This window comes from Ursus arctos, unplaced genomic scaffold (genome assembly GCF_023065955.2).
Source record: "Ursus arctos isolate Adak ecotype North America unplaced genomic scaffold, UrsArc2.0 scaffold_9, whole genome shotgun sequence".
In the NCBI taxonomy this organism is placed as follows: Eukaryota; Metazoa; Chordata; class Mammalia; order Carnivora; family Ursidae; genus Ursus; species Ursus arctos.
In genome coordinates, this window is record NW_026623111.1 from 36,450,132 (window position 1) to 36,522,220 (window position 72,089).

The window sequence follows — 72,089 nt, forward strand, 5'->3', positions numbered from 1 at the left end:
TATCACTGATATATTGATAGCTGCAATTTCTAGCTGCAAAGCAACGAAGCAACAGTAGGACTATGATAAAATAACATTTTAGTGGATTTAGTTTTTCTAATACTTTCTGAGGCCAGGTGTAATGGGAAATGTCTTTCTGTTTTGTGTAATAACATCTTCTTATTTTAATTTTTACATAGTTATTTGACTAAGAATAACAAAATTTTTGTGCTGGAGAGATATATGTTGTGTATTAAAAAATACTAGTACAATACATCCCCAATGTATTGCCCTTATTTTCAAGGGATTAAACACCTAATGATACTTACTAAATAATGTACAAATATGTTGCTATTTTCTAAAATGGACAAATATTAAATAATATCCTGGAGCTTTTTTTCCTGCATGAAAGAGAAATATCAGGAAATCTCCATAAATAGGAGAAAGCTAACACTTGAAATCATCTGTTATCTCATGAATAAAACTTAATTAAATGTCAGGTTCATTGTATATGATCATTAAAATCTAAGGATAAACTGATTACAGACACTAGTGTATTTCTCAAAGAGCGAAAATATAATATTTGGTGTTTTATCCATTTTATAATACTATGAATTTATTTCTTCTCTTTTTTGCAAATTCAAGAAGAATTTATTTCTAAACATTCAATAGTGATATAATCATTAGCTAATTTTGTAATTATAATGAATTATATTCTTTTTTTATTTTTAATTGAAGTATGGTTAACATACAATGTTATATGAGTTTCAGGAGTATAATGATTCAATGCTTATATATATATCACAAAGTGTTCACCACCATCCGTGTAATTACCACCTTGTACCATACAAAATAATTACAGTGTTATTGACTACATTCCTTATGTTGTACTTTTTATCCCTGTGATTTATTTATTTTATAAGTAGAACTTTGTATCTTTTAATTTCCTTCACTTATTTTGCCCCTCCCTCCACCCCCTTCCCTCTGGCAACTACCAGTTTGTTCTCTGTATTTATGAGTCTGTTTTTGTTTGTTTGATTTGTTTTTGCTTTTTAGATTCCACATATAAGCAAATATTTTTAAAAACCCACAAAAATGCAGTTCTTTACAAGCAACAAAATAAGAAAATTTGAAAATAAAAGAGAATTTTCATCTTAGAACAGTATGGTCAATATCCAAAAGTATTCTATAAGATAGACGAGGGGAGAAACACCAGTATTTGTCTCAGGAAAAAAAATTATAAGTGAAGTACGTTCAAAACCCAAAGAACTGGTATCATCAAGTCTTATTTATTTTTCATTTTGGAATATTGTTTTTAAAAATATGATTTAGTCTTGAAATTATCCAAAACATTTTGGTGTTTCCTTACTGTTTTATAGGGGTTCAGTTTAGAATACTATTATGCAATCTATCCAGTAAATGCTGACAAGAAGCCCAGGTATGCTTTCCAGATTTTTTTCAGCTTCTAACATATGCAAAGACTAGGAAGTTATCAAAGAAAAGAGATGTAGTCTTGCTAAATCTGAGAGTGATTTCAAAATCTGGCCAAATACGATATAACATTAAAATTTAAATATGTTTTTATTTCTTGTTTCCAGACTACAAAAGAATACAGGACAATATTTTTCAAAGTGATATAAAACACGTAATTAGATATACAGTTGGCAACATGGCATTTCTTAGAGTGAAAGTGATTTGAATCTCACTTGACATGATGGGAATGAGAATAACGTATTTATTATTTATCCATTTGTGCATTAGTTGTGCATTCTTTTATGCATGTGCTATTATCTCAGTGCAGAAGAAAAAATAACTGTAAACAATCACTCTGTGTCAGATAGTCACCATGTTCATTGCTGGAGATTGAAAGTTGGGGCGTCTGCCTTTTCAAAAAGCTCAAACACTATTGTTCTATACATCCTTCCTCACAGGTCTATACTTAGAAACCCTCTGAGGCTGTGCTTTTTATTGTCTGACTACTAAAAACAGATGAAAATGCATCTGTTTCAATGAGATTCATATGTACATTGTATAGGTAGTGTGAAAATTCAGAACTAGAGGGGCGCCTGGGTGGCTGGGTCAGGTTAAGTGTCTGCCTTCATCTCAGGTCATGATCCCAGGGTCCTGGGATCAAGCCCTTAGTGGGGCTCCCTGCTCAGCAGGAAGCCTACTCTCCCTCTCCCTCTGCAGCTGCCCTTGCTTGTGCTCTCTCTCTCTCACTCTCTCAAAATGAATAAATAAAATCTTAAAAAAGAAAATGCAGAGCTAGAGTGCTAGAATCACTGCATTTCCATGTTACTAGTTAACCCATCCTCACCATGCTCCATTTGATTAGTTCAGTTTCCATACTAAGTAGGGATGTTGAGTTCCATTAAGAGGAAAGGTTAACCATTCATAAATGTACATACTTTTTCAATACTCATTGACACTGAATTCATGGCATAGAGTGATAATCTGGCTTATTAACTTTTTGTCTTATAGTTTATATTTTATGTTTACTTTTTTATTTCTAAGGAAGAAATTAGATTCCAACTGTCAAAAAATTAAGGTAAATACCTTGTTTCAAAAAATATCTGGTGAACTTTAAGGCAATGTCAATGACACAAAAAGAAAATCACCTTTGGGGTTATTTTCTCTGAGAAATTCCAGCTTTCATCCACAATTTACTTCAAAGAAATGACAGAAGTGATAAGATCTTTGTACAGAAAATGTGTGATAAATTATATATAGTGCTCTAGCCTCAATGGAAATGGGTTGAAAATTCCCAAGGAAATTTCTTCAGAAATGAAAGGGACAGAAAAGCTGGGACATTTTGTATTAACACATATTATGGTCCTCTTACTAGAAACACGGAGGTTTAGACTCACACATGCGTGTGCATACACACACACGCATACACACACCACTTTTATTCACATGTAGTGAACATGGAGTGCTTTACCAATTAGGCTAATTAGGTCCTTTCTTCAGAATCTTACCAGGATGAAAACAAAGAGGCTTTGGGTCCTCTTCCAAGCTTACTGTTATATGTAGAATTCAGTTCCTTGTGGTTGTTGTAGGACTGAAGTCCCTGTTTTCTTGTTGGCTGGTGACCAGACAACTCTTAGCTCCTGGGAGCTATATTAAGTCCTTGTCACATGATCCCTCCTCCATAGGCAGGTTACAGTGTGGTTGTTTTCTTCAAGGTCTGCAGAAAACCGCCTCTGGCTTTGAATCCTTCTGACCTGTTTTAGAGTTCAACTGATTTGGTTAGGTTTACTCAGGATAATCTCCCTTTTACTTAAGTCAAGGAGAAGTGATTTGGACCTTATTTACAGCTGCAAAATCTCACCTACAGCATACACCGACATACTCATGTATCCCATCCCATCCCTCTCATACTCCAAGATCAGAGATTACACAGGGCATGTAATCCCTGGTGACAGGGAAGTCTTAGAGGCCATTTTAATAGCCTGCCTACCACACCAGATATCTGGCTCTAAAGCATATTATCAGACATCAATATTCATGCCCTTCGCAATAACAAATGTTAACAATGTAGTAAAAAGAACAAAATCAAAGTACATTAGTCTCTTCATTTCACCAGTGTTACATCTTGGTTTTTGTTTCATGATCTTTCAGTCTTCTCATCTAAATTAATAATAATTAGTACTGCCTGTGAAGATAAACTAAGTTACAATATATAAAGTGCTTTGTAAGAAATAAAGGAATCATTACTTGTGAGGAATAACAGATAAAGACACACATGCACTGTATATATGTACTTTGTGTGTGTAGTAACATATTCCATATAAATTATATATGGAATAACAAATACATGTGCATATATATGAATTTATGGTTGTGTGTGTTTTGTACATACTACACATTTACTCAGATACATATTACTAGCTATAAAACTATGTAGAGTTTTCATTGATTTGAAGAGTAACCTTTAGAAGTCTATAACATTACCCAAAATGGCTTTAGCTTCATAAGCCCGATTCTCCATTTTTTTGGTTCCCTTGTTTGACGCTTATATCCCATATGAGTCATATAGCCTTGATTACTTCAATTTCGGTATAATGTGTATTGTGTATTAAAGACTTTTTCTCTTCAGGGAATATTTTATTCTACTGTAGAACCCTGCTGTGTGGGAAGGCTTTACTTATCCTGAAATGGAAAATCCTTTCAAGTGTTATCTGGTCCTTGCAATGTAACTCTACTAGGCATTGTTCCAAACTGAAAGTAGGAGTTCCAGGAGTTGTGAGAGCTATTAGGTGGAAAGGTCATTACTCTCACAGAGTATGTAGCTTCAGGGAATGCTATGAGCCTAGAGCCGCAGTGCACATGAGAAAACCATTATGGTGTTTTATAATGTATTAAAAATTTAACTTATAAATCTAAATCCAAATCCATGAATCAATAATGACAAATTATTTGTTATTCATATTACAAATATTTGCTGTAATGTGGTTGAAGAAAACTGTTAACAATTCTGAGTTGGAGAACAAAGACTATATATCAGGGGCTAATATAATTTTTCCCTAGCTGGGACCTTTTGTCCCATAGATTCTTAGTTGGAGAGAAGGCATGGACTATCATGAATTTCATTTGAAAAACAGAATTATTACACATTAGAGGGTACAAGTGAACACTTGCCCTCCAATCGGATGAAAAAACTTGCTTCCGGGACAGGTAGTATTAACTACATGAAATAATTCATCTCTTTGAGAAACAACAGTGAAAATCACAAAGAGGATTTTTTTTTTTAAAGATTTTATTTATTTATTTGACAGAGATAGAGACAGCCAGCGAGAGAGGGAACACAAGCAGGGGGAGTGGGAGAGGAAGAAGCAGGCTCATAGCAGAGGAGCCTGACGTGGGGCTCGATCCCATAACGCCGGGATCACGCCCTGAGCAGAAGGCAGACGCCCAACCGCTGTGCCACCCAGGCGCCCCCACAAAGAGGATTTTGCCACTCACCTCCTATTCAAAAGTTTTTTAATACATGGACCACAGTAGGCCTCTCAATCTGTAGCTTCTGCTCAAATCGACCAACTCATTTATAGTAAAAAAAATTGTGGGTAGGGGATTGTTGTTTTAAAACACAAACATCTAAAATACACAACTACTTCTGTATAATGACAAAATTTATTTTAACATTCTTAAATGTATATAATAACAAACTTTTAAAAATGTTTAAAAATTCATCAAATAGTCATTTCTTCTCTGTTTCTATATTCACACTTCACCTATTAAATTACTTTGCAATTTGTTAGAAAAGTATACAAAAGAATGCTAAAAATGTAAAGGTGATCATTCAAAAAGTAAATCATCAAAACTATGTCATTAATTTTTAGATCCACCATATTTTATGTTTGATTAAGAAAGAAAAATATGCCGTCAATAACAACACACTTAAGTTTTAGAATGTTTATATGTATTGGAAATAGTTAAGAATTACTTAGGTGTACCTACTGTATCAGTCTTTTTGCTGTAATCATCAAAAGAAAAATGTAAGAAACAAATGTTTGTCTTAAAACTGTTTCATACTTAAAGTCCACATCTTTCAGATAACTTTTTAAAATTGGAAGCTTCAACGCCCCCCCCCCTTTTTTTTTCATATAACAGAATAGTCTGTGCCAGCATAAGGATTGGTACTGTAGCGTTTTCTCCAGTATTTCCTTCCGATCTTCTGACAGCCATTCTATAAGTTTTGATGTTGGTACTTTTTTTTGGCATGTGATAAAGAGTCCTTTTTATATATCTCAGTTAAAAAACATGATGCAGCTTAATTTACTTTCAGGTATCTTTCTTTTTGGGTCCCATAAAGCACTTATTGTTACTCAGCAAGAAAATACGGACTCACTTTAATTGCTCCAACAGCAGATATTTGCTTTACTGAAATCAATTTTATTTCCCTTCCCTGTTCCCATATTAATTTCCAAGTAACTTTACATCTCAATAGTCAATCATATTATTTTTGTAGATATTTTGTAGATATTTTGTAGATATTTTTGTAGATATTTTTGTAGATATTTTGTAAATATAAATATGTGGTACCAAAAAATATATGATACCAATGATATATGCTACCTATAATATGAAATTATATGACAAAGGTCATGCATGAAAAGGTAAGGACAGCTCTGCCATGACTTCCATTTGACTGTAATTATAAGATGCCATCAATGAAGATACACATTTCAATTCCAGAAATGTTTAAGTGATATAAATCTTTAAAGTGATGAAATATTTATGTTCTTCAATCAATATAGGAAAAATAAAAATAAGAAAACTATGATTTAACATAATTCAGAAAAAGCAAAACAGAAACAGTAAAATCATAAACAACAGAAAACAGAAACTAAATTCAAAGCTATTAGTCATGTTAATAATTGGGAAATAGGGAAATTCAACTATTAAAAGGAGAGACTTTGAGATCATATTTAAAAAATAAAATAGAACTCAATATGAGCCAAAATGATAGAAGATGAAAAACTAAGAGATAGTGGATAAGATATAGAGAAAGCTGCTATAATAATGCTATACAACTAAAATAGATTTCACGTAGGAAAGTATTTAAAGGTAGAGAACAACATATTATTTTCTTAGGGAGCCAATATTCCATAAGCATTATTAGTCAGAAATACGATAGCAGACCTGGAACACCCAAAAGAACCAACAACCGTACTATTGAAATCAGCAATGATTTCACCAAGATGAACAAGAAGACCAATTATAAGATGGAAATCAAACATCAACATCTTTTCTCTATCCAAGCAATATCCACATGGAAAATAGAAATAGAGAAACTAGAGTCTATTAACCTAGCAGACAAAATAATTAAGTACCTATGAATAAATCTAACTAGAAATATCCCACCAAATGTGTGAAACCTTTATGCAATATCTACAACAAGATGTTGTTGGTAACAAACTACATGGAGGAGATAGTTTTGGTTAACAAAGACCTAACCAATTTGATCTAATGCTGGTGACTTTTATTATGGGATGAAATATTTGGTCAAATTACGGTAATTTTCAGCCTTAAATCCAGGCTATGTGCAGACCAATGCTGTGTAAATAGTGAAAATTATAGAAAAAAAATGGAGTATCTTTGTTATTTCTTGTCACTTCAGCCAAAAAAGGAATGGCTAGTCTGAAAGCAGATCACACACAATATGGCTTTAATAATGAAAAGCACTCTGTCTTTAGCAATCTAAATTGAGTAAGAGTCCTATAATTTTTGATTTGAAGTCTCAAAATCCAATTTATTCTGTAACTCAAGCTGAAGCTAATATTAGAGGATCAGCCTTATCAGGAGTTCAGATAAGACACAAGACTTTGCATTTTTTTTTTGTCAAAGTAAAAGAAATACCTAAAAATCCATTTAAGAATCCAGTGTTTTCTATCTTTTTATGTTAGGTGTTGTGGGCAAATAACTTGTTTTACTTTTGAGATTGCTAAACACTGATTCTGGACCTGAAGTTTGATGAAGCAACTCAATGGTATTCAGGCAAAATCTTTTCATGCAATGGATACATGTGGGAAAAGCATATGTTTGAAGGTTAGGAATACAAAGGGCACATATGGCAGACACGAGGATGGTTGACGCAATCCATCCTGTTCCCAACTTCTTTTCCTCCTTTCAAATCTCAATTATTAAGGATGGGAAACCAAGCATTTGCTCTGTTGCAGTTACGGGTAACCACATATTAGAATTCTTGGTAAGGGACTGTTAGATGAAGTTTGTGGAGGAAAGCATTTGCCTATTTTAGATTAAAATTAATAATAAAATAAAAGGATAACAACAGCAAGAGTAGTTCTTATGCTTTTTCCCAGACATTATCTTTGAACTCCAGTGTAATGTCTGATGCTGTAACAGTCATCTACACAAGTCAATAATCTTGGGGCAAGGTGAATTAAAAAGCTGATAGCTCCAACATTTTAAATCCTCCAGATTCCATGTTATACAAGAAATATTTTTTAAACCAATCTAATTCAATCTTTTTCCTGTGCATTTCCCCCACATCCCCTCCAGGGAATTTCAAGTTGTTTGTCCCTTAATTATTTTCCTCTACCTTCCCTCTAAGCTTTTATACCCAAACCTATCAGAATTCATATTCTAGTTGTTATCAAGTCCCTTACCATTTACATGGTACTGTATACATATGTGTGTATATATATCTAATTTATACATCTACCTCTATATAATCTATTTATATATTAAACTTAGAGAAATGAAATTTACTTACAATGATAACAGAGACTACTCTTCTATTGTCATAAATGGCACCGTTATTTAACCACAATGCCACACACATGAGCTTCATTTGAAACTCTACATTTTAGTCTCTCTACACATCCAACATTAATTTCTATTTTAACTCCAAAATATATCTCATATCCATTCAGTTATCTCTTTCCCCATTGTTCCCACACTCATTAGAATGTCACTTCTCACAATGAATACTTCTACAACTTCCTAACTGGTCTCCTTGCCTTTACCTTTGTCCTCTTCTAATTCATTATCCATCCAGCAGACAGAGTAATCTAATGAAATTCTAGTGCGACTATATCATTCCTCTACATAAAACACTTCAACCACTTTCCATTGCTTTTATAATAACTTTACAATAAGATTTCCAAGACAGAATGACTCATGCTTACTTCTACGGCCTAATTTTTTGCCTCTCCCTAGCTCTCCAGTCAACAGCCATGTTAGTCTTCTTTCAGGTTCCATGTTATCTTTGACTTCTGTGTTTGTCTTAGATTGGGTACTCTGGAAACAGACACTGAGATGGAAAGTTGCATGCCAGTGATTTACTGGGGAGTGTTCTAGGAGGATACACCTGTAAGGAAGTGAGGCCAGCAGAAGTTGGGAGGAGAGAAAAGCTAATGAACAAATGTAATGACAACTGAAGTCTCGGCCAATCATATGGAAAGCTCTGGAACTATGATGTCTCTTTAGATTCCCTCAAACTGTAGCAAGGAGGTTAGTGTTGGTATTGACACATCGACTCATAATGACCAGTTCTTTGGGAGATAGCCTAATCTTAGGCAAGGCAGATTTGTGCAGCAGATGGAAATTTCCTGGGAGGGATCTAGTTTTGAGCCTTCAATGGTAGATAATTTTAGTGGGAGGGGGATAGATGTGTTAACTCTGAAGAAGGTATCAGAGGAGAATGTGACAGTATTTATTTCTATATTTCTGTAGATCCTGTTTCCTTTAATTCAAACACTTCTCTCATCTCTCACAAGTTCGCTATCAGGCTAACCTCTGTTCATCCTCAGGTCTCATATACTATGCCATTTCTCATACTCTGTCTTCACTGACTCCAATTCTTGGTGGGGCTCCCTTTTTCATGCTTCAATAATATAATGTAAAATCTCCCAACCATAGAACTTATTGAACTATGTAATGATTGTCTACTTATTAAAGAGCTCTGTGAAGCAGAAATTGTCTTTCTTACCTTAGTGTTCCTAGAGTTCCAGAGTACCCAATCTAAGACAAACACAGAAGTCAAAGATAACGTGGAACCTGAAAGAAGACTAACATGGCTGTTGACTGGAGAGCTAGGGAGAGGCAAAAATTAGGCCGTAGAAGTAAGCATGAGTCACCCTGTCTTGGAAATCTTATTGTAAAGTTATTATAAAAGCAATGTCTGAATAATGTCTGACAATACTTGGTGCAAAATGAATATTTGTTTGCAGAGTGAATGAATTTCACACTTATTTTCATGTTTTACTGAGTTCTGCATCTTACGGAGAGAGAACCTTCCAAAATCAGGAAAATAAGTGAGAGAGATAAAGAAAGTAGTAAAAATCATAACTGGGTATTCTTTCCAGAGGTTTTCAGTTAATCTCCATTTCTAAATCTTGTTTGTGAAGAAGTTCCAGTTGTTTTGTTTTGTTTTGTTTTTTTCCTTGTACCAGACTCCTTGCCTTCTACTGGCAATATCTTAGACAATGCATATTTTAACAATATGTAGATCATTTTGACTATATTAATTTCATCATGTAATCTATTCAGCTGAGAAGGAAAATTAGTAAAGTTATGAAATCAGTGTTTTGCTTGCTTTTTTTCATGTTTTCATTATGAATATTAGCCATTTACATGTTACTGTTTCCTTAGTTATATAGAGTAATATAAGAAAGTACCTTGGGTGTCTGAGGTCCATGGTGAAATTAAAACATACATTCTTATAAAATCTAAGGCATTCTTATTTATATGTAGAAAATACCATAGATGTTGAAGGCAAGGTTAAAAATAACTTAGATGAAAGCAACATAAGTAGAAATGGTATCTTCTACTTAGCATCATAGTATATGTTCATTTTCTGTGAATTATGACTAGGTACATATGTATGCAAGTATAGCCAAAATGAGAACAAATATTATGAAGTATACATATTAATCTCCTATTAGTTTCCTGAAGGGTTAACACTGTATTTAACTGCCCACTCCTACCAGGATGTCAGAGCACCTAGGCACTTATCAACTATTTGTTGCATTGAATTTTAGGGATTAAAAAAATATCAATTTAAAAGATAATCAGTGATTTCCTGCAAATTACAATTATGTTTAAATAAGTACACAATAATCAAAATTCAAATGTCTTGTATTTCCAGTAATTGTAAACATATTCTTTTAGAGGACCTAATCCAAACAAGCAATTTTTAAACCAATAATAAAATTGCAAACAGTATACTTCCTAATAGATTTCCAAGTATAAACCAAATGCCTGTTCAAGCTCTTTTTAACATAGCCTTTAACATAGCCTCAGAGAGCACCATATACAACTGCAAGCCCACACTTAACTTGTTGATTTGGGACACTTCTAAGAAATATACTCCAGAAAGATGAATGACTATTTTAAATTGTTCTTTGATTCTTTACTTGTAAACATAATTTTCTTGGTTCTCTAGACCCAATTCTAAAGTTGTTCAACAGAGAATCTATCAGAGTGCCTTAGTAATCTAGAATTCAATGCGTATGAACTACCAACATAAAAATGATTTTACTTCTCTTACTTTGCCCTGAGGTAACCTGATTATAAAATTTTCACTTTCCCACTGTTCTTGAATAATAGCATTATTATCCATAAATATCTAGTCTGCTATCCAAAAGGACAGAATATGAGTAATTTGGTAAGTCTATAAGGCATTATATTAATGGGGCATTATTCAAATGCAAATTTAGACATTACAGCATTAGTGAAATATAGAAATATTTCAAGGTTTTGTTAAACATTAAAGATCATATTTTCTAAGCTTATGTTCAGCAAAAATTCATCCCTACTATTGTAGCATTCATTTCATCATTTGGTGTAATTAATATTGAAATTTACTTATGGCTAGTCTAGAAGTTATATATATGATTGTAATTGCCTGTAGCCTACTTAGAAACATATATATGGTCATGCATGGAAAAATCATGTAACTTACAGAAATTCTGTATTAAGACAAAGCCTAATGATAGGAATTAGAATACTAAAAAATCTCTATTTATAACATTTGAGTTAACCACATTTCTTTCTGAATTAGCATTTCCTGACTCACACTACAAAATAATGTTTGAGTTCCTGTCAATTGTCAATGGCAATTAATCACCTCTTTTCTTTTAGATAGCATGAAATATCAAAATAATTACTGAAACAAAGAAATATTATATTCAGAAGATATTTTATGTGGTTTTTAACATTCTAATTCTTGAAAACTTGGACATCCATATGTGATAGATATGCAAACTTGATTAACAAGCCCTTTCAGTTTATGACCACTTAGTATTATAAAGACTACTACTTTGTGAATGGACTCGATTTTAGTGATATTTATGCAGTAAATCTTAATATTGCCATAAATGTCTTCATACCTTTTCAAAGCAAAAGAAAAATTAGGTAGAAAAATATGTCCTGCTAAACTCTTTATGTCTTGGGTGTGTTATCAATCGCTTTTCTTGAAGCTTTCTAAAAGCTAATTTTTTATATGCCTTTGCCCCAGACCATATGTTTAGCATTTAGTCTTATCTCATTCAATTCAAAAAAGCTCTTGGAAGGAAATCTGATTTTTCCGTTCATTCATAGTAAACTAAGATTTAGACGGTATGTTTAATTTTCCAACTTCAAAGGTGCTATAGGTCAGAGCCAAGAGCTGACTCAAAGTACATCCTACTTATAAATCTGTGTCATTCACAACTGTGTTATACTGCTTAAGCTCATTAAATGAACAGTTCAATTCTATTCAATTTAAAGCCATCTAAAACTTTTATGTTTTTACACACACTAAGGTAGAGGTAGAAGTAATAGTGTAATATCTATTGATGTCCCAACAAGTCACATTCAAAATTGAGTCTTATTTTTTTTTCTGCCATTCCTTATGCCAGTTACCTGTGAAACATTAAAAGTTGAATAAATATAAATAATAAACACATCTTTTTGACTAGTGAGAACTGCAGAACTTAAAATAGGAAAAGGAAATAGAGTCTTCTAAAAAACAACCCAGCAATCATATTTTTTTATTATACTGAATGATAATTGCTCTACATTAAATAAGACTGAATTTGTCTTATATTAGATGCATCCCCTGATCTGCAAGTTATTTTTCTTTATGTATCTATTCAGTTCTTCTTTTATGATATTTTTAAAATATAGAATGAGTTAAAAATATGTTCCTTTTTCATATTCAATATTTTCATGAAACAGTTTGTGTATTGACAGTGAAAAAAACTTATTGAGTTATTAGTAATGCTACTGTGAAATTTTTGCAAATTATAAAAATTTTTATAATGACTTATTATGTCTTATGTTAAATACATAAATGTATAATGGATTCTGTCCAGTGGACAGAAATGATTAATTTTTTAGAAAAATATGTAAAGAAAAATCTATGGGGTTATAATTAAATTGAATTATGCATATCAAAATTAAGCCCTGTATTTACACAACAGGTATATATCCTGTAGCCTTCCATGAATTAGGCATATTTGTGGGTGAGTCAAATAATAAATAAAATTTTACATAAATTGTAGTTAAAATGTTGATTCCCTATGTTGATTCCCTATGAAGAAATATAATATCCTATAGAAAGAACAGAGGTAGACTTGGTCAGGGGACATTAGAGAGGTCTCTTTTAGAAAGTGACATTTTAGTTGAATTTTGAATAATGACATGTCTTCCTCAGGGCATAAGAGTGTCAGCACTGGGGAGTGGTATTTACAGTCACCAGATCTATAGAAGGACCTTATTCCCACATGTACTTTAATGGCTCCACATGTACCTTTAATGGCTACCTCAAACTATAAACTTAACATCCTAGTTCCCTTGAGTCAGTACTGTGACCTCAAGACCTAGGTCACCCATTAAACTCACAGAGCAATGTGGATTTGAGAGGATTATGGCATTGGGGGGGCGGGAATGCTGGTTGAAAAAGTCTGATTGGAGTAGATTCAAGAATGACTAGTAAGAGAATTGGAGATAAGGAGTAAAGATTACTTCTATCCTAGAGGTAACAAAACCCTTGAGCACATAAAGGCTTTGTGAGAAAATCATATTTTATTCATGTAGGAATAATCCATGTGCCTATAATTTGTATAAACACATTTCTTTTCTCATTTAATTACATACAATGTTATAGAACACTTAGTATTACTTGTCTGATGGAAAAAGCAATTTAAAACAATAAATATATTTTAAAATATAAACATATAATCATTAACACTTGGCAGTTTAAAAACTTAATGAAAGGTAGGTGTATTTTTTCTTTTTTTAAATGAAAAATAGGAGTTTTAACTGGTGATATCAATATTCACAATTTAATATTTCTATATACCAAATGGCAGAGATTTACTGGGATTAATTAGTATTTGTATTAATTTGAAAATTCAGAAAAAAGACAAATCTGCAAAGGATGTAAACAAACAATTCGTAATGGTATAGAATGACAAAAAAAAGAAAGTTCATCCTACTGAAAAACTAAGTAAGAGTAAATTATAACAACAAAAAAATAACACTTTAGATTATTTATTGGAAAACATAGAAAATTGTATATCCAATATTGACAAAATGCCAAGGATTGGGCATTTGCAGATAACTGCTAGAAGGATACTAATGGATAGTGGTTAGCACTTTGAAAATAAAATCTTACCACTAATCATATTTGAGTGCGCAATTTAAATTTTGGTTTTAAATTCTAAAAACAATCCAATGTGCACACAAAAAACAAAAATCATTTATAACATAATACACTAGCAAACATTTATAACCATTTTAAATTTCTAATGATACAGAAAAAAGATCACAATTCATTCTCAGTTTTGAAAAAATATATTTGTTAAAAAAATGCGTGTAAGACATGAACTAATCATGCCAAGAATAAAGAAAAACAGTTATTTTTGTGGTGGGGTCACAATTGTTTCATTTTTATTTTCTGTTAAATGTTTGGAAAAACATTGAATATTTACCAATAAGTTTTTTTTTTCTTAATATACAAAGTAGGTAGAGAAAAAACCAAGCTCTTCATAGTAAAAAGAAATTTGGCATATGATATAAATCTAAACATTGTTAACAGCTTATATTCCTGAAGAAAAACAAAATATGTATTTCTAAAGCCTGCATTGTTATATTCATTTGCACAGTGTGCTTTTCACAAGTGGTGGAGAAGAAATAACCTATACTCTTCCCAGCCTGTGATACTCTTCCTTAAGCACAGTGATAAAGCCACGGAGCAAGGAGGCAGAACAGTGCTTTGCTTGCAAACCTAGTAGAAGTTTGAAGATTGTATAAGCTTCTACAAGGCACTTAGCCTCATGGGACCTTAACTGTCTGATCAAGAAAAGTGCGTAATCACATTAGCCTCATTGCTGTATTGCATGTAATTCTATGCAAATATTTAAAGCATTATGCAAATATAAAAATCTGTTATCATCTCTGAAAATGTACTGAGCAAGTTATTTGGTATTTTATTGACACAGGCAACTGTATACCATCTCAGTTGTCTTCAAACCCTTCTTGAAGTTGAATCTTTGCTGGTGAGAAGTTTTGTCTTTATTCATTACCTAAACCTACAAACTATGCTATTATTTTTTTTTGTTTCTGTTCAAATAATAACTTGAAATATAGGAAACAGAAAGAAAGGAAGTATTGTAGGCTAAATAAACCCAGACCATGAATGTTACCTTCTACGGCAAAAGGGTCTTTGCTGATGTGATTAAATTAAGGATTTTGATATGGGAAGATTATCCTGGATTATCTGGGTGGGTAGGATGTAATCGTAAGGGTTCTAGTAAGAGGGAGTGAGAAGAGCAGAGAGATGGTAGGAGAAATGGCAATAGAATCAAGTAGTTGGAATAATGCAAGAAGGAGGTTACCAGTCAAAGAACACAGGCAGCTACCCGATGCTAAAACAGCCAAGGAAAGGGATTCTTCCCTAGAGACTACAGAAGGAACCAGCCCTGCCCTCACCTTGACCTCAGCCCAGTGAAACTGTTTTTAAAAACTCTTGTCCTCTAGACCTATACGAGATCATAGATTTGTTCTGTTTTAAGCCACCAAGTTTGTAGTCATTTATTACAGTAGCCATAGGATACTAATACAGGAAAGAAGGGAAGGAGGGACAGATGGAAGAAGGGAGGAAAGAAGAAAGAAAAAAGGAACATTGTCACAGCAGCCTCTAATCTAAGAATTATGTAGACAACCCAGCAAAGAACAATTCCATGAACTTTCTGGCCACAGACCACAGGGGTTACACTGTAAATATCAGCTTACATTTAAAATCATTTTGTGTGCTATTTTAGGTTGTTTATACCTCTATAGGAAAAGAGATGGTCAAGCCCATTTTACGTTTTAAAAAAAAAAGTTCAAGCTCTTGCTTGATGAAGTGGTTTCTATGGAAACAGCCTTCAAAATCTAATATAAGGGAAAAAGAAAATGTTTTCAGAGAGAAAATTAAAATGAATTCCGGTAGACTTTAAAATGGTTTAAAATTCAAATGTCAATTTTAGCACATGGGAAATATTTAAATAAAATTTGTTCCATAGAGATTTTTACTTTATATTTATGGGCCTATAATGAAAAGCATAGTTTGTCACCAAAGCAATGTGTACTGTGTCTGTGGGTTATTTGGCCATGATATATATTTCATCTTTATTAGATTTTACTAGTTTTCATGAATACTAATGCTAGTTTTAGCTATATTATCTCCTTTTCTTTTCTCTCTTTTTCACTATTAGTACTCACTCAAAGTGGGTTTTGATTTTAGCAAATTTGCTATGCAAGTATATAAAAGCTTTATTAGCACAAGGAATTGCATACTAAAAAGCAGAACTCTGTGGCATAAAAACCTCTTCTTTGTGTTATTTTGAAAATATTTGAAGGAATTTTTCTTAGTCTTTCCCTCAAGAAGTCCTCCTACCCCAAAACACTGTCCACTCCCAAGATTTCTGTAATTCTGACGTCATAAGGCAAAGACTATTTTTGCACATATCCTTTTAAAGCAGTACATTTACTGGCATTATTGTGGAACAGGTTGAATGTGGTGTAGCGTGGCAGCAAATGAAAATGGTTCTTAGCTGCTAGGTAAAGATAAAATATCTGCACCCTAGTGCACTGATTCCATAATTGGAATAACTTAATTAAAAGCTTGTTGAGCTCCTTATCTCTGATAACCTATGTAGTAGTATCCAAAATCTTTTCTTTTTTAGAATGGGAAAGAAAACTCTGGTCTAAAATCAGTCTAGAATAATTTTATCTTAATCTTTTTCAGTAATTTATTTCCCTCAGTTGAATCCTTCACACAGGTATTACAAGATTTTACAACTCTGATATATCGAGGGGGTCTTTCGCTTTCTATGCATAGATCATTATCATCATCGCCATAGCTATCTTTTATTCCATTTAATTCTGTGTCAAACATTCTGCCTCAGGATTCTGCATAACTTATAAACAGGTAAGTTCATTTGTTAATTCTTTATTTTACAATTGAAAAAAAATGGAGGTTCAAGGGCATTTATCAGCATGTCCAAGATTATGTGGTTAGTAAGCAAGAGAGAGCCTGTCTGATGAGAGTAAGTTTTCTCCAGCTTCTGAGCCCTGTAGTTTCTATTGGGACCTGGTATGTAGACAGAGGGAAAGGCAGCATGATGCCAGCAGAGAGACCATGGAGAAGGAGAAAGAGCAGCACAAAGGAAGAGAGAGCACTCCAGCACCATTCCCTGAGACAGCTAAAGTGGGGTTTCCAGGGCAGAGGGTTAGCAACAGAGATTTACTATGCAACCAAGTCTATTTCTTTTATTTATTTTGTAAAAGATTTTATTTATTTATTTGTCAGGGGTTTTATTTATCTATTTATCAGCACAAACAGAGGGAGCAGCAGGCAGAGGCAGAAGCAGACTCCCTGCTGAGCAGGGAGCCCAATGCAGGACTCGATCCCAGGACTCTGGAATCATCACTTAAGCCGAAGGCAGATGCTTGACCGACTGAGCCACCCAGGCTTCCCTATTTCTTTTTTTTCTGTTGTTAAACCTACAAGTACCCAAATGCTAGAGTAATAATAAAAAAAAAAAATCCTTATTTAAAGGAATGTTCTAGGGCTCCTTAATATATTCATTAGCACTTCAGAAACAGTGATTTGGGGGAGAAAATCACATAGACTAAGCTTTGTAAAGTGACCCTAGGAGAGATGTGGAAGTGGTCTCTGTTATTTTGTTACTTCATGGTTGTAATAGTAGGTCTGTTGTTTGGGAAATATGATTTAGTTCTTGTTAAGTGGATTATGTATGCACAATGTCACTGACCACACATTTTTAATGAATATTCTAGAAATATTCTACAACTCTTATAGCAATTTTTAAATGCATAATTGACTTGAGCAGCCCATTTAGTTAAGTTTACACTGTAATAATTATCCAAAGATGAAAGCAATAGCATCAACACAAACACACATACACATACACACACACACAAGTGCCTCTCTTACCACAATTACAAAAGCTATGCTAGGAGACTTGTTGATACAACACCAAACAAAATTAAACAATTCCCCAATTTTTCCAACACAAATGTAATGACTGTGATACATACAGGACGTAAAGAGAAAATACCCTGCAAGCATTTTGAGCTATATAAATCATTGCATTGTCTCTAAAATATTGCATTGTAAACAGGACAGAAAAGAATACTTCCTGATTTCCTCTGGTGCCGAGTGTGACAAAGGTCATAAGAAAGGTGTAAATAAAATCTGCAGTGGCCTCAAGAACCAAGCATATAAACCCAAAACTTCAATACAAAGAAGGATTGAATATATCAAAATATACAAACCTTAAATTCAGGTTTCCTGATTTCCAAAACTGTTAATCTTATGATTAGACTCCAGATTTTCCTGAGTTCAGAAAAAAATATATAAGCTTCACTGTAGACTTCCCCACAAACAACCAAAAACCATGACCATTTTTTTTCAAGCCTTCCACCAATGCAGCCCAAACTCCTATTCCCAAAAGGTCTGGGCAATGGCCCTTTTGGAATTGCAGGGGATCCAACATAGCAGGAATCTGTGTGGCCCACTATTTTTTAACCCCACTGTTCATGACCCAGGAACGCTGTGCTACCATTTCAGGTCCCTTGAAAGGAAGGTGCTCTCTTCCCCCTTAAAAGGATTCATTCAGATAACCAGACACTCAAATAAACCTCTAAGCCAGGAGTAAATGAGCTACATCTTAAAGAGCCCAGTTTGTTTCATGACATACATTAGATCTTTTTTGAAATTAAAGGATTAGTCAGCTGTTACCATGTTGCTACTTCTCAAAAATGCTGAAGAAGTAACATTTTAGTGGCTTATAAATACTAATAAAAATGTAGTGTTTCTTACAAACCGTATGTTTTATTTTTTTCTGAATTAAGCCATAATTAGAAAAAACGTTCCTTGTTGTTGACCTAAGGTAGTCTGCTCTCCACATATCTGGACCATCTTTTATTTTAAGAAAACTTGAGCTAGGGAAATAAATGATAAATCATATCATTCGCTTTTATTTTTTTCATAATAGATAATGCTGAGACTGTTCACTATGAAATTCAGTTGATTTTTAAATTATCCTTTTTGTTTTTAAGCATAATTACTACTGCTTTGTTAAAATAATCTTTTAATTACACTTCTAGTAAGTTGGCATTATAAAAATATAGATTGTATATAGTATAATAAGCACATATTAAAAATACTTTATGTTGATTTTCAATAAAGTAGGTAAGCAAAACAAGTCCTTTCCAGCAGAGATGTGTTTCTAAAATACTGCATTTGCACATGCTCAGAATAATTTTGAATTCATTTTGATTAGAGCAAACCACTTATTCTCAAGATGTTGACAGACTTTAAAGATTTCCACTTTAGTGGTTTACTGTGACATCAATGTTACATTACATTTCATGCAAAAATCTGTTTCCTTAGCAACAGAAAGCAAACTGCTCATTTCAAGAAAACCAATAGAATTTTTTGTTGCCTAATGTTGAATACTATAGCTTAATATGGTTAATTATACCAATATAGAATATAGTGGTAAATTAAAAAAGATTTTAAATCCTTCATAAACAGAATGTGACTTGCTATACTATATCAATAAAAATATTCAAAATCTTATTTTAGGGTACAAAATAAAATGTGTTTCCATACATACAGAACATAAAAGAGCAAGCATATTATCACTGACACTAACTTTGCATCCTTGAACAAGAAGGTCATTTTACCATTTTTGGACTATAGTTTTCCCTCTGTAAAATAAATGGCATGGATTAGATGGGATCCAATGTTCTTATAGCTCTAACAGTCTATGGTTTTATGATTTACACCTCTCAAGTTGATTGGTGAAGATTTGACCCGACCTGCTTTCTATAGATAATGTAATATATCCCACTAGCCTGTAAAACAAATATGAACATAATAGTTATGTGCTGCTAAGGTGGAGAGGCAGAGGTAGTACCACTCTGTCTCTATTTAGATATTTTCTAGTGTTTTGCATAATGATCAGGGAATTGGGGGTTAATGAAAGAAGACAATATGAAAAAGTATATATATACTCCATCTCAGAAAATGTTGATGTGCACACACTAAGCCAAGCATCAAATCTGATCAATTTCTGAGTTCCCAGAGAGGATCCCTGGTGTTTGCTACTGTTATGAGCATATGGAAATTCCGGGGAGCTTATAAGAGCTCCCTTCCTCTTGCATTTTACCCTGAAAGAGGTAAAGAGAAATGGGGCCATGTGTCTTTGCATTTCTTATTTTAGTTGTGTTCTTTTGCTTCTTTTAATCTTTGGTTAATCTTTAAACTTTTTTCATATTCCTATAAAAGATCTAACTGGGGCTGCCTTGACTTTGGGAGGGACCCCTCCCTCTTCTGGATAGCAGCCAATCTCTTAGGACTTGGCCTCTTCAGGAGCAATAAACAATCATCCCCACCCCACCCGCATCCAACCCACAAATAAGAGGATGACCAAAGGAAAATTAAGCTGGCACATCATGCAAAACCAGCATCATCGTGTACACTATGTATGCCCTCATCCAAAATTGGTCTAGTAAAACCTAGCTATCAAGGATAGAAGTTGAAAATATCGTTTGGGGAACAAAGCCCATCTGGTAAAAAATAATGTAAGTTTATGCTACTTTTCTATAAGAGTGGGTTCTATCTCAAATGAGCACCAGGAAAGATTCGTAGAGTCATAAGTGATCCTAAGCATCAAATCCAATAATACTTAAGTGGCACATTGCCTCATACTCAATCCATGTTGGCTATTTTTGTTTCGTTATTGTTTTATTAATCATATGAATTTAATGTTAATCATCTTGATTATAAAGCACTAACTTAAGGGGTGCCTGGGTGGCTCAGTCGTTAAGTGTCTGCCTTCGGCTCAGGGCGTGATCCCGGAGTTCTGGGATGGAGCCCCACGTCAGGCTCTTCCGCTGGGAGCCTGCCTCTTCCTCTCCCACTCCCCCTGCTTGTGTCACCTCTCTCACTGGCTGTCTCTCTGTCAAATAAATAAATAAAATCTTTAAAAAAATAAATAAAGCACTAACTTAAACAGGTATGCTTTAACTTTTTGAATTAGCTGACCATGGACTTAAATGGCCTAGAGAATCCTCAGTCTCAAAATATTCCAACACATAGCTACCAGAATGATCGGTATTGTAGTGTTTGATAATGATGTCATTGGTTCTCGGGACATTCATTCATTTACTTCATTTCTGGAGTCTCTTACTGTGTGCAGGGTATCTTTTTTGAACACTATTTGGCAGTACTTATCCCACATTAATGATTTTAAACAAAACAAAACAAGATATTGCTTACCTTATACCACAAACTGTTTACCAGACTGTCAAAGATGATGAAGTTGAATGTCTTGAAACAAGAACACAAAGAAGTTATATGGGAGAAAAATCATCCATACACTACAGCTCTAGGACACAATGACTATAAAGAAAAAGTTATCATCCAGAGAAAATGACATTAAACTAGGCACAGCTACATAGAGATACATTTTTCCTCCACCTCCAAAATGTCTTTCTTTTAGACAAAATAAATCACTTAGTAAGTAGGGAGCATATTTTCAGTGCAGAAAAAAATACCCTCAGGTTTTGCAATCAGGCATTCTCCCATCTAAAATCTCTCAAATGTGACCTTGATGCAGTCATACCCATCAGATGATTCTACGGGCACCCTTTAGAGTAGTATAATGACAACAATAGCAGGATTCAGAGGTCTAGACATGTGGTTAGAAAAGAGAATCAGGAAGTTTTAAGAGCTATAAAATTATTCATAACAGGATTTTTTGTTATTGAGCACTAATAAGATATTACCTGCTTGCAGGTAGTGGTTTAAGCCATATAGTTTCTTGGAAACTCTTCAAGATCCAAAATATGCAAGTTGATGTTGACAGTCATGGTAAAATGTAAAGAAAAATAAGTTCATTGGAAATTACAACATCAAAAAGTAAAACTTCCCAACCTACTAAAAATGTATATGTGAGCCAATATAGGTTAGCCAGGCAAACCACTTGGATTAAATCAAATATGAATGAAAGTAGAAGCATAATATTCTTTGTTTTTTTGTTTGTTTTTTTGTTTTAATTAAGCCAGGTAGAGTTAGAGTTACTGTGAAAGTAAAAAAAAAAAAAATACAAACCTCTATTCTGATTAAATGGAATTTCATAACTGAGGTCACATTCACCTTGAAGTAGCCTAGAACTTGGATTCTGTTGAGTTTTGGTCTGGGGTTAGATACAGTAAGGATGGCTGAAAAGAATTTGCCTAAAATTTGAGCTGGAAGGAATTCCAATATACACGGAAGGTTCAGGGATATTCAATCCAGCAGCCAGAAAAGAAGTAGCAGGGTCTTATTAACATCTCACACTTGCAATTACAAACGGTACATGGCAATCATGCTGCTACATGCAGAAGTTTCCCCATAATCAACCATATTAAACTGCTAAGCCCCCTAAAATCTCATTTGTTTTGAAATCTCCCCCCAAAATGGCCATTTTGGTGGCAATCATAGTGAAAAACCTTTGCCCCTAATAGCTAGGAAATTACCAAGTTTAAATCTCAGAGACAGAGAATCTTTTGTCATCAGTACGTTAAGAAACAAACTTTAGCCAGCAGCAGGAAGTAGGATATACCAACTCCAGAACGACCTACCTTGGGATGAAGCTATCATAGGTGAATATAATGTCAGGGCACTAAGTGAAGCAATAGAGGCGCCAGGTAACACTCTAGACCCAGCATGAAACTGGAAAGCTCACCAAAAACTTTTACATATCTCTGACTCTATAGACTAGAACAAATTCAAAAGAAGTTAGGTGAAATCAGCTTTTGATATGATTCGTGTTCTCAGGACTTCAGACAATGAGTAAAAGGCATCAGAATATATGTGACATGTTTCTATCCAACCACAAGAAAGACAAAAGTGTCAGCTACAAAGGGGTGTAGACAACTAGCATAAGTGCAGAGAAATTGATTTAGTACAGTCTTCTGAGGCTTGGGAGGATCAGTATGGATTTTCAAATGAAGAATAATGTAGTTCTCATTTTTGAAAATAAAACACATTGCCACAAAAAACATATAAACAATTTCCAGGTTTCAAAAAAGTTTGTGTCAATCTGAACCATAAAAATAGATGAAATCCTTTAAAAGTAATGCTATAGAGATTTTAGAGCAGGTCCAGGAGCCAGTGCATACACATACGAGTCTACATTGTATATGTGTGTGTGTGTATATATATATATACATATATATATACAGTCACAATCATTATATATATATTGAATATATATGTGAAAATCACAGACAATAATTATATATATAATTATTGTTTAATAAATTTTATGCAAAAATGGCTTGTCACCATTTCAAAGACATTTAAGAAACTATATGAGTTATGTTATCGTATCTAAATTCAATACGAAGCAGTTGATGGAAGGAGATATAAAGTGATTTGACAAATGACAAATTGCTACAATGTCCTTAGGAAAATCATTCTAGAAAAGCTGGCACTCAATATTAGTCTTAGGTGGTTATCAAATAAAAATGCGGTTGTATATTGCAAAATGAAAAAATGTAGGATATTATTACAATATTACAGATAAACGAAAGGTAAGAAAACAGTAACAGTAATAGCATAGATTTTGAATCTTCTCCAAATAGAATTCACCAATATATAGAAAGAATTGTACATCATGACTGGGTGGTACTTATTCCAAAGATGTAAAGCAGGTTCAATTTTTTTATTGAGGTAATATTGACATATATTAATTTCAGGTATACAATATAATGATTCGATATGGGTATATATTGTGAAATTATCACCAAAATAAATCTAATTAATATCTGTCACCATACACAGTTACAAGTTTTTTTCTTGTGATGAGAACTTTTAAGCCCTACTGTCATAGCAACTTTCAAATAAGTAGTACAGTATTATCAAATACAGTAATGATTGTTAACTATAGTCTATACTAGACAGGATCAATTTTTGAAAGTCAACCATTGTAATCCATCATATAAACAGGCTAAAGAAGAAAGATTACATGATTATGTCAACTGATACAGGAAAAAATTAGCAAAATTCAACATCTATTAATGAGAAAAATTCTCAGAAGAATTGAGAGGGGAATTTTCCTCAACATGATAAAGAGCATCTACAAAAAGTGTACAGCAACTTGCTTCTTAATGGTGAAAGGCTAAATACTTTTCTACTACTATTGGCAGCAAGGCAAGAATGTCTTATCAGACCAACTTATTGAACATAATTCTGGAAGTCCTAGTCAATGAAATCAAGGGGGGTGGGGAAGGAAATGAAAGGCATATAATTTTCAAAGAAAAAAATCCCTATTTGTAGGTAACATAATTGCTTACAAAGAAAACTGCAAATAATCCAATATATTACTAGAACTAATTGGTGAGTTTATCAAAGTCATAGGATACAAGATAAGTATATAAAAATCAGTTGTATTTCAGTGATCTAGCAATGAAAATGTGGTCACCAAAATTAGACTGAGGAAGACAAAATACCGTATGATTTCACTTATAAGTGGAATCTAAAAAAACAAAACAAATTAATGAACAAACACGCAAAAAGCAGAATCAGACCCTTAAATACAGGGAATGAACTGATGGTTGCCATAGGGAAGGGGTTGGGGAGATGGGCAAATGGGTGAAGGGGAGTGGGAAATACAGGTTTCCAGATAAATCATGGGGGAAAAAAGGTGCAGCATAGGGAATATAGTCAATGATATTGTAATGGTGTTGTATGGTGACAGATGATAACTACACTTGTGGTGAGCAGAGCAAAACATATAGAGATGTTGAATCACAGTGTTGCATATTTGCAACTAAGTAACATTGCTTGCCAACTATATACAAATAAAAAAAAATGAAGTACCATTTTGCATCTGCTAAAAAATATTATACCTAAAAGGAAATGTAATAAATCAAGTGCAGGATTTATATGCTGAAAACTATAAAATGCTAAAGAGAAATTCCAGAAGATCTAAATATGGACACATAACATACTTATGAATTGGAAAATACAACAAAGCAAAGATAACAGTTTTCCTCAAATTGATATTTAAGTTTAATATAATTGCTGTCAAAATTCCACAAGATTTATGGTAGGTATAGACAAGATTTTTCTAAAATTTATATGGGAAGGCAATAAAACTAGAATAACAAATAATTTTGAAGAAGAAAAATAAAATGACAATGAGTGCTCAGTCTATCTGATTTCAAGACTTATCAGGTAGCTGAAGTAATCAAGATTATGTGGTATTGGTGAGGGCACATTAACATAGATAAATGGAGCAGAGTAAAGAATCCAGAAATAGACCCACACAAATATACAAACATTGTTTTGTGGTCTTCAGTAAAATTTTTTATTTTAGAAAAATTTTAGCTTTACAGCTAAATTACAAAGCTAGTACAGAAAGTTCCCATATACCTCACACTCAGTTCCCCTATTATTAACATCTTACATTATTATGGTACGTTTGTTACAAATAAGCAACCAATATGATACAAAGCTCATAGTTTAATCAGATTCTCTTAGTTTTACTTAATGTTCTTTTTCTATTCTAGGATCCTCATAAAGATACAACATTACATATAATAATTATGTCTTCATAGACTTTTCTTGGCTAAATTTCTCAGACTTCCATGGTTTTTGATAACTTTAGTAGACTTGAAAGTACAGGTCAGGTATTTTGTAGAATGTTCCTCGATTCAATTTTAATGATCTTTTGCTCACGATTACACAAGAGTTCTATGTTTGGGGGAGGAAGATCAAAGAGGCAAAATGCCATTTTCATCAGATCATATCAAAAGTATATAGGGTCGATATGATTTAACACTGTTAATACTAACTTGGCTCATCTGGTTGAGAAATTGATTCTCAGTTTCCTCCACTATAAAGTTACTCTTTTTATTCTTGTTTTCATACTGTATTATTTAGAAAAAAAGTCACCATGTGCAGTCCACACTTAATGCATGGGGAGTTATGCTTTTCTTCTTTGAGAGTGGAATATCTACCTAAATCACTTGGAATTCTTTTGCACAGATTTGTGTTTTCTACTGTACTTATTTAGCTATTCAGTCATTTATTTATAACAGTATGGACTCAGATATTTCTTCTTTACTTTAGATTATAATCCAGTACAAATTTATTTATCTTGTTTCCCAAATTGCTCTAAATTTTGCCATTGGAAGCTGTTTCAGTTGACCATCTTGTTCCTTTGATATACCCCAATCATTGTAAATTTTTTGTTTGATTGTATTTGAGCATTTCTTGATTTTCTAGCACTATGAGATGCTCCAGACTCATTGTATATTTCTTATTCCATTACTAAAATCAACCATTTCTCCATAGAGCTCCTTTTGTTGGAGAATGGTATTAGAAACCAAGAATTGTGTGCTGAGAGTGCTTGTTGCTACTGGTGTACCATTGTTCTTAGGTCCTCTCAGCTGATGTAGTAAGAAAATGCATGCATGTATATAACCCATGTATATACACATATGTATAAATAGTTCTATACACAACCATCTGCATCTATATTAAGCTAAACATGTGTTCATACTTATATCTCATTATTATAAAACTTATATTTACACCAAAAAAACAGAAAAAAAAAACAAAAGCAAAACAAAAACATACACAAATGTATCAAAAAGAACGATTTCTCAACATTTGCTGCAACATGGACGGCACTGGAGGAAATAATGCTAAGTGAAATAAGTCAAGCTGAGAAAGACAATTATCATATGGTTTCTCTCATGTATGGAACATAAGAACTAGGAAGATTGGTAGGAGAAGAAAGGGATAAAGAAACGGGGGGTAATCAGAAGGGGGAACGAAGCATGAGAGACTATGGACTCTGAGAAACAAACTGAGGGCTTCAGAGAGGAGGGGGGTGGGGGCATGGGAGAGGCTGGTGATGGGTAGTAAGGAGGGCACATATTGTATGGTGCACTGGGTGTTATATGCAACTAATGAATCATCGAACTTTACATCAAAAACCAGGGATGTACTGTACGGTGACTAATATAATATAATAAAAATATATATTATTATAAGAAAAAAAATACACAAATGTTAATGTCACCTTTCTTTATAATAGCCCTAAACTGGAAACAACCTAGGTGTCCTTCAACAGGTGAATGGCTAAACAAACTGGGGTATGTTCATGTTAAGGAAAACACCAAGCAATAACAAGGAACACAAACTATTGATACATGTACTATCTAGATGAGTCTCCAGAAAATTATGCTAAAAAATCCCAATACCAAAAGTTTACATGCTCTATTATGCCATTGATGTAACATTATTGAAATGGAAAAATTACAGAAAACAAATTAGAAATGGAGAAGAGATGACAAGAATTAAGAATGGGGTGGGAGCTGAAGCAAAGTGGCATGACTATAGAATGGCAATGAGTGGATTCTTTGTGGTGATGGAAAGTTTCTGTGTCTTGACTGTTCAATGTTAATATTGTGTCTGTGATATTTTATTATCATTTTGCAAGTGTTATCATTGGGGTAAATTGGTAAAGGGCCCATAGAATCTCTCTATTATTTCTTACATCTTCAAACAAATCTACAGTCATCTCAAAATGAGAAAGTTTGAGTTTTTCTAATAAGTTTTTTAAATTATCTGTTTATTTTTACTTCTAGAAATTATTTGGAAAAACAATTCACTGTTGCTGGATGGTATGTGACAATAACTGTTTTTCCTGGCATACTCTTAAGACATAAAATGAGATTAATAGATCCAATCTGAAGCAGGTCTATAGTTATTTTATTTTACAACCTGTGTCATAAAAAAAAACTTGCAAAGGTATTTAAGGAAGCAGTTTTTGTTTTCTTTGATGTCATTGATTCAAGCTGTTATATTTGGATAGATTTTACAGATATTGTGAGATGTTGTTATCACTTCTTAGGACTGAAGAAGTGATAGAAAAACTGAAGCCTGTAGAATAAAATACTCCTCTACATAATAATCTACAGAGACTATACAGTATTATCAGTCATGAGTAGTGATTCCCATATCAATGACTGACAAGAGTGTTACTTGAATATTGTTTTTCATAATATTCAATTTCTTATTTGTCATATATTTGTTACCCAGAGGCATATATGAATCAGAATTTCTTTACATAAGTTAAGTTATGCAAATACACTTTAGAGCACATAGGCTATTATATTTCCCAGTCATAAAATTGCCTTCAGGCTTCAGGTCAATCATCTTGCATGGAAAATTTTCTTGTGATTTACAGGCAGCAACACATCTGTTTCTTTGCCTAAAACCCAAGAGGCAGTTGCTATATTAGATACAATACATTTAAATTATTGAATGTCAGAAAATTTCCCAGTGTAATACTTCCCATGGTCTGAAACCATTTCTCATTTTTTATTTAAATGTAAATTTTATGGAGTTAATCTGAATGCAGAATCACACGAGCCTATTACTTTGCCACTTCTGGAAACAGTGAATCATAGAATTTAGTACTGTAAATCAACGCACAGATAATAATTTAGCCAAAGCCATAGTTGATAGAGAGGGAAGCTGAGATGAAGGCTATGTAACTTGCCCAAAGCTTCAAATTAGGCAGAGGAAGAAGAGAACTAGATCATGAAAAAGGGTATGTTATTAATATGACACATTGCAGAAATTTTGGTATCTCTTTGTGCAGTGAAACTAAATAATAGAAAAATCTTGCTGCTCATAATATCACTATTGATTTAGATTTTATTTCATTTGGAAAGATTTCCTAGAATCCTATGAGATCATATTGCATTCTTCTCTTCTGTATGTCTGTGTGGTGCTTTTATGTGGAAATCCAGCACATAAAACAGATGACTGATTGGCTGATTGATTGATTGATTGATTGACTGATTTTATAGAACAAACACATTTCTCAAGGTACAATGAAGCCCGAATCTGCAATGTGATGAAATTTGGGGGTAGGAGGTAATGAAGATGAGATTATGTTATGAGGTTGGGGCTCTCGTGGTGAGATTAGTACCTCTGTAAGAAGAGGCAGACAGATTGCTCTCCCCATGTGCATGCATGGAAGAATGGCCATGTGAGCACACAGTCAGAAGGCAGCTGTCTCTCTACAAACTAAAACAGATTTTTTATTTCTTATGGTTTTTTAAAGATTTTATTTATTTATTTATTTATTTGAGAGAGAGAGCATGAGCAGGGAGGAGGGGCAGAAGGAGAGGGAGAAGCAGATTGAGCGGGTAGCCCAATGTGGGGCTCGATCCCAGTACCCTGGGATCATGACCTGAGCCGAAGGCAGATGCTTGCCTGACAGAGCCACCCAAGCACCCCTAAAACAGATTTTTTAAAGAGCTGCTTTGCTCACCCTTGCAATCCTCATCAAACAAGTCCTTGAGGAAGATTCCATGAAATTCTTGTTCTCCTCTGAGCCCAATTTGAAAACTACTGATTTGTATTATTAAGCAATAAAAGAGCATATTAAAATTCAACCTTAATAAAGGCAATGAACATGCATTCTATGAAGATGTAGCTTAAAATAATATAGCCTAACATAGACTTTGATGACTGGAAATTCATAGCATGGTCCATTTATTTTTAGTGGCCTGCCCAAGGACTAGAGTAGGACTCAGCAACTTGTCGAAAAATGTACAAACCAGTTGTAGAGCCTTCCTCTTTCTTGTGTATATAGGACTGCAGAAGATGTAAGAGAGGATGTAACAGGACTTCGGCTGAGAGGGTTCTGTAAAAGGTGCACCACCCTTCAAAAATAGCTTTCCACACAAACTTCAAACTAGAAAGTCATTTGTGTCATTAATCTTCTCTTTTAATTTAAGCACCATTCTGTCCTATAAGATAAATAATTGCATTATGTTTATTTGTTGAAAATGGTTTTCCCTCATACCTGAGAGTAAGAGAACTATGTAAGTTGATTTTGTATTCATATCACAGAGAATAAAATATGCAAAGAAAGAGAAGAAATTAACAAAAGAAAAATTGAAACAATAAAACTAATAACAATTCCCAGATTTATTATTTGGACAGTGTACAAGATTTTATAAATATTCAATCATTTTCAATCAGCAGTCAGCATGCAGTATACCTGTGACTTCGTTCTTCAATCTAAGGCAAACCTTACTGATTTTCCATGAAGTTGTTAACACAAATCACAACTTTTAAGAGCCTTTGTTTTTGACATAAATATCAAAGTCCCTGTTGGCTAATAAATATGTTAGAGTTTGACCTATAGCTTTAGAAGGTTCAAGTAAAATGGGACTTGAAGTAATAATTGGTATATTTCTTTTAAATAAATTTGAATCAAGTACTATTAATCTATGTATTAAAACATGTGTAAGTGTTGGGGCACCTGGGCACCTCCTTCTGTTAAGCATCTGACTTTTGATTTCAGCCCAGGTCATGCTCCAGTGTCCTGGGATAGAGCCGTTTGTTGGGCTCCGAGCTCAGTGGGGAGTCTGCTTGAGGATTCTCTCCCCCTCCCCCTCCCCCCAACTCTCTCTGTCTTTAAAATAAATAAATAAATCTTTTTTTAAAAAGTGTGTCAATATTGAGAAGTTGCTGCTTTAAAAAAAAATCATTAGCCGGTAATAGGCAAAAATACTAATTCTATACTACTTCAACCTTTGTCATGTCTTGTATATTATCCTAGTTACATAAAAAGGGGAAAAATCTTCATTCTAAACTTATTGAGTGCATATTTGTAAATACCTGCTGTGTGCCAGACTTTATGCTGAATGCTGAGAAAAAAAAAACCTGTCTTATAGGAAAAGGTCCATATTATTTGCTAAATAAATAAACACTGAAAGAGACTGAAAAGATTTAAGCCTGTCATACCATCGAGTGATAAGTTTTGTACAATTAATACTTTTATTGAATAATTAATACATAGTATGATAATGCTTTGCTAATACAGTAGGTTCTTATACTGATGCTCAATTAAGAAAGGAAGAGTTACATTTAAGCATGGGACAAGCTTGAGTTAAATATTTGAAAAATGTGCTTTCACTAGCAGAAAAGAACATGAGGGCAAACTGAGCCCTTGGAGAAAAAGTGCAGGAGTTCCTCAGAAGAGAGAAACATTAAAACATAAATAGAGAAAAATAAGGCCTTTCCTTAGGATGGGTAGTGCTTATATGAGAAATCTCTGTATCTTCACCTCAATTGTGTTGTAAACCTAAAACTGCTCTAAAAAGATTTCTAAAAATTAAGAAAGAGAGGGAGAGTGAAAGAAAGAAAGGCAGGAAGGAAGGGAGAGAAAGAGAAAAAAAGAAAGAAAAAAGTATACATAATATTATAAATTGGTATGATCACTTTGGAAAATGGACGCACACACACACGCAAAGCTAATAAATGCAATCAAACTAAACATCATTAACAAACTCAGAAATAAATTACCCTCTTCCAGACATTTAAAGACAGCAATCTGAATGAAGGTAAACACAAAGTGATGTTGCTAAATTTCCAGAAGTCAAAATTATTATTTAAAAAAATCATGTCTGAATTTGTTGGATAATGCTAGAGAAGTACTCATATGAAGATTCATAATTTCAAATATTTATATCACTAAGAATTCATAAAGACCATCTATGTGCTGATGACTCCCAAATGTGTATTGTTAGCCCAAACCCTTTGCTTGAACTTCAGACATGTACTATTCAATATGGACGTGGCATACTCCCATTGATGACTACATCTCTCATTCTTAGCATTGCTGTAACTGAGATCCTTGAAACCCTCCCTCCCTCCCAGCACCAACCTCTTCCAGCAGCGTTCCCTATCTCAGGTAGTCCACTGAGATACCCTTTCTTCCAGTCACTCAGACCTTAAATCCTTTTTCACACACTCCACATTTGTCAGCGAATTCGGTAACACCCACAGCTTAAACACTTCTCAGTATATGGAGTGCCATCCTCCTGATAGAAATTGACATAATTTCTTGTCTGGATTTTTCACATAACATCCTAACTGGTCTTGCTTCTTCTGCCTTGGTCTAAGCCCCTGTAGTCTATCCTTAGCAGAGGAGCAGAATGATTCTTACAAAATAGAATTGATTATGGCTCCCCCCTGGTGAAGTCCTCCAAAGGCTCAACGTAAAAGCCAAAGTCCTTACTAAGCCCTGTGTGATCTGGCCGCTGTCACCCCATTAATCCCAAGCCCTCTGACACTCTCTGCTTTGCTCACTCTGCTTCAGCCACATGCTTCTGCATGTGGTCAGAGCAAACATACACTCACATCAGGTACTTTGCACATACTCTTTCCTATATCTCTGTATCCACATGACTATTTCACTCACTTCTTTCAGGTCAGTCAAAAAGTCACTTTTTCAGTGGGCCTTCCCTAACCACTTTAAGGCAACATATTAAACCTCCAATTATTTCATATTATTCTCTGCTGCATTTTCTCTCTTACTTTTATTGTTAGGTATTCTTGATCTATTTGGCTCACTTTCATTAATCATTGAACATCTCTACCACTGAAACATAAGCTCCTTGATGTCAGGAAATTTTTGTCTTATTCTCTTCTTGGCTGTATCTTCAGCATTTAAAACAGTATTGCCATCTAATACACACTGAACAGATATTTGTTGAATGAATACATTAAGGAATTCCATGTATATGTAAATTTCAAAAACAAGTGAAAGTAAATCATTTATTGTTTATAGATAATCATGAATATGGCTTAAATACAAGGAAATACAATACATTATGAACTAGTGTCATGCCAGTAGCTACTTCTGGGAATGGGATAAAGGAATGTAATAAAAATGTCCACAGGGGCTTCAAAGATATTGGTAATGGCCTTTCTTTAAGATGGGTAGTAGGTCCATGATGTTCATTATTATTATTTGTACTATACATTTACATTATATAAATATTTTGATTTTTGAATTATTTTGTAATAAAAGAATAAAATGGTTGGGGTGTAATGGAGGAAGAGGGATCCAATTCAAAGCATTTTAATATCAGCACATCCTCCTCATATGCAGGGGCAATTAACTATCAACAGTAAAAGCCAATTCTTGGTAATAACTGAGCAAAGATAATCTAAAAGGAAAAATACACTCATATGGTTTAAAAATGAAATCATAAATAGATTTGTTAAACAATATTCAGTACTTTAAGTATGAATAAATATATATAGATAAATATCTGTTTTCTATGTATTTTTGAAATATCTACACATACCCTTCCCCAAAAAGCTAAACATTTCTGAAGAGCAAGTCACGTATAATGGAGTAATAAAAAGATTTATCTCGTAAACAAATATATGGATCACAGTCCACAGTCTAAGAAGCAACATGGCATGTATTTTAATGCATTTAAATAAATCCACTTAGTTACTTGGTTAATAACACACTTCATAAACCTATTTCCTCCTTAGAAAAATTACTGAAGGCAAGATAATTTAGAACTAATGTTTCCAAAATAAATAACTTTAAATTGTACAGAGTATTAAAATATTAAATCTAATTAAATAATGACACATTTACAAATGTTCCATAATAGTACAATGAGTTTCAGAGGCTTGGTTTGTGTTAATATCTTTGAGTTCTTATTCTTTATACAAATCACAACTAAATAGATTTCAAGAGAAACATTTGATGGTGTGATTTATGCAGATTATTTGATTCAATTTCAATTAAGTTGCTTCAGCAATTTAAGCAGCTAATTTGATTAGCTGAAAATGTTTTCCTTCACTAGGATTTATGATAACTTTAAATCAGTTCCCCATTGTAAAATGACTTTATTGGTTGGTACAATACCATGAGGCATTTCCTCAATTTTAGCAAGATTCATTTTTTGTGTGCTTTAGACTCAAGTCATGTATTTATGTGATTGAAGCTCTTGACATTCTATTTATACATTATATAAATTTATAAATCACAAACTATTATAGAGATTATAGGGATAGACTCATAATGCATGATCTAAGTTTTCTCACCTTTGGTTGAAAAATTAAACTCGACCTATTACGTCTAAAATAAAAGGGAAAATACAATTTTGTATTCATAAGTTATGGATCATATTTCTACTTATGCAGTCTCTTTGGTAATTATTGGTAGTCTTTTTAAAAAGAGTGTAATGGAAGAACCCTAATCTGGCCTTTTTTTTTTTCCCTCTTGTGTGTTCAATGTCTGAGATTAAAAATAAGGCATATAAAAATCTATAGTTTTCACTGGACAATGAGATAATAAGAACTTTTATTAGAAAGTGTGATATCGGGGCACCTGGGTGGCTCAGTCGTTAAGCGTCTGCCTTCAGCTCAGGGCGTGATCCCAGTGTTCTGGGATCGAGCCCCGCATCAGGCTCCTCTGCTAGGAGCCTGCTTCTTCCTCTCCCACTCCCCCTGCTTGTGTTCCCTCTCTCGCTGGCTGTCTCTGTCAAATAAATAAATAAAATCTTAAAAAAAAAAAGAAAAAAGAAAGTGTGATATCTGTTAGTAAGGTTTTGATCAGCAGTTCCCAATCCACAGACTGTCAGTTCTGAACTGCAGGTAATAAAGACTATGTGTAATGAGGACTATGGAAAAAGAGGAGTAGATTGCAGTCAGTTTTATGAGTAACTGCATACCTCCTCCCTGAAAGTGATTCTAAAGTTCAAAATCATTATTTTTGGAAAGGTATTGTATCACTGCTCTAATGCGCTAACTTATTATTTTGTTTTTTGTGTTTTAGTTGCATTTTTTAATTATTTTTTTAATTTTGTAATGGGAGGGGAAGTGTCATAACTTACTCCCCATCAGATTTATCATGAACCCATTCTCAGTCTCTCAATTCTCTGAAATGTCCATGTCTGAAATCCACACAATTGAATTTTTGCAAGTCGCTACTAGTAGTAAAGAACAAAGGCAAGGAAATAAGCAGGTAGATAGGAAAAACCCTGAGGGTTGTTTGAAGAAGAGATCCTTCCAGATAAATGACTCTGCTTTTCTAAGAAGCCTTCATCTCTGAAATGCACAATCTGCCTAGCCAGTTGAAAGAGATAGAAGAAAACTGACTGGTGGTTCATTGGCAGCTCTTAAAGATTTATACTTTAAAAGATAAATATCCTAGCACATTGATTGATTCATTACTCTACAAGTTAATAACCACTTTTCCTGAGCTTGTTCAAAATGACATTTTAAAATGTCACTAAAGTCATTTGGTTAATCAAATTATATTTTTCAAATGGTCCTGGCCACATTTGTCCTCTAACAGTTCTAACCTAAGCTCCACTCAACCCATAAAGGAGTGATTCTATGCCTAATCATTTTTGTTGTTGTTTCATTTTTTTTTCTAGAAAATGATTGTAATAACTTGGACAGCTACAGCATAACATAAATAATATAACAGAGGTTTTATACTCCATATTGTTTAACAATTTGCCAAACATGAAACTCTGCTATTAAAAAGCATATTGATTCAACTGTTAACTACTTGCTGGGTAGAGGGGAGGGAAGAACAGGTTATTTAAAAAAAAAAAAAGCCCAAAATAATAAGGGCAATGACATATCAATCTAAATTTGAGAGATTATGCATGCCTCATTTTCAGCAATCAGACTGATGTAGGTTTATCATTAAAATGACTACAATTATCCATGTTTCACCGTCTAGTAATGTGACTGTGCAGCTCCTCTCGTGAAGAGTTGAACCTGGTTTGACCATATGACCATACACCTTGTCCAACAGAGTGAGACAGTAGTGATGATGTGCCAATCTGAGCCTTCCTTTCAGGTGCTTGAACACTTTCCCTCATTTTCCAGGAAACTTGGCACTGGCATATAAAAAGCCCAGCAGTCAGGGTAAAGGATAAGAGATCACATGAAAGAAAGCTAAGGAGCTTCATAACAGGCAGCAAACTGCAAGAAGCCACACTATCCAGTTAATTCATGGCTATCTGTAAATGCTTTGGAGTGAAAACTCTGATTTTTGGTGGGTAGCTTGCCACTCAAAATAAAAGCCAACCCCTCCCAGCCCCCATTGCATTTAGGGGTAACCATTTGACTAAATTCCAATCAATAAAACATAAAAAGGAAATATTTACTTAAAATACACGATATAAAAAAGACCCAAAAAGGAAAATTATAAGAAATAAATTCTTGTGAAATCTAGTTTAGAGTTTAAACCTTTTGTTCCTCTGTTGCTCTGTTTCCCAGAATCTGATTTTAATATCTGGAGTTCCAGATGCCATCTGGGACCATGAAATACCCCTGAGGATGGAAATCATGTGCTCAGGAAAATGAGGAAAATAGAAGTTTATATTTCTTATTTTATCTAGGAGCCACCATACCAGTTCATCATTATCTAGTCAACATGTCTTTTCATATAAGAGAAGTAAATTTATATTTTAATTAAACCACTGTTAAAATATCTTTTTCTTATTCAAACAATTCCAAGCTTAATATGTTAACAAATGTTATTATCCAAAATATACAGGGAGTACTTGCAAGCAATAATTAAAAGGCAAACAATGCAATGGAAAAATTAACACAGACATGTAAAACAAATGCATGGAAAATACAAATCAAGTGGCTAATATATACAGAAAAGAGGTTTCACCTTACTAGATTTCAGGGACACAAAAAAGCAACAATGTAACATTGTTTCACACCCATTAGATTAGTGAATTTTTTTAGGTCTGATAATGAGAAAGATTGTTAAGACTGTAGAACAAATAAGATTCTTACATGCTTCTATAAGAATTGTAAGACTACTTTGTTTACCAATTTGACAATGTCTAATGAAATTGAAGATTCATTCCCTTCAGATCCCACAATTCCATTTCCAGTAATATATGTTTATTAAATATCTTTGCACATCTGTTACTAAGATCTTATTTTTAAACTATGATTATCCAACAAAAGGAACCAGAATTCCCTGGAGAGGTTGATTTCAGGCTGGGGCAGAGAACACACAAGATGATCCTAGAGCAACTTGTGGTATCAGAAAGTAAGGAAGTAATTAAAAAAAAAAAAAAAAGATGGGACAATTTTTCAAAATAAAAACTGAAATGTAGGTATTGATCTGAAAGAGCTCCAAATTGCCAAATCTGTAATGATTTAAACAGCAAAAATAACGGTAATATTAGATTAGAACTCATGCAACAAAATAAATACCCAATATCCACGAGTCAATACTGATATAAATGAACACTTGAATAAAACATAGGGAAGAAAACTTGTCCTCACCAAAGATTTTAATTAATCAATATACAAGTATTAACCATAAAAGTAAAACAGGCAGCTCTTTTCCCAGCAAAAATGTATTTATTTGGGAAGAGCAGAGAATTTCAATTCAGGACAAGAAAACTACAGCAAAACCATAGGCAAGTCTGGCAAACAACACAGAGGAATGCTCTTTTATAGAGGAAAAGGGGGAATTGAGAAGGGCTGTTATAAACAAGAGGTCCATTGGAGTAACTGAGAATTCAAAGCATAGTGACTTTTCATTGGCTGGGCTGTTGGGAAAGGGGGGGAGAAAAACTTTCTTCTTCCTGTTGGGGTAGTAAAGTAGTAGCTGAAGTAGTACGGACTTGCAAGGTATGCCTGATCTTGTTGGGTCTGCAATTGACCAGCAGAGGTAGGGCCTGAAGGAATCTCCTGCTAGCTTCTTGACTCCATTTTAAATGAAGTTTCCTTTATTAATTTTCACAGAAGGGATGAAGGAAATGGAAAATCATCATTAGGAAATTATAGTAATAATTGTTGAAAGTGATCCACTGACATGTGCTAAAATAGGAGGTGAGGATTTGAGGAGAAATAGGGGATGTTTACATAGTCTGAAAGTCTCTCAAGAAATTTATTAATGGGGGAATACTGTAACTTTACAGTTCAGAAAATCAGCAGGTACCACTTTGAACAAGTAATCAAGGTAACAACACTATTAATAAGATATATTATTGACTTCATACATCTCTTGATTTAATACACTGAGAAGGGCAGAACTCTTTAATGGTATCCTTGCCAAAAATACGGGGTTTTAATCTAATTATGAGTAAGCATCAGAAAATCTCTAATTGTGGGACATTCTATTAGATTACTGGCCTTCATGAACTAAAAATGTTTCAAGATCATGAATAAAAAGGAAAAAGTGAGCAATTGTCACAGATTTAAAAGCTAAAGAGACATGAAAACTAAATATAATAAGTGATTCTAAATATAATAGAATCCTGGGGGAAAAAGATATTAGTAGAAAATATTATAGAAATTTCAAGAAATTCTGTAGTTTGTTATTGTGCTAATGTTAATTTCTTGGTGTCTGTATTTGTACTGTGACTAGGTAAGATGTTAGCATTAGGACAAGCTGAGTGAAAGGTATATAGAAACTCTTCTTACCATTAATGCCTATTTCCTATTGCATATTTGCCTATTTGCAAATCCAAATTTATTTTAAATAAAAAAATTAAAATTATTTTCACAATTAAATGATAACAAATATGAAATTCTTCATTGAAGAAATTGTTGCTACCATAAACTCAAATAATCATCTATGAAAATGATTATAGTTACATATTTATACAATAAAATACAGTAATTAAATGAAATGAATTTTGCAGGCTATATTAATACCAATATAAATAAATCTCTAAATCAGAGTTGAGTTCAAAGCTGACTTTTAAACTAGTTTTATGCTATTTAATTAGGGGTTGAAAATATGTAATAAATGCCATATAAATATATTACTTATGGATAGATACACTCATAAAGTAATAGTAATTAACACAGAAGGTAAAATACAAACACCAACTTCAGCATAGTTTTTGCACTTGAGAAAAGAGAGACAAGAATGGGATAATGAAAAGGAATGAAGGAAATGAAAACACAAAAGATTTCAACATTATCTTTGAATATTTATTTTTAAATTAAAAAAAGAAAACTGAAACAAGTATTGCAAAATGTTAAAATTTGCTGTGAACTGTGTGGAGGGTACACAGACATTGTTCCTCTTAATATTTCCACACTTCTCTATATATCTCAAAACGTCAAAAGAATATAAGAAATACAGCAAAGTGTAAGATGAAAGGAAGACATTTAGAAAAAATATACAGGATTCTCAAAAATAACAGTGATAAGTGACTAAATTAAGCTCAAGGCATAGTGAGTCCAAAGGTAGAATATAAAAGAAACAAGAGTTAGTAACTTATTATATCTATAAAATAGTATTAATATAAAATTATTCTAAGATTTCAGGTCTAAGAGTTTGAGTGTGCTAATAGAGCATATTATATGACAAGGAGGGCAGATGTGATTTTAGGGAGTTGAATGCAGTAAGAAGGGATAAAAATGTGTATCAGGAAGGTTGAAACATAAGATTGGACATCATGGAAGAAATCAAAGATAGACTGAGAAGCTGAGAAGGGAGGAATCAATGCCATAGTTACCTGCAGACCAAAAAAAAAAAAAAAAAAGGGAGAGCAAAGGAATAGATGAGTAAGGAAAGAACCTGCATCCAAAGTATCAGATCATTGAACATTTTCAGATAAGAGGGAGAAAGAGCTCAAGATTTAAAATGGGACAAAAAGGATCATGGAGAAAGGACTAGGATATATATATTTTTAAGTATTCTGTGTAGGGGCACCTTCGTGGCTCAGTCGTTTAAGAGACCAACTCTTGTTTGGCTCAGGTCATATTCTCAGGGTCGTGAGATCCAGCCCCACTTCTGGCTCAGCACTCAGCATGGAGTCTGCTTAAGATTCTCTCCCTCTCTTTCTGCCCCTCTTCCCCACCCCCAGCTCACATACATACTCTCTCTCTCAAAGAAAAAAAAAGTACTCTGTGTATGGTTTATATATAAATGTTTGTTTCTTGCTTCTGAAAGTCCACTTAGTACTAGGTCTTGAGAGGATAAAACATTGTTGAAAGAAATTAAGACCTAAATAAATTGAAAGTCTCCTCATGTTCATAAATAGGAAGCTAGTTAAGAATGCTTAATATTAAGATGACTGTCCTCCCCAAATTGATCTACATATTCAGGGAATTTTTGTGCTGACTCAGAGCTGTGTTATTTGCAGAAACTAATAAGCTAATCCTGGATTGCATATGGAAATGCAAGGGTTCCAGAGTAGCCAAAAAAAGGGGGGGGGGAAGCAAAATTGATGATTCACACTTCCAACTTCAAAACCTACTATAAAGTTATAGTAATCAAGATGGTGTAAGTACTGAAATGAGAACAGACATAAAGACCAATGTACAGTTGTGCCTTGCACAATGGGCAGGGCAAGAGGTTAGGGGCACCAACCCCTGTGCAGTCAAAAATCTGCATATAACTTTTGACTCCCCCAAAACTTAACTACTAATAGCCTGCTATTGATCAGAAGCATTAACAATAATGCAGTCATTTAACACATATTTTTTATGCTACATGTATTATATATATTTTTACAATAAAGAAACTCAATGTTATTAAGAAAATCATAAGGAAGAGAAGCTCCTTAACTTTAGTTTTTCTTATTTATTTAAAATTTGATGTTCAGGCTCAATAATTTTCTTGTTATTTTCTAAGAAATTCAATAACGCTTTGTTTTAGGAAAAGAAAATACCAAGGCCAGTATTCCCATGATTTTCATCAAAATTCACTTTATATTGTCATATTTTAAGAGTGCTGTAAGGTGGCACCTGGGTGGCTCAGTTGGTTGAGTATCCAACTCTTGGTTTTGGCTCAGGTCATGATCTCATGGGTGGAGGGATCAAGTCTCAATTTGGGCTCCACACTCAGTGGGGAATCTGCTTGAGATTCTCTCCCCCTCCCCCTACCCCCCACTAATGCTCTCTCTCTCAAGTAAATAAATAAATATTTAAAGAGTACTATAAGAGAGAAAATGGAAATAAAGTTTACAAATATAGTTAATCAAGATCTAAAATTAATACCATTTGCAAATAATACTTTTTTTTTTGCTTAAAAGTACATATTGCAGTGAAATGCTTAGAAACACGATAAATATAAAAGATATGTGCTTTGATTAATAACAACGATAAAGGGTAGGAAATATAATACGTTAAAAACAATAAATTTACTTAACAATAAGTAAATTATAGATGTCAACATGAATACGAATAAAGTAATACCTTACTGGAATACTTAAGAGAAAATTTTAAAAATTAGGAATATGTATCATTCTGGTAATAAACTTAGTGTCAAAGTAATACAAATTTTCTACAAAGTAATCAATAAATGTAGTGTAATTAAAGTAAATATTCTAAACGTACCATTTTAAGAACCTCAAATGTAGTGTATTCTCTATTTTAAAAAACCACAAGAATGCAATCACGATGACAAGTACTGAACAAAGAAAACATATCAAATAAACACTTTCTGTGAGTAGTAGAAATAGATGGTAAAGTGTGTCAGTATTTAATGAGTTTCTCTCACACTGTTTCTTTCCCTTTCTTCCATGACTGTTTTAAATAATCAGTTACATTAAAGGTTTGTCAATCAGAAGGCACTTAAGTAACTAAATGTGTTGCTCTCTGAAGTTTTGAAAATCAAGTGTGTTCCCTATATTTAAAGTGGTAACAATTTAATGACAAGAAGGTAGATATAAAAGAAACACAAATGCACTAAATAAACAAGAAATATTTCAGAATACAGATCTCACACTTTTGTTGGCATAAGAATCCAAGTCATTTAGATCATGTCATCATTTCCAACTGCAAACTCTAATTCTTGTCTTCTTTATCACTAAGCTATACAAAGATCATTCATGCCTTAGACTAAATGATAACATTACCTTGAGATAGATAGATAGATGATAGATAGATAGATAGATAGATAGATAGATAGATAGATAGATGATAGAAAGAGAAAGAAAGAAAGAAAGAAAGAAAGAAAGAAAGAAAGAAAGAAAGAAAGAAAGAGAAAGAAAGAAAGAAAGAAAGAAAGAAAGAAAGAAAGAAAGAAAGAAAGAAAGAAAGAAAGAAAGAGAAAGGAAGGAAGGAAGGAAGGAAGGAAGGAAGGAAGGAAGAAAGAAAGAAAGAAAGAAAGAAAGAAAGAGAAAATTTCATCCTGATAAATACCATTGAACTTCTCATATGTATCTAGAATTCTAAAGGAGTTTTGCAATTATGATAATTGAAGTCTGGCTAGTGCAGTAACATTGAAGATTAAGGGTATTTCCTGAAGAATATATTACACTACCTGATCTCTAATTTAATAGTATACTTATACTCAAATTATTTAAATTAGACACTTTTAACTCAATTAAATCCAAGTAATTTTATTTAGTATACTGCAAATCAGTAGTTGTCAAGTATGTTTTAACTGACAAAAATTACATTTAAAGTAACAAAGACCCCCAAAAGCTTTTGTGTTTTGTCCTCAGATGTGTCTATATATCAGAATATATCTGATATATAGTCTATATCAGCATATATCAGATGATATTAGAATAACATAAAAGCAAACTTCTAGAAAACTTCCTATTTCAGCCATCAGAGTAAGATTATTCACACCTAAAGCAATACAGATGTAGAGGCTTATGATACCTCATTAGTATAAAAGCTATTTCCTTAGGAAACTTTTAGAAATAAAATTTGACATAAAAATTGAATGAAACAAGAGCATAGAATAGTCATAAAATATAATTTCTTTAGATTTCATTTGACTTTGGGTCAGTAATTGAATTTACCAGGAATTCCAAAATTTGAAAGAAAAGGGTAGAAGGTAATAAATATATTTTGAATGCTATTCAATGCCTCTGAAAACTCTTAAAATTGAATTTTAATTTTGAACCTAATTGTATGCAAACATGAGGATTTTTACATAAATATGCTGATAGTGTTATAGCTTCCATTGTCCTCAGGGACTAATAAGGAGCAGTATGTCTCCTGCCATACACTATCCCCTAATATTTTGTTGAGTTACTTGCAATTTTTTAATGGGAGAAGAAATATTTCATTTTTACCTTTTCTTTCCAAAAAGAAGGGTGAAGCTTCTTATATATCACTTCTTGCAGTGTTCTACTTAGAGCTGAGCATCAAAACTATAAAGCCGTAACATTCTCTACTTAGCCATATTCCTTTTTTCTCTGTATTATGTATGGCAGCTCTGCTTCCTGAATCAGAGTGTCTATGCTTCATATTTTTCTCTTTGATTTTTGTCTAGATATAGGTTTCCCTAACACACTTCTGCAGGTTCTAACTTGTAATCTTTCTTCCTAGTGAGAGAAATGAAGTCATTTCTTGATCTACCAAAGCATCTATTATTTTAAGCAAAGCTAACCATTTTCACTACCTTGACTAGGATAATTCCATTCTCAAACCATTCTTCTGTATTTTCACCATCACACACAGATTCAGACTCTGCTGTGAGTTAATGTAATTTCTGTTTGATTCCTCGTGTCTTTTGTGGTTTTCCTGAGACCCTAACTTTACAAATTTCCTTTCTATTACAGGCTATGAATTATTTTCCGACTAAAAAAAAAAATAGTGTTACTTAGTTATTTTCACAATCTTGCTACATCAAAAATATCTAAAACTTAGGTAACCACTATAGTCAGGGCATTAAAAGGAACTTTCACAATTGCTTTATTAATTCATATTGCAGCTAAAAACAAAAGCACCTCTTGGTATTCCTTGTGGTTTGACTTATGCCTTGCTTGTTACCTTCTACTAGATCTCTCTTGCTCCAGTCATCCCCTCTGACCCAGTGGCAATTAAAATACTATTCTCTCTTTGTTCTCTTGATTTCGTATTTTAAAGCAGGAGTCAAAACCTTTTTCCACAAAGGGTCAGATAATAAATATTTTAGACTTGGACAATGTGATCTCTGTCACAATTACTCAACTCTGCTGTTGTAGCATACACGTAGCCAGAGACATAATTAAACAAATGAGTGTGGCCATAATCCAAGAAAACTAAAAGAACCAGAGGGCCTGCTTTGGGCTGTGTACTGTAGTTTCCTGTTTTAAAACATTTAAATATACTCTGGCATCCAAAATTTCAACCCTTCTGTGTTATTTTAGGGATGTCCTCAGCTTTAAGCAAAGAACTATATACACCATTTCTCAAAAGAGAGGTCTTTACATCTCTCAAAAGGCCTAAATTTGCTAAAAGTTTTCCTCACACAGGGTAAAGTCCGGAAGAAACTGATTAGTAGTACTAAACTGGCTCAAAATTTCATTATGTATGAAAATTTGTTGTTCTGCTTTGTAAATATTAACATTGGCACTCTGCCTTCATCAAAAGATGGATCTTTACAGCTCAAGGCATTATGTCTGTTTTCTATACAGGAAGAAGGTGGAAAAGCTAAAGGCATAAGAAAATTGTCTTATCGAGATGAAGCCACCTGCTTTTTAAAGTTTTTTTTATTTTATTTTAAGAAATGACCTTTTAAAAAGATTTTATTTATTTATTTGAAAGAGAGAGAGAGAGCACACAAGTAGGGGGAAGAGGCAGAGGGAGAAGGACAAGCTGATTCCCCACTGAGCAGGGAGCCCGATGCCTGGCTCATCCCAGGACCCTGAGATTATGACCTGAGCTAAAGGCAAATGCTTAACCCACTGAGCCACCCAGGGGTCCCTAAAGTGCATTTCTGTTAACAATTTCTGTTTACATCTCATAGGCAAAAAACTGAAATCTCACAGCACCTGTAATTGCAAAAAAAAGGGAAGGAAGAAAGGAAGGAAGGGAGGGAGGGAGGGAGAGAGGGAGGGAGGGAGGGAGGGAGGAAAGGAAGGAAGGAAAGAAGGAAAAAGAAAGAGGAAAGAAAGAAAGAAAGAAAGAAAGAAAGAAAGAAAGAAAGAAAGAAAGAAAGAAAGAAAGAAAAGAAAAGAAAGAAAGGGAGGAAGAAAGGAAGGAAGGAAAAATGTAGCTTACTTTTTTATTAAGTTAACTAGTAACTTGAAAATTTATTTCTCATAGTAAAATGAAGAAAATGATATTAGACAAGCAGCTAGCGGTGAGTACCATTCTTCTCCCAAACAAAGTAACTCTTCTCTAAATAAAACAGCTTACCATCTTTTGTATTTCTTTCACATTTCCACTATTTCTTTTTTTTTTTTTTAAAGATTTTATTTATTTATGTGACAGAGAGAGACAGCCAGCGAGAGAGGGAACACAGCAGGGGGAGTGGGAGAGGAAGAAGCAGGCTCACAGCGGAAGAGCCTGACGTGGGACTCGATCCCGGATCACCAGGATCACGCCCTGAGCCGAAGGCAGACGCCTTTAACGACTGCACTACCCAGGCGCCCCTTCCACTATTTCTAATGAGACTAATCTTCAAAATACTTTTTCCTAAACTAGCCTCATTTCCAGAGTCTCTGGGTATACCTAGTATTTAAAGAGACCATTTTGTAGTATCAGCTTTTTACATTACTTCTTATCTTTTGAATTTATAATAGTTTTTAATCTTTTTTATTTTCTTCACTCAGTAACAAAGATGAAATATTCCTCTCATTTGTGAGAGGTCTTCTTTGGTTTTCAATTACTTACTGATAAAATAATCTACTTATTTTTACTGGTCTACATTCTGGGTCACTGAAATCTGCAAACAGATTCAGGGTCATTGTAAAAGAATAGTCCAGAGCCTAGTGATGTCATATACTGGACAAAGAGAATATATCAGACTTTTCCTTCTTTTCCCTGAATATAGATCAAACTGATAAAGAGAAACAGAATTTGAGATAGCCAATATGAATGTGTCCACTCATATAAGTACTATTTATCTGAAAGCCCTAAAACTATTAAATTTTGGTTTGTAACCCTGGTAGAAACTATCTGGGGAGGACTTAATTTTATCCTGTACTATTGGATAAGAAATTGAGTAAGATTGAGGAGGGGACTAACTAGTAGTGAAATGTTTTTTATTTGCTAAACCTAAAATTCCTATACACAAAAATTCTACATGTTTTGAGAGGAAATTCACCTAGAATTTAAACAACTTCTATTTTTGAGAATTAAGTACCAGCTCAACATGTATTGCTATTAGGTGGTACTATCATCTCAAAATACTAAAATCTGTGCTTTAAAGATAAGACTGAGTTTATGCCTATTTTCTTGTCCAATAACTGAAAATGGGTCATATAACTGCTATGAATAGGGAGACTGATTCAGAGCACTTCTGGTATGCAGATATCAGCAAGAAGCCATCATTTTCTCTTTTGGGAAATTACCCAAAATCATCGTTTAGAATAAGAAATAGTTATGCAAAGATCATATTAATGAAACTGGGTGATAGATAAAACCCAAATGGTAAAATAATTAGAATGGCTGCCATTGCTTTCAAAAACAATTGTAATCAACCAGGGAAGAGCAAGAGGTTACAAAGACAGTATTAAAACCTACAGATTTCAGAAAAAGTCATTAAAGTATTCCTAGGAAGCGAAGCACACACCTTCAGATTAAAAAAAAAAAAAAAAAAAAAACCCTAAATTATTTTTTTTTAAACACCAGGCTGGTCATCAAAATCTTTCATAAATCCAGCTAGGTTTTTGAGAATCAGAATAAATATGAATAAATGAGTAATCTGATATAATAGCCACATTTATAGTTTGATTCTGGGGTAGGTATAAACATGCACATCAAAATAACAGAATAGAGAGTCCAGATATAAATGGAATTTTTAATTAATATATAGAAATTCCCTTTTCAAATCAGTGAGATTATTATGGTTCATAAAATAAATTTTATTAGAGTTTAAAGAAGTTTTTTCAGGGAAAAGAGTAAATGTGCATAGTTGCCTCATACAAAACACCAAGATAAATTCTGATGGATCAAATTTCATTGTAAAATCTAACATCATAACAACATTTGAAGAAGCCATAGAATATTTGGGGAGAAAAAACAGGAAGAAACCATGACACAAAGTATGACACAAAAGTCAGAAATCATAGAAGATATAACTGATAAAATTTGAGTGAATAAAAAATATGTAAAATATTGCCAGACCCATAATATACAAAGTAAAAAGACAAATGATAAATTGGGAAAATATTGCATTTATCATCAATAAAAAAATAACTTTAATATATAAAATGTTTGTACAAATTAATAATACAAATACCCAAAAGAGAATTGACAAAGGACAGTTCAGATAAAGTGGAGTTTAAATGGCTCTCAAATAATTAAAAAAGAAGCTCAACCTTAATTCTGATAGGAAAAATGCAATTTAAACTATGTTAAGATAACAAATCCTTTTACTAAATTTCCAAAAATTAAAAAAAAAAATAAGTAATAGGTTTTCAAGGATGTGGAGAAACAGGTGTAGCTATTAATAATCAGAGAGTAAATTAGGATTTTAATGCTAATTTATGTGTACTTTTCGAATTGTGAACCAAGTGAACTTATCTCTTCAAAAATATATAAATAATATATTTTAAAAACATTTAGAAAAATGTTTCAGATAGACAACAAGAAGCTTCCTGAGCTATTTAGGATTGACTAGCCATGTGTTGGCCTGTACTGCCAAGTCTGCATAGTTGGTTAGGGTGGAGGCCTCTGAGATTCTTTCCATTTTGTGATGAGACCATGGTGAGGGGTTGTGACAACAGGCAGTGAGGACCCCAGTGAGGACCTTCTTAATCTTAGATGAGGCAGGAAACAGCATGAATGTTCTTTGAAGTTTTATGCATTAAAAAGAGTCAGCTTATTCAGAAGGTCCAGGTTTTCATTCAGTCTCCACACACAGGAGGGTTAGAAGTCTGATTTTTATGAGTACTGAATTTTAATACACAGTAACTCAACAGACAAATAGGGATGAATGTCAGTTTCTGACAACAAAGATTCACTTTGAATCCTAGAGCAAGTAAAGTGATAAAGTTAGAGGAAAAAATGTTCCTTTCAGTATTCATCAAAATAGGTAGAGGGGACCAGAAAACCAAATCTAACAACTGGGATGTAAAGGCAGAAATAGAAATATTCTTCATCGCCCTACTGAATAATATTTAATTTTGCTGAGGAGATGATTGAGGAAAGCCTGAATATTTTTCTTGGTAGCTAATATGGGATTTTCTGCCTAGATACCTGTTGGATTCTTTTTTTATTCTAAAAATTCAAATACTATCTTAGGGAATTTATTATAGTCAATCTTGGCTATAATCTTGGAAGTAGAATGAACGGGCTCTTCTATCTTCAAACTCATGTCTTTCACCAGCCCTAATAAGTATTATTCTGTCATATTCTGGTTTCTCTCTGCGGGACTCTTTCTCAGGTGAACCATATTATCACCAGGTAAGAATTCTGTTGTCCTTTGTCCTCTAATCCTTCTACTATTTTCTACCTCTTTGCCATTTTCCTCCTTTCAGGGAATTTTCTTGAATATTCCTCTAACTGTCTTGGATGATGTTGCTTCTACCTCTGACTCCCTCTGCTAAAGTGTTAATTTATGAATAATAGTTTTAAACTCATTTAACTATTTCCATTGCAGAGTATGAGGTAATCATCCCTAAGATTGCCCTTTCCTTGTTTATGTTTATATTATAGGCAAAGGACAGAAATCCCAGAGAATTCTGACCTCTTCTAATTGTTTACCTAATTAATTGCTTACTTAATTTACCTAATTACCTGCTAATATGTCATTAGTTTTCCTTGTTCTTAGCTCCCAGTTTGCTCTGTGATTTTCACCTAGCCTCTGACTCGCAGTTCATCACTTCATTACTGACCTCTAGCAATAGGTGTGCCAATTTAATTTCTGAACTAAACCTCTCACTCCTGATATTGACTGGTGTCCCTATGATCCTGACTTCTTTCCTAGTTATTAACATTTAAGAATTCCTATTGTCCCACTAAAACAGACACTTATATTAGTTTTCCATTGCTGCATAACAAATTGCCACAAATTTAGCAGCTTAAAACTGCATACGTGTACTATCTTGGTTCTAGGGGTCAATGTCTAGACATGGACTACCTGGATGCTCTGTTCAGGGTCTCACAAACTGCAATAAAATTGGCGGCTGGGGCTGTGAAATCATCTGGGATTAAGAGTCCTTATTCAAACTCACGTGGTTGTGGGCAGAATTAATTTTCTTTTAACTGAAAAACTCAAATTGTCTTGCTGCTTCCAGACCAGCTGGAGGGGCCCAGTCCTTCTTTAAAAGTGCTGCCTGATTACGTGGATTATCCAGGATAATCTCCCTTTTGATTAACTGAAAGTCAACATAAGACTAGGGTTCTTAATTTCTTCAAAATTTCTTTACATTTGCCGCATAATTATGGGATTGATATCCCTTTATATTCACAGATCCAACCCACATGCAAGCTGTGCTTATTATACAAGGGTGTGGGTGCTTGGGGGTCATCTTAGAATTGATCTATGAATTTAATGCAATCTCAGTAAAAATCCCAGGAGGTCGTTATTGAATTTGAAAAGTTGTTTTGTTTTTAAATAAGGAAATGCAAAAGATCTACAATAACCAAAATATCTTAAACAATGTGGTATTGTCATTAATTGGCTTATTGGCAAATAAATTATTGAAATAGAAATAGAAATAAAATCACACATATGTAGTCAATTAATTTGAACAAAGATGTCATAGTAATGAATAGAAAAGGAAAAGTATTTTCAACAAATGGCATAGGACAAATTGAAAAAATAAATTTTGAAGAGTACCTCACCCCATACATAAAAATGCTAATTTGTGATGGAGCATAGACCTAAATTTGAAAGTTCAAATATAAGAGTACTATAAGAAAATTTAAGAGAATATGTTCATTGCTTTGTGGCAAGTACAGAAAACAGAAATAAATAAAATAAAAGAGAAATAAAAGGAAACAAAATAAATAAAAGGGAAAAATCTGCATTTCATAAAATTAAAAACTTATACTTATCAAAACACACTGTGAAAGATATGAAAATTCAAGGCACAGACTGGGAGAAATCATTTAAATACAAGTATCTGACCAAGGACTTGCATTTATATATTTCTGTGGAATATACAAAAAAACTCTTACAAGTAAATAAGACAACTCAATATATTATAGAGAAGGCAGCCACTTTGCAAAAGAAGGTATGCCTAAAGGTTAAGTTCATAAGAAAGTGACCAGCTTTATTAATCGTCATAGTATTACAAATTAAAAGGTGTATTGAGATGTAATTTCAAAGCCATTAGATCAGCAACAATTAAAAATAATAGCCACAACAAAAGTTGGCAAAGACGATGAGCAGCTGGTGGGAGTACAAAGCGGCAAAATCTTCTTTGGAAATTATTTTGGCCTTCCATTTATTATAAATTTACTTTATAACCTATAGTCCAGTAATTCCACTACTAGGTATTTACACAAGAGAAATAGAAATATATGTTTATAAAAATAAGTGTAGGGGCGCCTAGTGGCTCAGTCTGATTCTTGGTTTCAGCTCAGGTCATGATCTCATGGGTTGTGAAATAGAGCCCTGCATCAGGCTCCCCACTCAGTAGGGAGTCTGCTTGAAGTTTCTCTCCCTTCTGCCCCTCTCCCCACTCATGTGCATGTGCTCTTTCTCTCTCTCTCAAATAAATAATCTTTAAAAAATAAGTGTATAAGATTATTTATATTATCTTTACAATAGCTATATATAATTTGGGTTGGAAGCAACCCAAATGAAAATCCACAGGTAAATAAATAATAGATTATGGTATATTCATAGAATATAACACTACTCAGAAATTAAAAGGAATATAAATATATAATGATACATACAACAATATGGATTAATATAAAAACATTATGTTGAGGAAAAAAGAAGCCACACACACACACACACACACACACACACACACACAAATCTGTTATATGATTTCATTACCCTTGAGTTTAAGAACAAGCAAAACTAAATTATGGTAATAGAAAAATGGCAGTACTTGTTCCTGGGAGCAGGAAATCACTGGAAGTGGGCTTGGGAGCTTTTTGAGGTGATGACTATGTTCTCTATCTTCTTGGAGTATTAATTATACTTAGATACACAAATACATATATTTGTCAAAACTCGATTGTTAAATACCCGTGCTCGTCATCATATCTATTTGTACCTCTGTGAGACAGAGAGAGAGAGAAACAAATTTAGAAATAGAGAAAGAGAAAGAGACAGAGGCAGAGTGGGAGAAAGAGATTCTTCTGCCTCTCGGCATTGCTATGTAAGTATGTGATATCTGGAGCTATAGCACCATTTCATTACTATGAAAGGAGTAAGGTAACACCCTAAGGAGGGCTAGAAAAATAAATACATAAATAAATGAAAGGAGTATGAACCTTTGGTTAAGTAACAAAATGTCAACAATCTTGAAAGTGAAGAATTGTATAACTCTAATTTTATAATGTGAGAAAATAAATTTCTCCATTGCATGAGCTATTTTGAATTGGATTTTCATCTCTTAAACCTGAAATTATACTGATACAAGTTAAAAGATATGATGGAATATATATACATATATATTATATACTATTTATAACATATGCATATATTTTAATATATTATGTATAATATGTAAAGAAATAAATGTGGTGCTTCCATAAATATATCTATTCAATGCTGTCATAAACATAAAATGAGCCACACAAAAAATAAAAATGTACAAGGTTTCAGTTTTTTTTTACGGACTAGAATTCAGTATGATTTAAGATTTAAGAGCCATGAATTTTTTTGCCTCTGTTCCAAAAATGTAACTACTGAACAAACATAATAATTCTGATGTCTATGACTGGTTATAAAGAATATGTGGATAACTGTGTCATCTAAATTAATACCTCTGAACCATCTTTCTGATGTAGGATATTTAGAGAACTAGAAGCTCAAAGTGGAACATTATAAAAACTCTCTAAAATTAATGCTTTATATAGATATAGAGCATTCTGGATATCGCCTCCTGATACCTTTGACATGATTTGTAAAGCTAGGGTATTATGAGGAAGGCACCATCTGTTTTCTTTTTTTGGTTTCTGAGCATATTTGAAAAAACATTTGGAGATAAAATATACTCTGTGGAAGGAAAGAAGGAAGGAAAGAAGGAAGGAAGGGAGGGAGGGAGGAAGGAGGGAAGGAAGGAAGGAAGGAAGGAAGGAAGGAAGGAAGGAAGGAAGGAAGGAAGGAAGATGCACAATGAGTCTGGACAAAGTATAAGAGAAAATCTTTCAAAGTAGTGCAAAGAACAAAGAATTTGAGATGAGGGTATTGAGGCTTGGTTCTCTTCCACTTGGGTGGGCAGAAAATGGTGAGACAGCCAAAAGGTCTTGAACTAATGATGTATCTTAATTTAAGTAGAATTTCAAAATACCTTGATTCAAAATATTGTGACTTTTTCATATAACAAAAATAATTAAATGAGTTAAGAGGAAGCAGATGGTTCTATGAAGCAAACTGGCCCATTATTGTTTAAAATGCTTAAAACATATATTGTGTTTTATATGAATATTGTCATCCCTTAGGATTTTACCTGTGATAATTTTAGGATATGAATATGGAGCAGAATATAAGAAGAATATGTTTACATCCATAGTTATGGGCAAAAATTTAAGGACTTATTTTTACCCTTCATAATTCCATGCCTATCCCCACTGCCAGGAATGTTTTCTCCTTAGAGACTTTGCACTGGATGGTCCCACTTATCACCAATAAAATTACAACCCCACTTCCCAACCAGACCAATTACCCTCCATACTTTGATTTATTCCCTTTTTTTCTTTAAGCTTGTTACCTCCTAACAATCTACATAATGTACAATTTTCTGTTTATCACTTACTGTGTATTTCTTATATAGAATTCAATTTTTATAAGGGCAGAGAATTTTGTCTGTTTTTTTCCTTGAAATAACTCAAACGTCTTGAACAGTACCTGCTCATATTGCTCATCAATAAATACTTGTCGAGTGTTTAATAAATGAGCAGGTCTATTATCAAGCAGATATATTACCAAAATATATTTCTGTATTTTTGCATGTATGAATAAATGACATATCTAGAGAAAAGGTAATAATGATACGATTATATTAACATAAACATTAAGTAGTAAGAGATTTTATGCAAAATTAAGATATTGCAGTATGACATGCTGCACCTTCTGGTTAGCATGTGTGTTTGTATGTACATGAAATAGTGTATCTTTAAGAAACGTGGGTGTTCACTATATGGTGGGTCAACTTGATACAAAGTAAGCACTCAGGACTGAAGATGTAAGGTCAAGATTCAGACCTCTTAGTTCCAGTATTGATGACTAGTTCTATGGCTTAAACATACCCTTTACTAATTTGGGCATCCTAGCATTAATCAGAGTACCCAGCATCAGACACATTCTTTGAGTGAATCCGTGAATGTTTCCTCTAAACATGAAAACCACAAGCATATTTGATCCCAACACTCTTTCCAGCCTTGAAGATTATATTTTTTCCAAAAACTTGTTTTTGTTATTGTCATGAAACATATTGTTCATTTCATAATATTGAAGGCTATTACATTGGAGAAATTGTATGATCACAATTCCTGCAGTAGTCCAGTTCCAAGTTTTGCTCAAATGCTACCCATTTAGAAAGACAGGGCCCTGTGGTGAATAGAATAGGGCTGTGGGACCAGATGGACTGCATTAAAAGCCCACTATTATCACTGATTAACCATATGACCACCCTGAGTATCAGTTTCCTCAGTTGTAAATAAGCTAATTAAAATCTACTTCAAAGGATCATTGTGAAAATTAAATGAGATAGTATATGTAAAGAACTCAGTCCACAGTTTGGCATGCAGTAAGTTGCTAAATATCTGTTAGTCTCTCTCTTCCTGTTTTCCATATCCCTGATTCTTTCTACCCAGTTTTATTGAGATAAAACTGACACACAGCACTGTTTAAGGTGTATAGCCTAATAGTTTTACTTAACATATATTGTGAAAAGACTACCACAATAAGTTCAGTTCACATCTGTTGTCTCATGTGGATTTTTAAAAAAAAAGGAAAGTTTTTTTTTTCCTTATAATGAGAACATTTAGGATCTAATGTCTTAACAGCTTTTAAATATACCATGCCACATTGCTAACTGTGGTCATCATATTATATGCTACATTCCCACTACTTATATATCTTGTAACTAGAAGTTTGTGCATTTTGACCACCTTCCTCTAATTCATCCTAATTCACCTTTGTAAAATTATTTGTTTCTTTGAACAATTGATTTTTAATGATTTTCATCGAAAATGAGTTATCTCTATTGAAAACCTGAAACATGTCCTTAAATTACTGAAAGCACATTTATGATAATTAATTATAATAAAGCAAGGCTTAATCAGGTTTTTTTTTAAAGATTTTATTTATTTGACAGAGAGAGAGAGACAGCCAGTGAGAGAGGGAACACAAGCAGAGGGAGTGGGAGAGAAAGAGGCAGGCTCCCAGGGGAGGAGCCTGATGTGGGGCTTGATCCCAGAAGGCCAGGATCACGCCCTGAGCCTAAAGCAGACGCTTAAGGACTGAGCCACCCAGGCACCCCAAGGCTTAATCAGTTCTAATAATTACCTCCTGCACTATTTGAAACACTCAATCATTATACTTCTCTCAGATGCCTTTTTACATAATTGCCCTATTTGTTTCAACTTACACATTCAGACAAAAAAACATGTCAGCTCATGTATTGATTCAATCCAATTTATTTCTGAAGTACAACAAATTGGAAGTAACAGTAGCCATTTTTCTTAAGTGCTAACAGTACAGTACCTGACTCATAGACAATGACTTGCTGATTTTGTCATTATATTTGGACTGAAGAAACTAACTGCCAATAATATTTTGCACAGTTGGGAATCTATTGCACATTCACTCACAGCTTTCTGAATTCCAGTATAATGCTATTTGTCTTTGCTTTTTTTGTGTCTGTGTACCTCATGTATTGGATGGTTATTCATTTTGTATCTGTTGAGCCAAATTTGGCAACCAATATGTTTTCAGTATTCTAAGTATATTTAAAATCACCATTGTATAATTTCTGAGTACACTAAAATGGCTATGAAAGGAAGAAGAGGATATAACATATATTCTTATATAAGAATATAGCAAGGCCACATGGCCAGATGATTTTAAATTAGTAATCTTTTTTTTTTTTTAAGAGAGAGGAGAGGGGCAGAGGAAGAGGGAGAGAGAGAATCTTAAGCAGGCTCCAAGCCCAGTGCAGAGCCCGACGTAGTTCTCAGTCTCATAACCGTGAGATCATGACCTGAACTAAAATCAAGAGTCAGGCGCTTTAACTAACTAAGCCACCCAGGGACCCCTTATATTAATAATGTTATGCTTTCTTATTCCCTTTAACACTGACAAGAGTGAGCACATGGGCAAGAATGTATAGTTAATGAAGCACTTGCCTATACATTGCCTTGCGTGATTTGTACCTCACTCCTGAGGTAGACAGCATCATTATCCCATTTTACACATAAAGAAAATGGACTCTCAGAGAAATTAACTGACAACTTGGATTATGTATCTTCTAAATGAACAAGTTAGGACTAGAGCTCTTATCTTCAACTCCACATATTATCATGTTTAAATCATTCAGTATTCTCTCAACTCTGTCAATCTCAGGAAAGTTGAAATAGACTACATTAACTTGTATCAGTAGCCTTCTTCCATAAAAAAAAAAAATTTCTACCAAAACTATTGAATTGTTATCATATGTTAAAACAAGAAAAATGTGCAAATCATAATAATACTGTCCCACATGAGGCATACAACCATGTCATAGAAAATTCCATTAAACTAATAAAGCAAGATTTAGAATTTTGTAAGATTGATTTTGGAGTGGAAATCTCCCATTGCAAAGATTAAATTGCATAGTCTTTTGACGTTATCTCTCTCCTGCTCACTGTCTTCTTACAGCTGCTTGCTTTAACTATTACTCACTTCAAAATGCCAATCCTTAGGAATAGGCTGGCCTCTATACACTTAATTAAAAGGACATATAGGGCAGAGGTTGAGTTTGAGTTCTGCAGCACACTTGTGTTCCTCCTGACTCTTGTATTTACAAGCAAAAATGATCTTAGGCAATTTACGTGAGCCCTATAAGCCTCATTTTCATGTTCCAAAAGAGGAAATAATAAGTTAATATTTAAGGTTTCTGTTAAAAATGAAAGAAAACCTCTACTTTGTTTAAGCAGACAGGTTTTAAGTTTTACAGAATCTCCTGGGTGAACAAAGAAGCCAGCTCTAGGTTTAATTTTCAGGAACAGATCAGGCCCCAGAATCTCACTGCTTCTCCCAATATGTGAAAAACTGACAAAGAGTCATAGTAAGTCACAGAGTCAGGAAGCTGTTGACCACCGAACAATGTGATTATATGTATCATCAAAACAGATGCTTATACCTTACCCTTTTTACCACTTAATTTAGTTCCACATTCTAGTCAAGTGGGAGATTGGCAAATTCAACAAAATCCAGAAAGCTCATTCCAAGGGGGCTTCAAAAAGGCAACCACATTTGTTTTCTCAGAGAAAACACAAATTAGAACAGATGTTGAGCCAGCCAATCTATTGTGTCTACCACAGTAATAGTATATATTTAGGAATTCTGTTTGGCTGATTATATGAGACAGTGCATATATTTGTATACTGCTATTTATATATAATAAACTCCAATAATTGTTAACTACTATGATTATTATTAATACTTTGCCATGATAAATGCCATTCTGATATGTCCAGAGGTAAGTGCCTTCTAACCAGTCACCTGGTACATATTCACTGAGTAGATTCCAAGACCTCATATCTGACCTATGAAATCAGAATCTCCAGAAGGACATCTGGACATATATATCCCAGGAATTCTTATCATCAGATAAATACGTGAAATGTTTCTCTAAATTTTAAAGTCTAGAAGAGTAGAAGAGTATTACGTTTTCCATTGGAGCAGAAGTTTCAGTTCCGTTTTAAAGCAAAACTACTCCTGGAAATAGAGAAAGTGCATGAAAATTCTATGCCTTTGACAAAATAATTTCACTGTGAACCTTGAAACATGAACAGTAGAAAGAATTCATGGAGTCATCATAGAATGGCAAGCTGGACAACAGGGGTATCTTCCTTATGTGGACATTTTCTATGCCTTGGGGCCGAGAGGAAGATACAGGCAGCTTGTGTACCACTGGAGCTTGTGCTTCCAAAATTAATTAATGAATAAAGATGAAAATTGATTTTTAAACTCTTTTAAACCTTTCCTTCTAGGTATAGATAAAAAGACAATCATATAACAAAAACAAAGACACTCAAATTGAGTGTCCATAATCATGGCAATCAAAACCCTTGCATTTCACCTAAAAATCCTCTCCTTTTAGGGAAAATTTTTGAAAATTGTTAGCCAATAATTCTAGTTTTCTCATTTTCCTTCAAGATCTTCCTTGGAATCAGAAAGAGATACCTTTGCCCTACAAAAGAGTATATGCTAGAAGAGCATTTTGGAGATGAATCAGGCTTGGATTTAAGAGGTTAGAATTGTTACAGCTTTGAAGTTTTGGCTTTGTTGTGGATATTATTATTGTTGAAGCTCCTTAAGACATGGCAAGAATTAAGCCAAGTCTCATCTGTAATGTTATAAACTAAAGCTATGTTCAGATGTATTATGGGTAGAAAGGAGAGAGCGAGGGAAATTTAAGCCCAGGAGATCTTACAGCAGGAAATGAGCTACTTATAGTTTGGAATTATAGACTGGAAACAGTGGCAGTGTTCAACAGATTAGGAATCATTTTGGATATTCTGCTGTTAAATTGAAGATAGTGCTTAGAATGTCCTCCAAAATACAGATTAGGACAAAGCAAAAACATGAATGGACATTCAGTTTGGTAGAACAGAGCATGGGGCTCTACCTCTTTCCCTCTATTACAGAGTTATATTATTTCTGCAAAGTTCAGTAAAAAGATTGATTTTCCTTTAATGATCTCTCCTCTGTCATGGCAAATGGGTGGGTGAAGAATTCTGTAGAGTTTTGGGTCTGTATTACAAAGAGCACAATGATACAAGAGACAAACGCTCCCAGTGCCCTTCTCTTGATTCACTACTCACTTCTTCTTCCATGTCATTACCACTCACAATTATCCTTTCACAATTATGTCACAGTTTACAATTATTCCCTGACTGAGCTACAACTGGCATACCGTAATTGATGATCAGAGAATACCTCTCAGGGAGTGGCTCCTTTGGTAGCTACACTCTCTGTAATGTCTTCACTAGAGTTGCAGGCCTACCATTCCAAGCACTACCCATTCTGCCTCTGACCTCTTTTGCCCTCTTGACTCACTCATTCGTTCATGCATTTTTACTGAGTACTGCTAAACTGTTTGTATACATAATTTAGGCTTTAGGGATAGAAAAATGAATAAAACAAACAAAAATCCCTCATGGACCTCACATTCTAAGGGTGAAGACTGGCAGTAAACAATGTAAGTAGGCAAAAGATATATGGTATATTGTAGTAAGAGCTAAAGAGGAAAAATGAACCAACAGAAGAAGTGTTGGTGATGGGGCCTGGCGAGGTTGTGTGTGTAAATTTCAAGAGAATGGCCAGAATTAGACTTCTCTAATAAACTGATTGTTGACTGAAGGTTTTTTTTAAAAATCAAGGATCAAGTCATGTAGACATCTGAGTAAACAGTATTATATGAACAGAAGGAACAGCAAATGCAAAGTGCTTGAGGTGGGATCAGGCCTGGAGTATCCAAAGAAGAGCAAGGAGATCAGTGGTTGGAGTGGCATGTGAAAAGGGGCGATCAGTGGGAGGTGGACTTGTGAGACGGTGGCAGTGGAGGGTTTTGAAGATCATGTAAGGGTTTCAGCTTTGCTCTGGAAACCATCTCATGCTCAGTGAGGATAAACTCAGGGAACACTCAGCATGTTCTTGTCAATCTTTTACTTAGAATGTAATCCAAGTAATGTACTTCCCACTTCTGCAATTTTGACTAAGCGTACTTTGTAGCTCTGACTCTGGTATTTTTGCATGCGTGTCTCTCCTAGTGTTGGACTTTCCCTTGAAATCCTTATTTTGGTTTATCTCTCTGACTCTTTGTGCTTCTTGTTGCTTTGAATAACTTTGTTTTAACCTGGTCCCATAGTAGACAAATCTTAAAAATGAAAGAAACTTTTGGGCCAGACTTCTCTGCCCCCCCTTCCAGGTAGGCAGTTGTGCTGATTTACAGAAAGACAGTTACTGAATTTTCTATGTTAGACATCATTACCTTGTAATTATAGCTGGATGCAGGTCAGGTAAGATGTTTTGTGTGGTAACAAGTGGGAGATTTTTAAAATTTTATATATGATAATGTGTTTATGGAGACTCAGTCACAGAGGTGGTCTGTGGTAGAAATTTGCTGGTTATATATCCAGAACTCATGTCCTTCTTCTTTTATCTAAGTCTATCCAAACTTTCAGTGAATATATACTAGTCTTTCCGTATACCCAGGGATTAAGATATGGCTAATTTAGCATATCCTCAGGGTCATCCATGTTGTCACAAATGGTAAGATTTTTTTCTTTTTAAAGGCTGGATAATATTTCTGTATCTACACAGCATTTCCTTTATCTATCATCCATCAGTTTAGGCTGTTTCCATATCTTTGCTATAGTGAGTATGTGAAATAAACCAGTCACAGATGGACAAATACTGCATGATTCCACTTATCTGAAGTATCTAAAGTAATCAAGCTCATAGCAGCACAAAGTAGAATGGTAACTACCAGGAGCTGGGGAAAAGGGTTATGGGGACTTCTTCCATGGTTATAAAGTTTGAATTATGTAAGATTAATAAGTTCTAGAAATCTACTGTACAACATACTGCCTGTGGTTAACAATACTGTATTGTGCACTTAAAAATTTGTTAAGAGGGTAGATCTTGTGTTAAGTGTTCTTATGACAAAAGATACAAGAAAAAGCCATGGGATATAAGGGAATTTGGGGAGGTGATAGATATATCCATTAGTTTGATTGCCATGATAGTTTCATAGGTGTATGCATCAAATTGTACACATTAAATGCATGAAGTTTTGTGTGTCAATTATACCATAACAAAGCTGTTTTGAAAAAAGACTCGATTGATTTAAATAATTCAGCACATTCCATTTCTCTGGTCACAATAAAGAATGGCTCAAATGTGGACTAAGCAAGTTCAAACTAAATGTTAGGAATCTTGCTTGAGATATTGAGACAGATGTGCTCTTTTTACATCTAGTTATGTGCTCTGTTAAGTCTCTTTTTTACAATTCTGCTTATACACCATTTAATATGAGAAAAAATTATTTTTTCAATTCAAGCAGGATCAAAATTATCTTTAAGATTACAGACTATAAAAGGAAAGGATTTTTTTTTTAACAAAGCAGTACTTTTCTTTTTACCTCTCTATGAGTATTTAGTTCACCTTTGGTCTGAACATGCTTGGCCTGTAGGACCTCACTGAAGGCCAGAAGTGGCCAGTACCCTCCAACCCCATGAATTTCCTCACAATCTCTTAAAGCTGTGCCCTCAAAACACATAGTTTTTGTCCTAACACAAAAAGGCAACAATTTAACCAATTACCCAAACACCTAAAAAGGATTATCAACTTCCCACTCTGAGACAAATTCTAACAGTTCCCCATTACTGCAAAATTAACCTCTCTCATTCTGATGACAAATTCTGTATCACTTATGACCCTTATGTTTGCATATAATATTGGCATCTCTCAAATTCACATAAACTGTAAAGAGATTTATGGCCTAACTGGAGATCAGAGTAAGGTGCCCTTCAGGGTTTGTGGATCCAGAAGCTCAATGGTAGTATTGGTAGTATCAAATACCTACTCTCTTGCTATTTTTTTTTTCTCTGACAACCAAAAGCTTAGTCCTCAAATGGGCTGATCTTGTGGATGGGCAATAACTATCTGCTATGATTAGAGCTAATATATTCCCTCATCTGTTTCCAGCAAAGGAAAAATGTTTTTCTTTTTTTCTACGTTTTTATTTACATTCTAGTTAGTTAACGTACAGTGTAATGTTAGTTTCAGGTGTAGAATTTAGTGACTCATCACTTACATACAACACCCAGTGCTCTTCACAACAAGGGCACTCTTTAATACCCATCACCCATTTAACCCATCCTCTTGCCCACCTCCCCTCCAGAAAACCTGTTTGTTAATCATAGTTAAGAATCTATTTTATATTTTACCTCTCTCTTTTTTTTTGTCCCCTATGTTCATTTCTTTTGTTTCCTAAATTCCATATATGAGTGAAACTATATGGTATATGTCTTTCTCTGACTGACTTATTTTGCTTGACATGATACTTTCTAGCTCCAACCATGTTGTTGCAAATGGCAAGATTCCATTCCTTTGATGGCTGAGTAATATTCTAGTGTATATATGTACCATCTCTTCTTTATCCATTCATCAGTCGACACACATTTGGGCTCTTTCCATAACTTGGCTACTGTTGATAATGCTGCTATAAATGTAGGGGCACGTGTATCCCTTTGAATCAATATTTTTTAATCCTTTGGGTAAATACCTAGCAGTGCAATTGCTGGATCATAGGGTAGTTCTATTTTTAACTTTTTAGGAAACTCCATACTGTTTTCCAGAGTGATTGCACCAGTTTGCATTCCCACCAACAGCATAAGAGCGTTCCCCTTTCCCTACATCCTTGCCAACATATGCTGCTCTCTCTGTTGTTAATTTTAGGCATTCAGACAGGGGTAAGGTGATATCTCATTGTAGTTCTGACTTGTATTTCCCTGATGATGAGTGCTGTTGAGCATGTTTTCAGGTATCCATCAACCATCTATATGTCTTCCTTGTAAAAATGTCTGTTCATGTCTTCTGCCCATTTCTTAACTGGATTCGTTTTTTGGGTGTTGAGTTTGATAAGTTCCTTAGAGAATTTGGATAATAACCCTTTATCAGATATATCATTTGCAAATATCTTCTCCCATTCCAAAGGTTGCCTTTTAGTTTTCTTGATTGTTTCCTTTGCTCTGTAGAAGATTTTTATTTCAATGAAGTCCCAATAGTTCATTTTTGCTTTTGTTTCCCTTGCCTCACGAGACATATCTAGTAAGAAGTTGCTATGACCAATGTCCGTGAGGTTACCACCTGTGTTCTCCTGTAGATTTTGACGGGTTCCTGTCTCACATTTAGGTCTTTCATCCATTTTGAGTTTATTTTTCTGTGTGCTGTAAGAAAGTGGCCCTGATTCACTTCTTTGCAGGTTGCTGTCTAGTTTTCCCAATACCACTGGTTGAAGAGACTGTCTTTTTTTTTCCATTGGATATTCTTTCCTGCTTTGTCGAAGATTACTTGACCGTATAGTTGTAGGTACATTTCTAGGTTTTCCGTTCTGTTCCATTGATTTATGTGTCTGTTTTTGTGCCTGTACCATAGTGTCTTGAGCACTAGAGCTTTGTAGTACATTTTGAACTTTGGAAATGTGATGCCTACAGCTTTACTTTTCTTTTCAAGGTTGCTTTGGCCATTCAGGGACTTTTATGGTTCTGTACAAAGTTTAAGATTGTTTATTCTAGCTCTGTGAAAAATGCTGGTGGTATTTTGATAGAGATTGCATTAAATGTGTAGATTGTTTTGGATAGTATAGACATTTTAACGATAGCTGTTTTCCAGTCCATGAGCATAGAATTTTTTTTTTCATTTGTGTGTGTGTGTGTGTGTGTGTGTGTGTGTGTGTGTGTGAGAGAGAGAGAGAGAGAGAGAGAGATCTTCGGTTTCTTTCATCCGTTTTTTTAGAATTTTTAGAGTATAGATCATTTCCCTCTTTGGCTAGGTTTATTCCTAAGTTAGGATCAATTCCTTGAGTTTTCCTTTGCTGCTTCATTATTGGTGTATAGAATTGCAACAGATTATTTGTGATTTTGTATTCTGCAACTTTACTGAATTCATGTATCAGTTCAAGCAATTTTTTGGTGGAGTTTTTTGGGTTTTCTGCATAGCAAATCATGTCATCTGCAGATAGGAAAGTTTTACTTCTTCCTTGGCAGTTGAGATGCCTTTATTTCTTTTTTTTATTTGATTGCTGAGGCTGGGACATCCACTACCATGTTAAATAACCATGCTAAGAGTGGACGTCCCTGTCTTGTTCCTGATTATAGAGGAAAAGCTCTCAGTTTTTCCCCATCAAGGATGATATTAGCTATGGGTTATTCTTACATGGCCCTTATTATGTTGAGATATGTTCCCCCTGTCCCTACTTTTTTGAGCGTTTTATCAAAAATGGATGCTATACTATGTCAAATGATTTTTCTTCATCTATTAAGAGGATCATATGATTCTTATCCTTTCCTTTATTAAAGTGGTGTATCACATTGATTGATTTGCAAATATTGAGCCACCCTTGCAACCCAGGAATAAACCCCACTAGAGCGTGGTGAATGATTCTTTTAATGTACTGTTGGATTCAATTTGCTAGTATTTTATTGAGAATTTTTGCATCCATGTTCATCAGGGATATTGGCTGGAGTTCTCTTTTTTAGTGGAATCTTTGTCTGGTTTTGGAATCAAGATAATGCTAGCTTCACAGAGTGAGTTTGGAAGTTCTCCTTCCATTTCTATTTTTTGGAATATTTTGAGAAGAATAGGCATTAACTCTTCTTTAAATGTTTGGTAGAATTCCCCCATGAAGCCATCTGGCCCAGGACTTTTGTTTCTTAAGGTTTATTACTGATTCAATTTCTTTGCTGGTTTTTGGTTAGTTCAAATTTTCTATTTCTCCTTGTTTCAGTTTTGGTGTTTATATGTTTCTAGGAATTTAACCACTCTCCAGATTGCCCAATTTGTTGGCATATAATTTTTCATAATATTCTCTTGTAACTGTATTTCTATGATGTTGGTTGTGATTTCTCCTCTCTCATTTGTGATTTTATTTATTTGGGTCCTTTCTCTTTTCTTTTTTGTTAAATCTGGCTGAAAATGCCATGTTAACACAAACCTAAATCTGCTACTCAAGGGATATACATCTGAAGGAAATTTAATCCCATCAGTATAAGGCATTGGTTATAAGTAAGTATCAGAGTGATGGGGTTAGTGTGATGGGATTCCAGGTCATCACTTAGTAATTTTTTGATCTTGCAAAAATTACTTTATCACTGACAGCCTCACATCTTCAACCATGAAATGGCTATAACTGCGCCAATCTTGTCAGTTTAATTTTGAATTTATATAAGGCAAAACATGTAAAGCACTTATGCAGAAGGAGCTCCTTTCTCATAGCAAATGCTCAATTCATGATGGATATCAGTTGTGAGGTGACCCAATCAGGTGGAGGTCAGCAGCATGGGTGGTGAAAGAATTCATCCAAGGCAGAACAAAGGAGATAGAAGTTTATTGAACATACCACAAGGCAGTGGCAGGCAGGACATCAAGGGAGAGACTGTCTGTCAGGAGACAGTGGTGGAGTGGGGGTGGGGGGCAGGAGTTAAGAGTGAAGGTGAGGAGATATGGGAACCTATGGAATTTTCCTTTTTTGGTACCTGTGCCCCAGTGTAAGTCAACCATTGGTCAGCTAGGGCTAATGGATATTTTGAGGTGGGTCACCTAATAGGTCTGTTTGTATTTAGCCCAGTGGCCATTATGGGCCCTTTTACCTTACTTAGGTTTCCATTGCTCAAGTTGGTTGCCTAAAAGCAGCCTCTACATTAGTATTATTTTTAAATGCAAATGACTTTTTTTTTCACAGTAATAATTACTTACATTCTCACCCTTAAGTTGGCAAATCCTTCTTGAGCTAATAAGCTCAAGAGCAGATTCAAGATACTGATTTAAAATGTGTGTTCACCAGGGGTACTCTCCTAATGCCTTGTTCAGGCTACAGCTAGCTATCAAGGGCTTAGTACTCCAGTACTCTGACTTTGTAAGAGCTTCCTGGAAGTGTCCCTGGGATCCATTTGCTTTTCCATTGTAACTGGTAGCACCTTTTAGGGCTTTCTCGGGATCTTTGAGTTGTGTTTGTGTATGTGTGTTTATGTGTGTGATTAATGCCCCAGGAGGGCCCTTCCAGTTGTATATATATTTGAGGATATGGTAGGATACTTAAAAGGCATTTAACAAGTAGTGCTATGGGATCAATAAGCCCTGAGAAGCAAGCCAAATGAGCAACTCCTCACACAGCAGGAAAGGTGGCTCTCTCATCTGTCTAAATACAAGTGATGTGCCTTAGCATCTTAGCATCTTAGCATCTAAGCCTCCTTCCTTAGACAACATTGCTGATGGCAACACATGGGAGCAAGGATTTCTGATGATCATATGTCTTGGAGCAAGCAGCATACCACTTCTCCTATGCATCTGGGGAACAGTTCTACTCATTAAAAAGAATTTTCCATGAGAACTTTAAATTATAACTTAGAACTTTTAAAGAAAACATTTCTCAAAGGAAATTCCTAAAGTATTCAATGACGTTATTTACTGTTCTGTAGTCTAACCTCCCAACAAGAATTTTCTGGAACAAATAGTCTTTTCATGTTGATGAAGGCTGCCTTAATTCTTATTCCTGATAGTTAAGCTATATGGATGTAGAAGTATCTGTTCTCAAGTATTACTACTATTTCTCATGATATAAACATGATATAATGTGAAGGTTCTGACCATCATTCAACCCATAATTTGATATGGAACTATCCAGGACTTATTATTTCACGAAGCTCTTATTTGTGGGCAAGCTGTCCCTCTGCAGCCACAGTCCTGGGATGAATCCCACCTTCACAACACTGGGATAAGCCAATGACTTAAGCCTGTGACTTCAGAATCTGTGAGTTTTAACTAGATACCTAGAGATTTGTGCTTACATGCAATAGTCAAACAAATGTTCTTATTAAAATTCATTTAACCGCATATTAGCATGATATCCTTTTCACATCTAAGATACCAGTTTCAAGCCCATAAATACAAGAAATGAAAAGATTCATATTCTCAGGACATCAAAACCCAGTTATCTAGACATAAAGTAATGTAAATGAAGCTGTTGAGTCTGTCATTTGGTGGAGGAGAAGCATCAGTGTGTTCACTCTCTTTGCATTGTGTGATATCTAAGCTCTATATTTATGATGCAAATGCTAGTAGGCAAAGTGCAACTGAAATCAATATGATTTTGCTTAGTATTCATTCAACAGATGCCATCTGTACAATATTCTTTGGGATGGTGTTTAACAGAACTATGGAAAGTAATGACTGTTCGAATATAAATGACACTTTTGATTTTAACTGAAAAGCAACCCTAAGCACCAAAGAAGTGCCAGTTATACCAGTTCTGAAGAAAGTTCTATATATTTATAGAACTAGCAAGACCCATGTATGCTTACAAGAAGAGTGACCTACTGTTGGTGTATCTTAAAGAACCTCCATAATGCTGCACAAGGAACTGACAGTCTTTAAGAGAATTTTTTTATATTATTTTTTAGATGAGCCACCATGCCACTCTTATTTTTAATATATTCACTCATGTCCAGCTTTGCTGAAACAAATATCCTGCCACTAAAGATATACTAGGATTTCTCATTTCTGTACATATAAAAGGCAAAACAAAAAATAACAATAAAAACCACCACCAAGTGGTTGGCTGCCCAAACCGACAACTCTGATGTTATTTTAGATTTATTTCATGAAATCATAGAAAAGCACAGCTTCAGTCTGAATCTTAAATTCAATATTATAATCACACATGTCCTCTACGCAGACTTTCTATTGACACAAAAGAATAAAAGGGATCAGCAGCTCTGATCAGCAGCTCCGGGACAGCAGGGAGTCTCCTAGCAAAGCTCACCTTTTAAAGGAGTTCAGCAGATGACAGAAATAACCCCTCTAGTACCCAGAATGTGCTTAACCATTGGCCAGGAGCAGCCAAAAGGAGCATGTGGCCCCAACATGAATAAGTAAATCCCAAAGTGCATCAACTGGAGACTGTCAGCCAACAAACTCTGTAATATGCTCTCTTGATGAGAGGATTGAGCACTATGTCCTCATGGCCACCACAATAATACTTGATTTCTCATAACAATCTATTATTTTAGTTATTTACTAATTACTTTTTACTTTTATGTTGTATAGAAATTTCCTTTACTCATTGACTTTCTAAGACAGAAATAATTGAGCATATAATTATTTTTCTATGTTCAAAATGGGTCATGAACATGAGTGATCTATAAGTTCCCCTGGTCAAACGGGACTAGTCTTTTGATATTTGTTATTTTCCCTTCCTACCACACTACCTGTAAAGTAATTTGTACACATCAAGTAATACACAAGATCCAAATGAATGATTCCTGAAATGTATACAGTGATGGGCACTGACAAGTCATTTTCCCATGGCTTGGTTTTAAAATTAGGTACAAAAGAACATAGAAGATGGGAAATGAAATCTGGGACTTGGCATCCTATAAGGGAAAAACCCCTATTTATTTTTCAGGAGCTTAAAGTCTCAAGTACATTTTAAAATATTCTCAGAGTTGATTGAATGGCAAAAAATAGATTTCCACAGGTCTACAACTTGCTGAAGCTCCTGACTTTTTAATAGCAAGGTTGTCAAAGGGAAAGTTTGAAGATGCTAGCAAGCATATTAGATAAAAGCCAGTGGGTAGGTTTGCATTATATCTAAGATAGACATTCTGGAGATAAAATTAGTTGACACATTTAAGTGCTGTGCTATTTACAGTTCTGTAACTAATATAAAATATTATAGAGTTCACTGGGTTTGGAGTTTGCTTAAAAAACCACAGCCCATCTCCGGAGCTGCCTTCCACTTGTTCAATGCTGTCAGCACAGGAACTGCTTCTCTGTGTTCATGGGAACTTGAATTCCATTTTGCCATTTGAAATCTAGTTGCTGTCTAAAAGTGTCTCCATTCAGTGAGTGCAAGTGAACTCCTTGAATTGCTTTCACTTTCTAATGCAATCACCTTTTAGCCCAATGAATTAGAAAGCAAATGTAATCCCTTTGAATATGTCTTTTAGTGAGCATTGTGTTCAATGGTCAAGGCACATCTATGTAAGAGTAACAAGGAGCAGTCATTAAAGAATCACAGAGTAGGTGATTCACTCACATTCATCATTGATTTCTTCTTTATATATGCAGAGTGATACATTTTATTTCATGTTTAATCTGTTGGTTATTATCAATTTTCTTGGATTTTAACACCTTTAAACAAACAAACCAAAAAAAAAAAAAAGTAGTTAATGTGGTTAGAAGTTGACCCTTAAAAAGGCAGATATTATTGCTTCTCATGATTATAAGAAAATGAAATTCTATAAACATACAAAATAAATTATTTTAAATGCTAACATTTTTAAGTCTACTGGGAGCTGAGAGTTTTTACATGCATTATTTCCTTCTTTCCTCCTTTGTTCTTTCTTTCTTTGCATAGTATCTACCTATGCTGGGATTATGATAATATCTCCCTTCACTCACTAAACTCTATACCACCCACTAATGCTTTGGCTTTAAGAAATCATTTTCAAATATTTTATAAGAATAACCCATTTTAAAGTAATTTCTAATTTGTTGAATTTATGGCAAAGAGGCAGGAGTCAGGGCCTGGACTTTTTTTTTTTACATGTTCCTCTTCTGTCACCTTACTCATCTATAACTCTGTAAGTCTCCTCCATGAAACCTCTCCAAGGCTCTGAGTAACTCTTGTTGAAAGCCATTAAGTTAAGACATTTATAATTTATGTATACATCTACTTACCATTTATGTATGTTAACTAGAAAGAATAGAATATTGAACATTAACATAGTGTTGATTCTTGAATCAGATTAAGCTTTGGAAAACCAGACTAAGCTAAACTAAACTAAAACCAGTTTAATTTGAATGCGAAAGGAAAGATCTGTAACCTGGTGCTTCAATTTTTCATGGCTACAGAACAGATTTCCACTCTCTTTATGATTTAAAACAATACACATCTATTACGTCATATCGTCATGAATCGGGAACCTGGAATGGCTTTGGAGAATCTTCTGCTTAATCTCCGCAGGCTACAGTTAAAATGTGAGCAGGATTATGGTTTCATCTGCGGTTCTGGATCCTGTTCCAAGATCATGTGCTTGTTGTCAGAATTCAGTTGCTTGTGGTTGTAGGACTGAGGCCCTCAGTTCCCAGATCCCCTGCAGGCTTGCTCTATGATGCTCTTCATGGGCAGGTCACATCATGGTGTCTTGCTTCTTTAGGACCACAGGATAGTCTCTTACTCTAGTCTGGAAGGAGGGAGTTTTATATAACATAATAAGATCAAGGGAGTGACATCTCACCATCATCACCTTTTCCAGGTGATGTAGCTTAGTCAGTGGAATTACATCCCTTTCCTATATTCTATCGGCCAGAAGCAAGATCCCTACAAAAGGGTGGAGATTATGGGGCCATCTCAGAATGGTATTTACCATACCTAGCCTACAACCAAAGAAATTTTAGATTGCAAGGGGGAGTTTGGGCTAGCTAGAGTAAAATGTGAGAACCAGAACAAAACCTTATTTCCTGTATACCCTTTGTCTGTGGTTTATGCTGAGGTTTTTCATTTTCATTTGTATAGTTTTAATTCCCATTTAAAAAGTAATTTCCATACCTTTTCCAATCTCACTGTTCTTATCATTCCTACGGTGGAATAAGGACATTGTGATTCCCATGTTTACAAGTGAAGAAACTGAGCTTCAGAGAGATTATTAACAAGCTCAAATTCTCTTAGGTATTAAGAGGTAGGCCTGGGAACGGTTTCAGATGTTCTGGCTTCTGTTCTTAATGTTATATCACATATCACAAGCATCACGTCTCTATAAAGCTTGGCTTAATAGTTATTTTGCATAGGACTTGCATCTTGCTAAGGACTACCTTAGCATCCCCTCATGCCGCATATAAGAAACTGATTGCATAACCACGTGGTATGTACAACAAGCAAATTGGGCTAGACTAGATGTCCACAAATACACAGAGATGGGAAAATATTTTTAACTGATATTTCCTGACAATAGGGATGTTGTGGAGTCACTGTCTTATTTTCTTGCATCTCCAAAGCTAATATAAAAGATTTCCCTGAGGTGGCATATTGAGATACCAATCCGGATACTAATATACTAAAAAAAATTCTGAAAAGATCTCTGTTTTTAGTATTCGTTTTCAGGATCTATTCACTAGAACCATGATATAAATTTCAGAAATATTACTGAGTTTTGAATCTCCTTTAATAAAATATACCAAGTTTGTCATGGTATATCCTTATTACTACTTTGGGTCAATATGCTCCATTTGAATAAGTATAAGAGTTTTGGAAAAAGTTGGTTGAAAAATAAGTATGTCTTTAAAATAAAATCCAGAGTGGAGTTAAATATCAGAGTTGATCAGGCCAAGTATTAGAATGCAAAGGTAAATTAGAATTTTAAAAAAGCATAGCATAACATATAAACTTGTTGAATCACTATGCTGTACACCTGAAACTAATGTAGTGTCTTGTGTCAATTATATTTCAATAAAAAAAAATTAAGGTGAATTAGAATGCAAAGGTCAGAAGAAAGCAAACCGCATTTCTACCTGAAAGTTATATTCTTGGGACAGCTTTTGGGAATGGAGAAAGCAGCAGAATACACATTCCAAGGACAGGGAAGGGGTTAGAGAGCCTCTAATTGCCTGGGTCCAGCTTGTGCCTGGATCAGTGGTCATGTCTTCTTGATGACCTTCCCCACCAGGAGGCAATGCTTATGAGGGGAATAAAAGTAGAAATAGCAAGACTGGGCAGACAGAGTGTCAAATTGCAATGAAGACATGAATCTTCACCAAACCACAGGCAGCTCTGGAATAAAAATTGCTTGATAGAAGAACCCCATGTTGAGGAAAATTGCATTGTCTTAGTGCTTCCAGCATGCTCAGTAATTGGCTGGGGGCTTCCCAGAAAGAGTGTGGCTGTAACTTGAAAGCTGAGGCAGTTGTGAAGGTATTAATAGCTAGAGGCTGTCAGCTAACTGTACTCCCTACCTCTGAACAGTGGGTATTACATGTTAGGAGACCCAAGTGGTTTATCTCCAGGGCTTCCACAACTGGTATTTTAAGGAACCCAGAGTAGAAAATTCTGACAATGACATATTCAACATGAATAGGCCCAATCAATCATTGAAGCAAACTTAATTGTGTGTATAAGTGAGTGTGTGTTTTCTTTCTCTCTTATTAAAACAGCAGTGAAGCTGCCAGCTAGTATTCCTGAGATTTGACAGAATATAGAATTTCCTCATTTGTACATTCTCGTCTGCAGAGTGGGAAAAAAAAAAATGACTGCCTTAATTGTCAGTGAATACCTACCATATTCATCTTTCACCTGGATGTGGTCTCAAGATACTAGAGTGCTTGGTTTCTTGCTTTCATGAAGATAAGGCATTAGGACCGCCCCCCCCCCCCCCCCCCGCCCCTTACATGTAGCAGCAGGGTGAGGACTAGAAGGCTTAAAGTAATACGAAATATCTGGGATAGCATACATTGTATCAAAAACACCACCTAGGAAGGGATCTTTCTGGAAATCTACTCAAACTCCCGCAGACTTTTAAGTGTGTGATTTTGATTACAAATAAATTGTTATATTTTAGGTTTAGCTCAGGACAAATCTATATCACATTGGTTTCTGGATTGAAGAAGATGGATGGGATTTTTTACTCGTCTTGCCCTTAGTTCTCAGAGTTTTATTTGTAATGACCTGTGAGTCACTCCTGGCTTGGCCCAGAGGTCACCTGGAAATACCAAGTGTAAAATGCAATTATTTAAGAGAAGTTGGCCACATTTTATGATAGTTTTATAAAAATTTGGCTTTGAATTTTGACATGATCCACACATACCCAGAAAAAAATAAATCAAGCAGTGTTATGTTTACTATGCTCTGTACTCTGTAATTATGAGTATAGCATAGCCTGAATGCCTGCTGTTATCTGTAATAAAATATATAGAAACACGGATTGGTAAGATTTCTAAAGATGGTTGGGGCAGGAGAAAAGTGATCGTTTGATTATCTTCCAAATTAACCTACAAATTCCGATAAAATTTTCTTTATAAAAACAGATAGTGGGCCAGATTTGGCCTGTAGGTCATAGTCTGCTGACCCTTGTTGAGAGTAACTTTATAGTGTTCGGAAACATGGAAGCCATGCATCTAAACTTTCCTGGCTTCTGAAAGTTGATCCTGTTACTTACCCATAGCCTTACTTTTCCCAGAAGCTAGCATGGCTATGATCTGACAATGTCTAGAGATCACTTTTCAGCTACTGAA